The sequence below is a fragment of the Sprattus sprattus genome (genome assembly GCF_963457725.1).
Source record: "Sprattus sprattus genome assembly, contig: scaffold_52, whole genome shotgun sequence".
Taxonomy (NCBI): Eukaryota; Metazoa; Chordata; class Actinopteri; order Clupeiformes; family Clupeidae; genus Sprattus; species Sprattus sprattus.
The window spans coordinates 1-67,927 of NW_027666813.1; the positions used below are offsets into that span (position 1 = coordinate 1).

The window sequence follows — 67,927 nt, forward strand, 5'->3', positions numbered from 1 at the left end:
CTGGCATACAGAGGAGCCATTTTAGGCCTGAACCTATCAAGATAAATACTGTATACCCCCAACTAAAACTTACATAAAACAACTTCAACAAGTCATACAGAAACACCCCCCCCCCCCCCCCCCCCCCCACACACACAGGCACAAACACACACAAACACACACACACACACACACACACACACACACACACACACACACACACACACACACTTACAGGTTTGTGTGAGAGAGAAAGAGAGAATAGAGTGTGTGTGTGTTACGCATGTGACTGCAAGATTGTTTTTCTGCGCATGAGTCTGTGTATGAGAGTGTGTGTGTGTGCGTGTGAGTGTGTGTGTGCATTTGGGTGTTTGTGTGTGTCTGTGTGCACATCTGTGTGTGTACGTGTTTGTGTGTGTGCATTTGGGTGTTTGTGTGTGTCTGTGTGCACATGTGTGTGTGTGTATATATGTGTGTGTATGTGTTTGTGTGTGTGTTTGTGAACTCTTATGTATAGGTGAGACACAGACAAGAGGAGAGAGAGGTGTGTGTAGCAGGGCCTGGTCTGATTCAGTCTTCTCCTCCATGCTCCATACTGCATTGGAATCGGAAGATAATCACATTACTGTAATTCACACATTTTACATCATGCTTATATTACAGAGGCATCATCTTAAATGTTGTGACATGGTGTCGTGACCCACTGCACCACTGGTAGTCTGTACAGCGACTGTGAATGAGGTTGAGCTTTTCCAACACTTAATTGAGTTGTTCCAGCACTTACTGAGGTGGTGCATCACTTATGTAAGCTTTTACTCTAACTTGACCTCTTGTAGTTTGCAGACACAAGTCAGACAGACTCTTCTTTCCAGCGTATCCTAGGTGATTACAACTAAGATTCAGCTCCTTTGGGTGGGCTGGTTTCTGGCCAGTGCAGGAACTAAATATTTGCAGCCGTCTTCACTTATCATGCTGCTGCCACCTAGTGTTGAAATAAGGTACCAGCAGAGATTTAAACTACATAGGCAGTCAGTCATTTATTCCTTTTCATGCAGATACAACATGTTTGTGTTACAGAACAGAATTCAGAAAAAGACAGTGGATTGATCCTTTCAAACTCTTTATCAGCACATAAAATATCTAATGATGACATAGCAACATTTTGGAACAGGAGTGTGTGAAGGGGGAGACGAGTTTCCTCACTCACTAGGTCATAGCATGGGAGAATGTGTGTATGTTAAATTATACATCTGTATGTGTGTGCCCTCTAGTGCAGGGGTCCCCAACCTTTTTTGCGCCATGGACCGGTTTAATGTAGGGATTTTTTTCACGGACCGGCTTCAAGGTGTCATTTTACACGTCATCCATTCATATTGATGTGAATCATTCAATTGCACCCGTGAGGCAAGCGCGAATTTGATAGAATGAAGCCCGGTCTGCTCATACACAAAAGCTAACATTAACGTTAGGTGGAGTTAATTTGCTGCCAACACCATTGTATTACGAACGTTAAGTGCATGAAAAATACAACTCACCAACACTCTGAATCAGTGCTTGGTCTCCATGTGCCGAAGCAGTTTTAAAGGCTTCATTGGTGCTAGCTTGTCGCCACATATTAAACAGAGCGGAATTGGTGGGTGAGAATCACCTGTTGCGATAAACCCCTATTTTAAGTATGACTCCTGGTATTGTCTGTTGAAAGAAGCTTTCTTTTTTTGAGGTCATAGGCTCCTCTTCTGGCTCCTTATTTGGCCTTTTCACCTTTGCAAAGAAGCTCTCCAAAGATGTTTTTTTTTTTACTAATTTTCGCTAGTTTGTGGGCTTATTTTTTGAGTGACGTATCACTTGAACGAGACAAGCGTCTGGACGTGACAAAAGGCACAGGCGAATGTGACGTCCGGGAAAATCCGGTCGTTTTTCAAAATAAAACACCTTTCAGACGCTAATAATTAATACAGCGGAATTGATATAAATGATTTATTCTTTCTGTGCGGCCCGGGAACAAATGCCTCACGGACCGGTACCGGGCCGCGGCCCGATGGTTGGGGACCACTGCTCTAGTGGATGGGATGGGAACATGGCAGTGTAGTGTCTTATCTAAAGTGCACCTAGCCTACCTGTCCTGACAGACACACACCCACACACAAAGGGTTCAAATACAGAAACGCGTCTTTTTTCAGGCGCCAACGCTTCAGTAACGCCTTGGCAAAGTGCGGAGGCCAAAACAGACTTTTCACAGCTAATAATAATCACTCCGCGATGAAAGCGCATTGATGAAAACCGTTCATTCAAAATTCTGACGTTGAAAATGGAACTATTTTTCGTGTTAAAATGTTAATTTGTTGACTTTAGAATTGTTTTATAAAAGCAATACTCGTGGGAGTGGGGTAGGTAAGGGATAATCCCACTCCCACTCGTGCTATATTGCTTAATCACACCACATCTTCCAGCATCAAAACAGGAAATAAGTGATAAAGTAGTTAAGCCCATCTGTTGCTGGAACTGATTGTCTGCCTGGGCCGAGTGTGACATTGATGAGCGGCGCGCTTCCCTGCCTTGCGCTGGACAGTTGAGAATAGTTCAACTTTTAAGCGCACCTAAAAAACGCTACAAAGACGTAACGCGTGGTGGAGAAGGGGCGCACACGCAAAGCGCGCCGTACCATAGAAGTCAATGCATTTGCTCGCGTCCCATTTTAAAAAAACGCGCATGTGTATTTGAACCCTAAGTCAGGAGGCCTGCACACACACACACACACACACACACAAACACACACACACACACACACACACACACACACACACACACACACACACACAGAGGTATAGTTGATCACACACACACACACACACACTAAGTAAGGGGGCATGCACACACACAGACACACACACACTCACAGGTATAGTTGATCACACACACACACACACACACACACACACACACACACAAAGTTAGTAGGCATACACACACACACACAAACACACACACACACACACACAAAGAGGTAGAGTTGATCACACACACACAGATAGGTTGGAGACATGCACACACACCAACACATTTGACTTCTTTATTTGAGTCCACAATAAAAAACAAATACACTTCAGGACCCACATGTATCAGATTCATTTATTGCTCAGACATGATTCAAACATGTTACTCAATCAGCAGTAATTATACAGAAGCACAACACATCGAATGGCTAAACACAGCACCTTCTCCTCCAAATGTGACAACACCAGAACCAGATATTTGCTGTACAAGAGATTGCTATTCCACAGGCTTCTGCTTGGCATGAATCAAAACAACCTATTTACAGGATGAACACTTTCTTATTGCTCTCATCAATCATAACATTATCGTGTTGGTGGCATTTGGATCAGAAAACATGTCTGCATTACAGAAGGACGACATTTGTGTTTAACATTCCAACACTAAGGCCTTTTTTGACTCTGTTAAGTGTTCTGCCATGCCTGATATTTTTGTATATTTCACCCAACTAAAAACCATGAGGCCAAAGTGGCATTTATGATTATATTCTAGAACACCTCAGCAAAAAATGAATGAAAGTAAAAGGAATGTAGTAAAACAAGTTTTTTTATTAAAATGAAATCTAAAGACACTAAAATGAAATCTAGTTTTAGAGGTGCTCAGACTTTGTACAAAAACACATTTTTAATATTTTGGAAGTTTTCTTTTTTACTCTGAACCTTGTAAACATAGGTGTTTGCTCCACATAGGTGAGTTTAGCATTCAGAAAGTGTGTGTGGTTTCTATACTAATTAGAAGTATTATAGAAAGTGACACTTTTCTTCACTTCGACCACTATGCATATTGATGAGAGAGGTGTGAACATTCTGGGACACCTTGGTCAAATGACAATGGCCATGACGTAATATCCCTGGAATGTCTTTGTGCCCCACTACCCCCTACAGGTTTTCTTGACACATCAGGAACCAATGGTGATCACTGAATTACCATGCCCTTATCATATGAATAGTTGTCATTTGCTAATGGGAGGGTCAAAACCTCACTCAGAGGCTGAAATGTGCAAGGGATTAGTTATATCCTCCTTACAAAGTGATTATTTATACTTTAGTTTCAAACTGTATATATTTAAAAAGTAAAGGGTTCAAGGTTGCTGTGGGTGTTAGTTTTATGTTTGTAGAACAAAAACTCGCTGAGATTTTAAATTCTATTAATAAAAATACCACAAAGTGCCCCACGGGGCTCCTTCGTGCTGGAATGGTTAAACTAAACAATTAGTAGGAATTGACACTGTAGGAGTTTTTAGATATAATGTCCACAATGCAATCATTGGTGGAGGTATACAGTTCTTTCTATAAGTTACAGCCATTCAGTATGTGGGACATGGACTCTATGACCGGGTCTTGTCCATGGCGAATACAGAATGAGAGTCAGGGTACCAGATGGAGAGAGTAAGCTGGGTTGGAAGCACCTGAAGTCTGGCTGTGACTGGTAAACATCCTCGTCAAAAGAGGTATTTTAGAGAGTGGTGTGAGACATGGAATGGTCCGCTGAGGACATGCAGGCTAGCTTTACCTGAAGTTTAAGCCCAGTCCAGTGTTTCTGGCGCTGACGATGTTTGGCTGACATCAGGACTGCTCTGTGTAATATAGTGACACATTCAGACTCATTCATCAGTAGAGCAGACCACTCAAGGAAGGCATCAGTCCTGTTTAGCACATCTGTTATGATGTTCTCTTGGTGTGAGGACATTTGCACATGGTCAGCGTATGCCTGCACAGGGTTTGGGGAGACACAGACACACACACATAGACACAGACACAGACACAGACACATACACATACACATACACATACATATACACATACACATACACATACACATACACATACACATACACATACACATACACATACACATATGCACATACACATACACATACACATACACATACACATACATATACACATACACATACACATACACATACACATACACATACACATACACATACACATACACACATACACATACACATACACATACACAGACAAACAGAGACAAACACACACAGACACGGACTGTGTGTATAATCTGATCACAGCATCACACAGTGGGATTTGAACAGGAGTGTGTGACTCTTCTGCAGACTCTGGGGTTCCTGCAGGATCGGGGGGTCATGTGATCTGGCACAAGGACACTGAGGAGTTAATATAACTCAACCAAAACCCAGGATAGAGGGGCTCAGTGAATGTGGAGTGGAACGTGTGCAGGTGGGTGAGTGTGTCAGAGGAGACGCTGTAGAAGGACAGAGTGCTTGCGGGCCAGTCCAGGTACACTCCTACTCTCCTGGAGTGGGAGGAGGGGGCAAGTATAGCAGTACTCTTATCATTGTGCCAGGCAGAGTAACTGTTACCAGAGCAATCCAGACTCCAGGACTTGTCATTACGTCCAAAAATGCTGAATTTACCATCCAATTTCCTCTTGATGCTTTTATATGCCACTGCTATACAGACAGCCCTACCACTCCACTCAGCCTCCCAGTAGCAGTGTCCAGACTGACCCTCTCTACACAGCACCTGACAAAAGCCTTTAAATCTCTCTGGGTGGTCAGGATACAGATCCTTCTTTTTCACCAAAGTCGCCTTTCTGTTCCCCTCAGAGAGAGAGAGTTCTCTGTATGCTGTGTTTGGGTCCAGTGTGAGCTCACAGGCATCTGCAGACAAGAGGAGAGAACATCCTCATCAGAATATGGGGTAGGAAAGGTACTGTTCACAGCACCCGCACACACACACACACACACACACACACACACACACACACACACACACACACACACACACACACACACACACACACACACACACACACACACACACACTCACTCACTCACTCACTCACTCACTCACTCACTCACTCACTCACTCACTCACACACACACACACACACACACACACACACACACACACACACACACACACACACACACACACACACACACATACACACCCCCCCACACACACACACACACACACACACACACACACACACACACACACACACACACACACACACACACACACACTCACGCACACTGTGAGAAGGTGAGTCCAGAGTCCGCTATTAGTGAGGGACCGCTCTGTCACCCCACGATATTGAGGAACAAACACGGTCCTCAAGATGATTCGTTTTGTACAAAAATAGATATTTCAGTTGTATTTGGTTCTGACCAAACATATATACAAAAAACAAACAAACATAAATCCGTACTTAATCAGTACTCGAAACTACCTTACTAGTTTTTAACAGCCAAGCAACAGTATTCAAAAAGCACTCAAAAAGCATTCAAAAAGTATTCCACCAGTATTTCCAAAAGTATTCCACAAGTATTTCCAAATGCATGTACTTCACCTTCCATCAAGTAAGTACTACTCCTCTCTCTCTCTCCAAAGGAATGAGGCAGGTTTAAATAAGGCTGCCCATTTGGCTAGATTGGACCAGAAAGACATTTTACTCTCGTTGCCCCGCAGGAGCGGGAGAGAGTGAGAGAGTGACAGAAACTCTCTCACACACACACACACACACACACACACACACACGCACACACACACACCCACAAATATCACAGATACACAATAATGCACATACAGTATAGATGTGCACACACACACACACACAAGTATCACACATTCATAAGAATGCATATGTATGTGAGTGAGTGAGTGAGCGGGTGGGTGAATGTGTGTGTGTGAGTGAGTGAGTATGTGAATGAGTGTGTGTGTGAGTGACTGGGTGAGTCTGTGTGTGTGTGTGTGTGTGTGTGTGTGTGTGTATGTGTGTGAGTGAGTGGGTGAATTTATGTGTGTATAAGCACATATGTTAGCGTGTGTGTATTCCTATTCAGGGAGAGGACAGTTCTGGGGACATTTTTTGAATGTTTGTGTATGTAAGTTCGGGTGTAGAAAAATTAAAAGTGATCGTCTTAATGTGTGTGTGAGTGTGTGATCACATGTTTAAATGTATTTGTGTGTGCAACTTTGTATGTGTGATACTATTTGTTTTTGTCATCCTAGACCCATTCATGATTGAGTGTTTGAGTGAGTGCGTGTGTGTGTCAGGAAGGAGTATAGGTGTGTAAATGAAGTGGAGTTTGTGTAAATAAGGGTGTTTCTCTCTGTCTCTCTCTGTTGCGTCTGTTTATGTGTGTGTGTGTGTGTGTGTGTGTGTGTGTCTGTATGAGTGAGTTTCTCTACCTCTCTCTCTCAGTATGGTTGTGAGTGTGTATGCGTGTGTGACCTTGTTAATGTGATATAGTTTGTATTAATCCTGATTCTGTGTGTTAGATACATATACATTTGTGTGTGTGATTGCATGATTTAATATACTTGTGTGTCCATGTTTGTGTGTGTGTGTCCTTGTCTGTGTGTGTGTGTATATGTGTGTGCGTGTGTGTGTGTGTTTGTGTGTGTGTGTGTGTGTGTGTGTGTGTGTGTGTGTGTGTGTGTGTGTGTGAGAGAGAGAGAGAGAGAGAGAGAGAGAGAGAGAGAGATAGAGAGAGAGAGAGAGAGAGAGAGAGAGATAGAGAATGTCTTGAGGAAGGCAGGAGCAAGTATATGTGAAATGTCTTCACTCACACACACACTAGCAGGCAAGTAAAAACCTAAGGACACACGCACACAAACACACTAAGGGCCTGATTTACTAACAGGATTGCACCCATTTCTGGCGTAAAATAGCGGTCGTAAACATACAACGGTATTAACTAAGGGGCCGCAGCGCATATTAACGCCTGTGGGTGTGAACAGGGGAGGTAACGTGGAGGTGGGTGGTAACGTAGGTGTGAGGCGCGCAATTTACATGGGAGGAGACAAGGTAAGTGCGCCTAATGATGTCATGCGTGGTATTTACTAAACTGCCTGTCGAGCGCACGTCTCCAATTTGCAGGATAATTCTCCACCTCATAAAAGCACGTCTTAACCAGGAACGCATTTCCACTGAGTCTGAATACGTTGATATGGCAGCAGTAATAAGAGCAAGGCGAAGACATAGACAGAGGCAGCGCACAGAAAGAATTTTTTCAACTCGTATAACACTTTTTCAATTAAGCGAACCAGAAATCATTAGACGGTACTGGTTAACCAGCCACGCAATACTTCAATTACTGGACCAGATCAAAGACGACATCTAACCCTCCAACCGGAGATCACATTCCATTCAATCAGTTGGTAAACATTGCAAATATTGGCACCGGATCATTTCAAACAGTTATAGTTTCAGCAGTTGATATATCTCAGCCTTCACAAATATTCACACAGGTAGGCTACTCGAAGCATTGCTATGGCGCACTGGTCAATACATTTCCCCACTGCCACAGCTGAAATTATAGACATCAAACAGGACTTTTTTTGAAATCGCAAACTTTCCGAACGTAATATGAACCATTGATTGCACCCACGTCCATATATATTGTAGTGAACCCATGTCCCTTGTAGAAATAATTAATCTCGCCATGTACACATCTATATTGTTATAATAGACAGTTTATGCATTAATGCCACCAATAGCATATTCTTTATAATCGTGTTCTTTTAAACATCTTGCTGTAGGTGATGGCGGGCAGAACAACAATATAGCAGCACATTGAATCAGGTTCAGTGATTGAGCGAACGTGAACCAATATATCTATCTCCAATTCGCTGAAGCTTCATTTTCTCTTCCTAAATAAATACCACGGAAAATGTGGAAAAACACTGTGCGTTAATGTGCGAACGCAGTTTAAGCAGCGGTCGCAATGTTAGTAAATCAGGCCCTGTAGAACCTGATAATGTAATAATTTCCCGATAATGTAATAACTCCCGATAATGTAATACAAATTCCTTCATAAGTCCCTAAAACATGTAATAAAACCTGATAATGTAATAATACCCCGATAATGTAATAAAGTGCATTTCCCAATAATTTTGCAGAACCTGATAATGTAATAATTACCTGATATTGTAATAACTTTGGTTGGTGCTGTAGCATCAGGTCTCCAGTTTCAGAGGTCCAAACAGTGAAGCTGTCCAGAGACCTGCTGCTTCACTATTAGCAGATACAGTATATATTTTATATGATTGCGAATGCACAATTTTTACAATGGTGAAAGGGATATTCAGTGGTAATCAACTAATAGAGAAAAAATAAGAACATTTTGTCACAGTAGTGATGCTGTGTAGACAACCACCCACTATTGTTTTGCTCATATTTGCTCATATTTTGATCCCAATGGTATAGGCCTTTAGCCTCGCAAGCCAAACCTGTACAGCAAGAAGCTGTACAAGGGTCTGTGGGCGGGATTAACGGTTGTCTGTTAAGTTGCCTCTGCACGCAATGCCACGCAATAGGAATGGCGCTACAACCAATCCGAGCGACTGACGAATGACAAAAGACGATTTGATTGGCCTGGTACAGTATGTGCCCATTAGCTGCCGGTCTATAACATACCAAAATGTTCTTATTTTTTCTCTATTATTTGATTACCACTGAATATCCCTTTCACCATTGTAAAAATTGTGCATTCGCAATCATATAAAATATATACTGTATCTGCTAATAGTGAAGCAGCAGGTCTCTGGACAGCTTCACTGTTTGGACCTCTGAAACTGGAGACCTGATGCTACAGCACCAACCAAAGTCATTACAATATCAGGTAATTATTACATTATCAGGTTCTGCAAAATGATTGGGAAATGCACTTTATTACATTATCGGGGTATTATTACATTATCAGGTTTTATTACATCTTTTAGGGACTTATGAGGGATTTTTTATTACATTATCAGGGTTATTACGTTATCAGGAAATTATTACATTATCAGGTTCTACAGGCCCTATATAGGGCGGAGTAAACACAGTTTGCCCAGCGCAGATCTGGTTTGATAAATACCAAGTAAAATGTGCAAAAACACTGTGCGTTAATTTGCGAACGCAGATTAAGCAGCGCTCGCATATTAGTAAATCAGGCCCTAAATGTCAGATATAGATTCTGTTCAGCTTTCATTGTCATAATGACACATGTCATGAGTATCCTATGGCAGTAAGCTGGCAGCAGTTTTCAGGGCCAGTCATTGCAGTTGCTCAGCACCAGCTGTATGACACACACACACACAGATAGAGAGATAGATAGAGAGAGAAAGAGTGAGCGAGAGAGAGAGAGAGAGAAAGAGAAAGAAAGAAAGAAAAGAGAAAGAAAGAAAGAAAGAAAGAAAGAAAGAAAGAAAGAGAGAGCGAGAGAGAGAGAGAGAGAGAGAAAGAGAGAATGTCTTTCAGGAAGAAGAGAGTATAGCTGAAATGTCTTCACTCAAAGTCAAAGTCAATTGTGTCTCACACACACAAACAGTCACACACACACTCACTAGCAGGCATGTAACAACCTAATGACACACACACAAAAACACACTAAATGTCACATTATTCTGTTCAGCTTTCATTGTCATAATGACACACGTCATGGTAATCGTATGGCAGTAAGCTGGCATTAGTTTTCAGGGCCAGACATTGCAGTTGCTCAGCACTGGCTGTATGAGCTGGGAGTCGACTAGATCACATTCATGTTCGTGTTATAGAATTATCAAGTCAAATGGCATCAGAGAATGACCAAATGAAAACAAAGAAACATCAGCCTCCCGTACTGATGGGACACTGATCACACACACACCTGATCGCATGCACTGCTAAACCTATAAACATACACAACCCCTTTCTCTTATTCATTCACACACCCATCAATGTTTCCATGTGTTCATACACAATCATGCTTATTCTTTTTTCAGGGAAAATAAACAAAATAACTCACGTTTTCTCACACCAGGTTTAATCCTGCACTGTCCACCATGGTCATACCTCGAGAAAGAAGGGGAGAATAAAATACAGTTGAGGCGCAAAACTGTGAGTTTAGCATGTGGAATGATTAGTTATCAGTGTATTATTTTAATAAATCAAAACAATGTACGCTTTGTAGATTAACAGGGAAAAAACTAAGTATGCAATACAAAAACAGTAATGTATTTCGTAGTCTGGATACACCCGGGATATTTGTTTCAGGACAGCTGACATAAAGCTGTACACAGACACACTGGACTCCCTTCAGTTTCCCTATCAACAAATCAAAACAACCAAGGATCTCCACAGCAATTCAAGACAGCCATGTTATAATGTGGTTCAATAGCTACAGCTCAGTATTCAACATCACCGTCAACACCCACACTAACAGACAAACTACTCATGGCCCATATATCCCCTCCCTCTGCAGCTGGATCATGGACCTCCTCACTTGCAGAACACAATCTGTTAGCATTTGGCCTCTCTGCTCACAGACATTAATCATGAACACTGGCTGCCCTGAAGGTTGTGTGCTGAGCCCCCTGCTCTACACACTCTTCACACATGACTGCACTGCGACCTATGAGAGCAACTTCATCATCAGGTTTGCTGATGACACCACTGTCATAGGCTTGATCACTGGTGGTGATGAGACAGGGCACATGAGTGGGGTGTCAAGCTGAGTGACATGGTGCCATATGAACAGTCTTTTCCTCAATGTCAGCTAAACCAAAGAGATGATTGTGGACCCGAGGAGAAGGAATAGAGGACATCAGCACCAACATCATCTGTTACTTCACATAGACGGGTCTACACTGGTGAAGGTGGGCAGCATTAAATTCCTAGGAGTCAGTGAGGACCTCACATGGACATACAGTACAGTCCAGTTAATCAAGAAAGACCAGCAGCAGCTGTACTTCCTCAAGGGGGCAACCCAGAAATATTGCAAACTTCTACAGGTGCACTAGTGAGAGTATGCTCACAAACAGGCTGACAGTGTGAAATGACAATAGCACTGTTCAGGACCACCAGATAGTCATCAAGACAGCAGAGAAGGAGTTACACTCCCTGGAGCTCACTTACTACCAGAGAGTCTGCAGTTAGGCCTGAGGCAAAGTGAAGGACCCCACCCATCCCATGCTGTTATGTAAGTAAGTAAGTAAGTAAGTAAAAGTAAGTACAATTTATTTATAAAGCACATTTAAACACAGCTTTCACTGACCAAAGTGCTGTACATAAAAAATAGTGATATAAATAAAATAAAGTAAAAATAAGTAAACAAATAATTACAATATGAGACGAGCAACAGTAGACAGACAGATCAACAGAAACAATGACAACAGGAACAGAGACGGCAATGACAACAAGAGACATATACAGAGTTACAAATGGGGCAGCAGACGGAGGGTTAGGAAGCTGGGAAGGATACAATGAAAAGGTGAGTTTTGAGCCTAGACTTAAAAACAAAGATGGACGGAGCATTTTTAATGTCCAGGGGCAATTAGTTCCACAGCCGTGGCGCTGCAACTGCAAAGGCTCTGTCACCTTTTTGCTTGAGCCTTGACCGAGGCACATGGAGGAGAGCATTGCCAGATGATCTGAGAGACCTGGGGGCTTGGTGTGGATGGATAAGGTGAGAAATGTAACTGGGGGCCTGCCCATTAAGAGCTTTAAAAACAATCAGTAAAACCTTGAACTGAACTCTAAAATTAACAGGAAGCCAATGCAAGGAGGCAAGAACTGGTGTGATATGTACCTGTGTGTTTCTGCTTGCTTTGTGCTTGTTTGCTGTTGTTTCTGAATTTCTTGTGTGTGTGTGTGTGTGTGTGTGTGTGTGTGTGTGTGTGTGTGTATGTGTGTGTGTGTGTGTGTGTGTGTGTGTGTGTGTGTGTGTGTTTGTGTGTGTGTGTGTGTGTGTGTGTGTGTGTGTGTGTGTGTGTGTGTGTGTGTGTGTGTGTGTGTGTGTGTGTGTGTGTGTGTGTGTGTGTGTGTGTGTGTGTGTGCAACTAACGCCAGAGCTGACAAAGAGGTCTGTTATATTAAGGTATAACAGTGGTGTTTTCACGGGAAATCTGATGGAATATGCTGATATTCTGTGTAGCATTTCCACCCAGCCCAAACTATATCTTCCATTGAGGAGTTGAGTGTGACCTAATGAGATGAGTGCCTGCGTGGAGTAAGTTAGCCACCCTTAATGGTGGTGTAGCTTGCTGTGTGTGTGAGCCCATTTGTGCACTGACATTTTATGTGTTGTGTTCACGCCTGTATTATAATGCCAGTGTTGTGCCTAGCTGAAGGTTGCAGTGTCTGAGTCATATGGGGTCTTTACTTTTGTGTTTCTTTTCCAATATATTGTAATCATTATTTCCAATTGGTCTTCCTCCTTGGAGGGTCTCCTAGTTCGTCTTCTCTGATGAGTCCAATTTTCAGCTTTGCCCAACACATGGTCGTCTGATGGTTAGACTGAGACCTGGAGAGGCCTACAAGCCACAGAGTCTTGCACCTACTGTGAAATTGGACTCATCAGAGAAGACGAACTTAGGGACCTCCAGTCAGCTTTGGTTCAATCCTTATGGTCTTTTACAAACCTCAGCCAGGCAAAGTACAACGTTGTCCCGGCAGAAAAACTTGCTTCCTTTTGCTCTGACAATGTTCCCCAACTCTGAGAAGTGTTTTTTCCAGCAGGGCAATGCTCCATGCCACACAGCCAGGCCAGTAAAGGTGTGGATGGAGTACCACCAGATCAGGACCCTGTCATTGCCAGCCCAATTTCGAGACCTGAATCCCATTAAAAAAACTCTGAAATGTGATCAAGAGGAAGATGGATGGTCACAAGCCATGAAAAGAAGCCGAGCTGCTTGAATTCTTGCGCCAGGAGTAGCATAAAGTCACCCGACGGCAATGTGAAAGACTGGTGGAGAGCATGCCAAGACACATGAAAGTTGTGATTTTAAATCAAGGTTATTCCAACAAATATTGATTTCTGAACTCTTCCCAAGTTAAAGCATTAGTATTGTGTAGTTTAAAAATGAATATGAGCTTGTTTTCTTTGCATTATTCGAGATCTGAAGACACTGCATCTTTTTTGCTATTTTGACCAATTGTCATTTTTCTGCAAATAAATGATCTAAATGACAATATTTTTATTTGAAATTTGGTAGGAATGTTGCCAGTAGGTTATAGAATAAAACAGAAATGTACATTTTACTTTAACACATACCAATAAATAGTAAAACCAGAGAAACTGATAATTTTGAAGTGGTCTCTTAATTTTTTCCGCGGCTGTATATATATCATTATCATTCATGACCAGTGAACCAGTCATAACCTCCCTAAACCTTATTTATTTTCAACCAAAGATCCTTTAAGTTCAACTAAACTGACAAAACACCATCATTAAAATGTTCCAAAGTCCAGCCATTATAAAGGATATTGAATAAATATCAACCTTGTAAACATATTGATGCATTTGCTGTCATCTCTTTGGAAACCTATGGCTAATGCAGGCTTGTGCTCATTTTCATCAGGTCGTTTGGTTTACGAATTGCTCGCAGTGCTGAAAAGTGCGCTCAGAATAAAGTGCTGAAAAAAATAGAGGGATCATTGACAGTAGTCCAGACTTGGTGCTCTTAGTGAAACAACTTTTCCCATCCATTACATATGAATCTCCCTCCACACCCCCTGAGCCTTGTTGCCCTCAGCAACTGTTTAAAATGCAATACAAACCCAGATAAACACCCAGCACTCACCTGAAAGTCTCTAGTTTACAGTTGGGATCATTCAGTCTGTCTGTGAGCTCTCTGACACCTGAGTCTCCTGGGTGATTGTAGCTCAGATCCAGCTGTTTCAGGTAGGAGGGGTTTGATTTGAGGGCAGAGGCCAAGAAAGAACAGCCCTTGTGAGTGATGAGACAACCAGACAGTCTGAAAGAAGATATAATGTTTCTTCATTATTAGAGTAGAAACATGCATTAAAAGGTAATCAAGGCATTTGCAAATTACTTGATATTGATAAATTACTGTCAACATTCATAAACTGACTTGGCCTGCTTTAAAACCAAGCTGATGATCAATGTCAAGAGGTTTAGAAAATAAAAGTTAAGGGATCGTAGAAAGAAAAACTAAAAATTAACCTATTTTTAGAATCCCTTATTTTTTCTTTCTTTATTTATCTGAGAGATTCTATTCAGAACTAAATTATAGTTATTAAAATAATGTCCTATTATTCTTTTCAGATGCCTTAATGTTTCTTAGAATTAGAAGTTGGGTAAGCAATAGATTAATAGATTTATTTTTGGGCTTTTCATGCCTTTAATTGTATAGGACAGTGAAGTGTATGAGAGGAAGCGAGGCGGAGAAGAGATGGGGAGAGGACCGGGAAACGACATAGACTTTTAATACAATCAATACAATTGGGACCCTTTGTATCAGTTCTTTTTAAAAACTACAAATGTTCTTACAGTAAATAATAAAACACACATCATGGAAACTGGTGAAATGTTTTCTGGCTGGCTCTTGATAGGCAGCGATTATAGAAGTGCAAAAGTGTGGTATCCAAGTCCAAAACAATTCTGACCTATACTGATTGACTGGACATACCATGGGTCAAAGTAATAATAATTATCCCCTGAAGAAATATCACTTTGAGAACCACTCTGAATCAATTTACTGACCATCTACACCCAAGCATTGGAAATCTATGTCAAACCTTCATTACACCATTACATCTACAGTATGTAGTGTATCAGAAGACATTGATATGTAGCAGGAGTGATACTAGATATTAGAATGAATTCAAATACCAACCTTAATGTTTGTAGTTTACAGTGAGGGCTACTTAGTCCTGCAGAGAAAAGCTGAATACCAGAATCCTTCAGTTCATTGTTTGTGAGGTCCAGTTCGGTCAGGGACACCGATGACTGCAGAGCAGAGACTAGAGCCTTACAGGATTCCTCTGTTAGCTTACAGTCAGCAAGTCTGAATAGAGTGAGAGGTATAGAGATAGAGACAGAGAGTAGAGTTTTAACAGGCAATCAGTAATTGCATCGGAATACTTTTTTAAATGAACCCTCCCAACACTGCTTAGAGGTCACAGGGTCGAGTCTGGATGCAGGGTGGCCCATGTGATCCGAGCTCTGTGATGTCATACTCCAACCCTTTCAACTGATAAAATACTTTAAAAGTCATGTTTGTTCCCTGTCTAGTTACAGAACTGGTGATTCTTTATCTGGTGATACTCTCTCTCCCTTGATGCGCCTTATTGTTTTGGATTTTCTAACGTGGCCTGACTGACGTCTCAACTCTGTGGTACAAAATTACTAACATATCTTGACCCCCTTGGGGGAACTCTGTGTCTGGGAAATTTTAATTCATTCCAAACGGGTTTATAGACTTTTAATGCAAATAATACAAATGGGACACTTTTCTATCAGTTCTGCTTGAGCACTACAAATGTTCTTACAGTAATGAATGAAAACACATCATGAAAACTGATAACATGTTTTCTGGCTGGCTCTTGATAGGCAGCTTTTAAAGAAGTGCAAAAGTGTGGTATCCGAATCCACATCAATTCTGACCTCCACTGATTGACTGGTCAATCCATACCGTGGGTCAAAAATAATTATAATTATCCCCTGAAGAAATCACTTTGGTTCTTATTCTTTGAAAATACACTCTGAATCTATATGCTGACCATCTACAAACAAGCATTTGAGAATCTGTGTTAAAACTTAATTACACCCTTACAACTACTTAGTGTACCAGGAGACATTGATAGGTGCCAGGAGTGTTCTGTCACTATCTCCAAAATGCAGATGGTTTTGTACAGACAGAAGTGTGAACAGTTCATGGACAGCAAAGTAATCTAGCACATGCATTAAAAGTTCCAATCAGGAGTGATACTAGATACTAGATTGACAGTCAAACACCAACCTTAATGTCTGTAGTTTACAGTGAGGGCTACTTAGTCCTGCAGAGAGAAGTTGAACACCAGAATCCTTCAGTTCAGTGTTTGTGAGGTCCAGTTCTCTCAGGGAGACTGATGACTGCAGAGCAGAGGCTACAGCCTTACAGGATTCCTCTGTTAGCTTACAGTGAGCAAGTCTGCATAGAGAGGTATAGACCCTGTAAGCAAAATGACGTCCCCTCGACGTCCTGTAATGGTCTCTCTGAACGTTCTAAAAACGTAAATGTGTATGGTTCCCTTGACAACTTTAGGACGTTTTGCACGACGTTCCAAGACCGTCCCGAGGACGTTGCGGTGACAATTGGGAAACGTTTTCTATAGGTCCTGGGGACGTTCTGCAGGACGTTGCAAGAACGTCCCTAGGACATTGCGGTGACGTCTGGAAAACATGTTTCTATAGGTCCTGGGGACGTTCTGCAGGAAGTTGCAAGAACATCCTGAGGGCATTGTGGTGACTTCTGGAAACCTTGCTTTAGACGTCCTGGGGACGTTATTCAAGGACGCACCGCGGACGTAGCAGGCACGGTGTTTTTGCTGAGCTAAATGAAAAAAATAAAATAATAATAGATTGCGGTGCCGTCATTTCGCTTACATGGCTCACACACACACAAGTTCAAGTTTATTTATATAGCACATTTCATATGATATACATAGACACACACAGAGACACAAACGCGCTTTCAAACTTGATTGCGAGGCATGGTAATTGAACCGTAAACCTTCCTATTACTAAACCACTTGGCTACCACTTCCCTAACATTGTCTGATTCTTATTTTGTCACTTTAACACCTTTATCACAGTGTGAGACAGCCAACAAACTTAGTCATTTTTTCTGAGGGTTTGAGAAAAAGCATATTGTAGCGATCTCAGTCACTACGCATTGAGGGTTTTCCGTAATGATTCCTTTTTTAATTAACATCCATGGCACGGACGTGCGGGCAGGGAGGCAGAATAACTAGCCAAACTAAGAATTATGAAATAAAATAAATATGAACGCTTCTCTACTGATCTGTGCTATAAATTTTATCTCTGCATGATTCCAATACATGCATAGCCTACATAGGAAGGTCTATCAAGTCTAGCGTTAACATTGAGCTTTCCACAGGCCTTCAAAGATGCTGCAACAGAAAGCTCACCGGTCAAATTGTCTGGTTGGAATTTCTTAAACATCCCGTCTCGCAAACACAATCTGGATTTGACAACAATCCAAATATTTAGGCCTATAAAGCAAACGTGCACTGCCCTTATTATGTTTTAAAGGAACAGGCTAATCTGCCGTTAGAAAGTTATTTAACAACACGCATATGTTGCATAATACTGTCTATGCCCGTACGAGAGCGCGGGAGCCGCCAGAGCTCGCACTCGCAGCATATTGAAAATTGGAGCAGTGAACTTAGTTAAAATTTTTGAATTATGAACAATGAACTGAACTAGTTCATGTAGAAATTGAACTTTCCAAAAACTGAATACCTGAAGCCCTAGATGTTCGAACAGCTTCACCAGAGACAAGTCCGAAATGTCTGGCGTTTATGTCGTTATGGAGTGACAAGGTTCTAAGGTGCGAGGATATTGATAGTCACAGTAAAATTTTCTGTTAGCACTGTGAAAAGGCTAAGCAAAGGATTCACAAGAGGGTCGAATAATTTTAGAATCTCTGCTCTCATTGAACAGAGCAATGACCATGTTGCGGCGCTCATTTTAACGCCACAGCAGGTTGTGATTAAAGGCCACTTATTGACGCGCATCAGACATTAATGTTTTTGTTTCCCATTGTAAACTTAGGAAAATAAACATGTTGCATTCTAAACTACCTGATTATGTTATTATTTAAGCTATGCAGGCCGTCAGTTTTCTTCAATAGGCTAATTTAGAAGCAGAAATAGATATTTGGCCAGCTTATCATAAAAATGTCTCGCAAATGAAAAACATTTTTCTCTAGCGGAACCTCTGGTTCAGAGAGGACCATCAGAGGACGTCAAGGGGACGTTTTGGAAGGACCGAATGCGAACGTCCCGCAGAGGACCACAGGTAAAGGTTACTGGGACGTTTTTAAAGGATGTCCTGGGGACGTATGCTGAGAGACCAAATAAGAACGTTCCCTAATAGTCCGTTTTAAGGCTCATGCGAACGTCACGCAGAGGACCTGCAGGTTAAGGTAACGGGGACGTTTTTAAAGGACGTCCTGGGGACGTGTGCTGACCAAATTATAAGGTTCCCTAATAGTCCGTTTTAAGGCTCATGCGAACGTCACGCAGAGGACCTGCAGGTAAAGGTAACGGGGACGTTTTTAAAGGATGTCCTGGGGACGTATGCTGAGAGACCAAATAAGAACGTTCCCTAATAGTCCATTTTAAGGCTCATGCGAACGTCACGCAGAGGACCTGCAGGATAAGGTAACAGGGACGTTTTTAAAGGATGTCCTGGGGACGTATGCTGAGAGACCAAATAAGAACGTTCCCTAATAGTACGTTTTAAGGCTCATGCGAACGTCACGCAGAGGACCTGCAGGATAACGTAACAGGGACGTTTTTGAAGGACGTCCTGGGGACGTGTGCTGAGTAGGGATGAGAACCTTTACGATTTTAACGATTCCGGTTCCTTATCGATTCCTGCTTATCGATTCGATTCCTTATCGATTCTCTTATCGATTCTTATTGGGTAAGGGGTGAAAAAAGAGCACAAACGAGTTTTTTACATTAAATGTTCTTTTATATCAATTTCTAGAATGCTGCACACACCATAAACAGAATGTTTACATAAATAACCAAAAACTTTTATTAAAAAACAGACATTCTTGCCACTAAATATTAAATTATTTAAATGCATATGTGGTGAGAGTGTCAACTCTAAAGCTATACATTGACATTGCAGAGCACTGTCGATTGCTATTTCACTCATTCACTCATACACTCATCTATACTGTATACTATACTGTATAGATGAGTGAATGAGTGAAATAGCAAACAACCCCTATACAACCCTTCCTCTGCTACCTACTGATCTTTCTTTTCCAGAGCAGATATACCTCAGGAAATGTCTCATAATTGTTGGAACATTACAATGCATCCAGGTTTAGTTTAAGTTAGTCCAATCTAAACCCCTCCCTCATTGCACTCTTGAGATAAACTAAATCTGACAATAAAATGGCACTAACAAAATCGTTGAATTTTCTGATCTGACATGAAGCCCTTGTTATTGAGTAAAGGACTGTATATTTTCTTGTAGGTTGCTTGGTTGTATGGCTAATCGCGAACTGTTATGCTTAACGCTTCTAACAGCAATGTAGAACCCACTACAAACACAATAACGTACTGAAACATACTTACTTGTATCATGCACACAATGCCTCACATACGTATTTGAACAAAGATGATTCGCAAACTAGGCACTCAGTATTAAAACTTAACTATTGCTGCCACTGAAATGAAAGAGAAACGTATCCATATCTAGGGAGCTGCACGCGTTGCTAGGCAACGCCATTATTAACGGAGTCTTTTGTGCTTCATCCCTGACTTACCAAGGTAAACTCCTCAAAATGTTTCATCATAACGGTGTTACTCGTGTGTTATCAGCAAACTTTCTAGAACCAACAGAGGGGAGGCAAGCACTGCCTCTGCCTCAAGCCAACGGCTGAAAATAGAAGATTCTACAGCTAAGCTAGCCTACATTATGACAATGTCCAACATCGCCCATTCTGTTAAGCAATTCAATGCTAAGTTTAGTTATGGTTGTTATCACGACAACGCAAACGTTTCCTGATAACACACGAGTAACACCGTTATGATAAAACATTTTGAGGAGTTTACCTTGGTAAGTTAGGGATGAAGCGCCGTCGTTAGTTGAGCTGCTGCAGGCATCAAAAACATGACAATCTTGTAATTTAATACCATGTTGTGTGCTCAAGTGCTTATTCATAGTAGATGTACCTCCTCCCTTTGACGAAATACATGTTTTACAGACGTTACAAGTGACCATGTTTGCATTTGTTCGAGTGAAATAAAGCCACACTTTAGATCGTTTCTGTCTAGTTGCCATTTCTGCTGCGGTCTGATTTTTTAAAGGAAGAGTTCACGCATGCGCAAACGGCACAGAGGTCCGTTTACAGACCCGGTTATGAATTTGGCTAACGATTCCAAAGATTCGGCTCATAAGGAACCGGTTCTAAACAAGAACCGGGTTTCGGTTCCCATCCCTAGTGCTGAGAGAACAAATTATAATGTTTCCTAAAAGTCCGATTTAAGAAGTTCTGGTAACGTCCTTTAGCGAACGTTGTGCCGGGGACCAATTGGGGACGATTGGGGACCTTGCGAATGTCCTGTTAATGTCCTGGGGACGTTCCCTGTTTGCGGGGGAGACAGTAAGTAGAACTGGCATGGTAGCCTGACTAAAAACAATACTGTTCAAAAGTTTAGAATCACACAGACATTGACATCAAATAAGGAGCAAAATTAAATGAAACAGTTCATGGACAGCAAACATATCTAGCACATGCCTATGCTTTGTAAACGTATGTGTTGTGCACTTTCATTGTAGGTCTGTAGGCTGAATTTCCGTAATTAAAAGGATATTTTTCTTTAAAAAATACTAAGCAGAGGGCATGTTTGATTCTTTAAACTTGGTTTCCTCATTTTCTTCCATGGTGCTGTTGACTGTTGCCATCTCATTGATGTCTCTTTTCTTTTGTCTTTGTTTGCACATTTGGCATTGAGGTATTCCAAAAGTAATGGAAAGTAATCAAGTTACATTACTTTAATATTGTGATACTTGGATTCAGTTAATGAATACAAATTTTAACAGGTAATCAGTAATTGTATCCGAATACATTTCTTAAGCAACCATCCCAACCCTGCTTGGGGGTCACAGGGCCACTCTAACTCCTGAGTCTGGATGCAGTGTGGCCCATGTGATCTGAGCAATGTGATGTATACCCTTCCCCTGTCAACTGATAAAATACTTAAAAAGGTCATGTTTGTTCCCTGTCTAGTAACAGAAGCTGGTGAATCTTCATCTGAAGCCATGCTCTCTCTCCTTTGATGCGCCTCATTGTTCTTGATTTTTCTAACATGGCCTGACTGAGGTCTCCACTCCTGTGGTATACAATTACTAACATATCTTGGCCTCCTTGGGGAAACTCTGTGTCCGAGTAATTTTCATTTACTCCGAACGGGTTTATAGACTTTTACTACAAACAATAGAAATGGGTCACTTTGTATCAGTTCTGCTTAAACACTAGACATTTTCATACAGTAAAGAATGAAAACACATCATGAAAACTGATAACATGTTTTCTGACTGGCTCTCGATTATAGACGTGCAAAAGTGTGCTATCCAAGTCCACAACAAGTCTGACCTACACTGAGTGACTGGTCAATCCATACCATGGGTCAAAATAATTATAATTATCCCCTGAAGAAATATCACTTTGAGAACCACTCTGAATCAATGTACTGACCATCTACACCAAATAATTGGAGAATCTGTGTTGAACCTTTATTACACCATTAAATCTACTTAATGTACCAGGAGACATTGATAGGTGCCAGCCCTGTAAGCAAAATGACGTCCCCTAGACGTCCCGTAATGGTCTCTCTGAACGTTCTAAAAACGTAAATGTGTATGGTTCCCGTGACAACTTTAGGACGTTTTGCACGACGTTCCAAGACCGTCCCGAGGACGTTGCGGTGACAACTGGGAAACGTTTTCTATAGGTCCTGGGGACGTTATGCAGGACGTTGCAAGCACCTCCCGAGGGCATTGTGGTTACGTCTGGGGAACGTGTTTCTATAGGTCCTGGGGACGTTCTGCAGGAAGTTGCAAGAACGTCCTGAGGGCATTGTGGTGACATCTACAAAACCTATTTTAGACGTCCTGGGTACGTTATTCAATGATGCACCGCGGACGTAGCAGGCACGACCGTTTTTGCTGAGCTAAATGAAGAAAATAAAATAATAATAGATCGCGGAGCCGTCATTTTGCTTACAGTGCGCACACACACACAAGTTCAAGTTCATTTATATTACACATTTCATATGATATGCATAGACACAGACACACACGATTACAAACTTGATTGCGGGCATGGGAATTGAACCGTAAACCTTCCTATTACTAAACGAGATCGCTACCTACTGTCCTAACACTGTCTGATATAGTGCCACTTTAACAGGTTTATCACAGTGTGAGACAGCCAACAAACTTAGTCTTTTTTTCCGAGGGTTTGAGGAAAAGCATATTGTAGCAATCTCATTCACTACGCATTGAGGGTTTTCCGTAATGATTCCTTTTTTAATTAACATCCATGGCACATCACGGACGTGCGGGCAGGGAGGCAGAATAACTAGCCAAACTAAGAATGATGAAATAAAATAAATATGAATGCTTCTGTACTGATCTGTGCTATAAATGTAATGTCTGCATGATTCCAATACAGTGCATACATAGGAAGGTGACCAAGTGTCTAGCTTTAACATATTGAGCTTTCCACAGGCCTTCAAAGATGGTGCAACAGAACGAAGAGCTCACCGGTCAAATTGTCTGATTGGAATTTCTTTAAAAATCCCGTCTCGCAAACACAATTTTGACAACAATCCTAATATTACGTAAGGCCTATAAAGCAAACGTGCACTGCCCTTATTATGTTTAAAAGGAACAGGCTAATCTGCCGTTAGAAAGTTATTTAACAACACGCATATGCTGCATTTTAAAGCGCAAACCCTCGGTTTCAAACGAGGAGCGAACTGAGTGAGAAGGATCCAACATGGCCAAGCAGACTAGCCTTAAAAGCTTTTTTTCAGAGGCCAAAAACATCTGATGAGGGTAAACCTTCTGACGAGGATGAACCTGTAATACCTGCAGTGTTGCGCGTTTCCTTTTATTACCGTGCGTGAGCGCGCGGAAGAGCCGAGAGCGGTATTGCAGACAGAGATTTTGAAAAATTATAGCACTCGCCTCATATTGAAAATTGGAGCTGTGAACGTAGTTCAAAATTATGAATTATCAACAATGAACTGAGCAAGTTCATGTAGAAAGTGAACTTTCCAAACACTGAATACCTGAAGCCCTAGATGTTCGAACAGCATCACCAAAGAAAAAGCTGAAATGTCGGGCGTTTATGTCGTTATGGAGTGACAAGTTCTCTTGGCTCAGGTGCGAGGTAATTGATAGTCACAGTAAAATGTGCAAAGGATTCACAAGAGGGTCGAATAATTTAAGAATCTCTGCTCTCATTGAACAGAGCAATGACCATGTTGCGGCGCTCATTTTAACGCCACAGCAGGTTGCGCTTAAAGGCCACTTATTGACGCGCATCAGACATAAATGTTTTTGTTTCCCATTGTAAACTTAGGAAAATAAACATGTTGCATTCTAAACTACCTGATTATGTTATTATTTAAGCTATGCAGGCCGTCAGTTTTCTTCAATGGGCTAATTTAGAAGCAGAAATAGGCTAGATATTTGGCCGGCTTATCATTAAAATGTCGGGCAAATGAAAATAATTTTTCTCTAGCGGAACTTCTGGTTCAGAGAGGACCATCAGAGGACCAAATAAGAACGGTCCCTAAAAGTCCGTTTTAAGGCTCATGCGAACGTCACGCAGAGGACCTGCAGGTAAAGGTTACGGGACGTTTTTAAATGACGTCCTGGGGATGTGTGCTGAGTTACCAAATTATAACGTTCCTTAATAGTCCGTTTTAAGGCTCATGCGAACGTCACGCAGAGGACCTGCAGGTAAAGGTTACGGGACGTTTTTAAATGACGTCCTTGGGACGTCTGCTGAGTGACCAAATTATAACGTTCCTTAATAGTCCGTTTTAAGGCTCATGCGAACGTCACGCAGAGGACCTGCAGGTAAAGGTTACGGGACGTTTTTAAATGACGTCCTGGGGACGTGTGCTGAGTGACCAAATTATAACGTTCCTTAATAGTCCGTTTTAAGGCTCATGCGAACGTCACGCAGAGGACCTGCAGGTAAAGGTTACGGGACGTTTTTAAATGACGTCCTGGGGACGTGTGCTAAGTGACCAAATTATAACGTTCCTTAATAGTCCGTTTTAAGGCTCATGCGAACGTCACGCAGAGGACCTGCAGGTAAAGGTTATGGGGACGTTTTTAAATGACGTCCTGGGGACGTGTGCTGAGTGACCAAATTATAACGTTCCTTAATAGTCCGTTTTAAGGCTCATGCGAACGTTACGCAGAGGACCTGCAGGTAAAGGTTATGGGGACGTTTTTAAATGACGTCCTGGGGAGGTGTGCTGACAGACCAATTTATAAGGTTCCCTAAAAGTCCGATTTAAGACTCATGCGAACGTCACAGAAGGACCAAACGTAGACTTGCTACGAACGTCAAAAACGTTCTGGTAACGTCCTCTAGCGAACGTTGTGGCGGGGACCAATTGGGGACGATTGGGGACCTTGCGAATGTCCTGTTAACGTCCTGGGGACGTTCCCTGTTTGCGGGGAGGAGTGTTCTGTCACTATCTCCAAAATGCAGATGGTTTTGTATAGAAAGAAGTGTGAACAGTTCATGGACAGCAAAGTAATCTAGCACATGCAGCATAAGCTCCAATCAGGAGTGATACTAGATATTAGAATGAAAGTCAAACACCAACCTTAATGTCTGTAGTTTACAGTGAGGGCTACTCATTCCTGCAGATAGAAGCTGAATACCAGAATCCTTCATTTTACTGTTTGTGAGGTCCAGTTCTGTCAGGGAGACCGAATACTGCAGAGCAGAGGCTACAGCCTTACATGATTCCTCTGTTAGCTTACAGTGAGCAAGTCTGCATAGAGTGAGAGGTATAGAGACAGTGAGTAGAACATGGCATGGTAACCTGACTAAAAACAATACTGTTCAAAAGTTTAGAATCACACAGACATTGACATTTGAACCATCAAATAAGGAGCTAAATGAACTGAAACAGTTCATGGACAGCAAACTAATCTAACACAGGCCTATGCTTTGTAAACTAAGGTGTTGTGCATTTTTATTGTAGGTCTGGAGGCTGAATATGCATATGAAAAGCAGATTTTTCCACAAAAAAAACACTGATCAGAGGGCAGGTTTAATTCTTAAAACTTGGTTACCTATTTTTTTTTTCAAGGTTACATTGTGATGTTGACTTCATCTTATTGATGACTTTTCTGTTGTCTGCATTTGCACATTTGGCATTGAGGTAATCCAAAAGTAATGGAAATTAATCAAGTTGAATTACTTTAATATTTTGATACTTGGATTAGGTTACTTAATAACATTTTTAACAGGCAATCAGTAATTGTATCTGACAGGCTTTTCTCGGTGATTGAATCCGAGTCGCTGGATCTGGAGAACCAGCGCTTAGCCCAGTGTGCTAGTGAGGACCCATTTGAAGGATGTTGTTAGAGTTGATTTCTTTATTGTTTAAACAGGGTTTCTTCCAAAAAGCAGTATTTCAACACATGGAAGGTGATATTCCAAAAGCGCAGAAAATACATCGAAATAGGTTTAAGACCAAAACACAGAGGATCAGGAACAGGGCAAAAGGCCATAAACTAAGTAATATAAAAACGTGTAACTTTCAGGCTTCTGAACAGTAGAGAGAACCCTGAAACAGGAGGCTAGCTAGAGCCTGCTTTAACAAAGTGCTTGAGAGCATTACTTGCATTCTCTACAAGAAACAACCTTATAAGGGTCACAGAGACTAGCCAGGTATTTATGTCCCGGCTAATTAAGGGAAGTGGCAATCACAACATGCATAACAAGTGAGGACACACAATAGGAAACAGGTGAGGGTACACAATCACAACAACGGCACATGTGGACACAAAGAAGTTCATTCTTTTGTCCTTTGGCCACCAGAGGCCGTCAATGTTTCATTTACTGCCCAAACTCATGACAATATTGGAATACATTTTTAAAATAACCCTCCCAACCCTGCTTAGAGGTCACAGGGTCGCTCTAGCTCATGAGTCTGGATGCAGGGTGACCCATGTGATCAGAGCTCTGTGATTTACAGTATACTCCCCTTTCAACTGATAAAATACTTAAAAAGTCATGTTTCTTCCCTGTTTTGTTAGAGAAACTGGTTAATCTTCATGTGAAGCCATGCTCTCTCTCCCCTGGTGCGCATCGTTGTTTCTGATTTTTCTACCATTGCCTGACTGAGGCCTCCACTCCTGTGGTATAAAATTTCTAACATATCTTGGCCACCTAGGGGAGCATCTTTGTGTGAGATATTTGTATTTATTTGAAACGGATTAACAGACTTTTACAACCAACAATAAAAATGGGACACTTTGTATCAGTTCTATTTAAACACTACAAATGTTCGTACAGTAAATACATCATGACTGAATAAATGTTTTCTGGCTGGCTCTTGATAGGCAGCGATTATACAAGTGCAAACGTGTTGTATGCAAGTCCACAACAATTCTGACCTACACTGACTGGTCAATCAATAACATGGGGCAAAATAATTATAATTATCACCTGAAGAAATATCACTTTGGTTCTTTTACTTTGAAAATACACTCTGAATCCATTTACTGACCATGTACACACAAGCATTGGAGAATCTGTGTTAAAACTTTATTACATCCTTACAACTACTTAGTTTACCAGGAGACATTGATAGGTGTCAGGAGTGTTCTGTCACTTTCTCCAAAATGCAGATGTTTTGTAGAGACAGAAGTGTGAAGAGGAGAGATGGACAGCACACTAATCTAGCACATGCATTAAAATCTCCAATCAGGAGTGATACCACATACTACAAACAAAGTCACCAACCTTAATGTCTGTAGTTTACAGTGAGGGCTACTCATTCCTGCAGATAGACGCTGAATATCAGAATCCTTCAGGTCATTGTTTGTTAGGTCCAGTTCTCTCAGGGAAACCAATGACTGCAGAGCAGAGGCTACAGCCTTATAGGAGTCCTCTGTTAGCTTACAGTCAGCAAGTCTGCATAGAGTTAGAGGTAAAGAGACAGAGAGTTGAACATGGTAGCATGACTAAAAACAATATGGTTCGAAAGTTCAGAATGACACAGAAAACTCCAGAATCTCTCAGATCATTCAACAGATCATACTGCAGAGCACAGTCCACAATCTCACAGGATTGATCACTGAGTCTTTAACCAGATATTCAGAAAGACAATATCATGGTCAGAACAGTAAAGATCACTTAAATTTCACAGAGCACAAAAATAACAAAAGTTTAGTTATTCCTGTAGTTAAGTCCCCTCCGTGCATATTTATTTTTTCTGTGCAGTATCTGCTAATCATATAGAAAAGTTTAATAGTATGACTCTGTTTGGGGAACATATGAGCAAGTTTCATGGACTTCATTGTATTATCTTTCATCTCTTTTGTGAAAGCCTCTTCAAATAAATATTTTCTCCTGTTCTTTCAGAAACTTTAATAATCCCATCTTCAGCCTGCAAAATCTATCTTCAATTAGTAATTTTAAAGTGAAAAAAACTTTATAGAACATACCGAAGTTCCTCAATTTTAAAGTGAGGATCCTTCAGTGTAGCAAATAACAGGTTCTTTGCCGATTCTCCAGGATTATTGTTGCTCACATCCAGCTCTTTCACACAGAAGGGGTTTGCCATCAGGGCGAGAGCCAGACAAACATAACCGTCATCTAAGATATGACTATCAGAGAGCCTGAAAAAGAACAAACACAATTTCATACACATCCACAAATATTGGCACCCCTAGTGAATATGAGCAAAACAGGCTATGAAGAAATATGTCTTTGCTGTTTATCCTCTTGGTCTTTCACTCAAAATATTCACAACAATATTACCTTTTCATTGAAGTAAAATTATTTATTGTTGACAATAAATACATATTTTTCCCCAAAACATGTGTGCCACGATTATTGGCACCCCTTAATTTTATGTTTTGTGCAGCCTCCCTTTGCCAAGATAGGGGCTCTGAGTCTTCTCCTATAATGCGTGATGAGGTTGGTGAACACATGGCACGGGATCTGCGACCATTCCTACATGCAGTATCTCTCCAGATCCTTCAGATTCTGAGGTCAACGTTTTTAGACTCGGCTTCAGCTCATCCCAGAGATTTTCTATGGGGTTTAGGTCGGGGGACTTTGATGGCCATGGCAAAACCTCGGTGAACCATTTTTGTGTTGATTTTGAGGTATGCTTCAGATCATTGTCCTGCTGGAAGGTCCAACCACAGCCCATTTATAGCTTACTGGAGGGGGCTGTTAGGTTTTCATTTAATATTCAAGATTCAAGGATTCAAGGAGTTTAATCGTCATTGTAGTACACAACGAAAAAACAGTTAGGCGCTCTCCAGCAGCAGTTTGTTTAGATATATAAAATTGACATCAACACACAGACACAATAAGAGCATGACAAATATGGCAATTCAAGGACAAAGACCAAATTACAGAAATTATTAAAATATATATATAAATATATAAATACTTAAAAATGGAAGGCAGTTGTGAAGTGCAAAGATATCATTACACACACACATGCACAGAAACACATCCACTCACTCGCTCACTCACACACCTACACATATCACCATGCACATATTGTGCCCATCATATTTGTCATGCTCTTATTGTGTCTTTGTGTGTTGATGTCAATTTTATATATCTAAACAATATCTGCTGGTATTTTAATGGAGTCCATGATACCATGTATCCTAACAAGATGTCCAGGGTCTTTGGAAGAAAAACAGCCCCACAACATCAAAGATCCGTCACCATACTTCATATTGGGTATGGGGTGCTCTTCTGTATGGCTATCTTTCTGTCGACGCCAAGCCCACCTTCGATGTTTGTTGCCAAATAGCTTTATTTTAGTCTCATCTGACCATATAACTCTGTCCCATTGAAAATCTGACTTACATTTGAAAAACTGTAGGCGCTTTAGTTTGTTGTTAATTGACAGCAGAGGCTTTTTTCTGGCAACCCTCCAAAACAACCTGTGGTGATGTAGGTGGCGTCTGATGGTAGTTTTGGAGACTTTCTGACCCCAAGACTCAACTAACCTCTACAATTCTCCAGCTGTGATCCTTGGAGATTATTTTGCTAGTTGAACCATCCTCCTCACAGTGCATGGGGTCAATTTACAGACAGGTCCTTTTCCAGTCTGACTCCTTACATCTCTTGTCGCTTTAAACTTCTTAATTATTTCCATGATAGTGGAAATGGGTATTTTCAACTGTTTAGAGACTTTCTAGTGTCCATTTCTTGCTTTGTGCAGCTCAACAGCTTTCTGTCGCAGATCGTCACTGTTTTCTTAGGTCTATCCCATAGTGATGAATGACTAATGGAATTTGTCTGTGTTACCTCATATTTGTACGCCAGTGGAACAGGAAGTCATGGTTGATCTCTAGGAGCTCCTTATCAAACAGGCGAACTTAAAAATGTAAAACATGACTGGAATTATACTTCAGTTAGATTTTAATTACAATATTTTTCTAGGGGTGCCAATAATTGTGGCACACATGTTTTGGGGAAAAATATGTATTTAATGTCAACAGTTTTTTTTCTTTCAATAATATTACTTCAATGAAAAGGTAAGATTTTTGTGAATATTTTGAGTGAAAGACCAAGAGGATAAACAGCAAAGACATATTTTTTCATAGCCTGTTTTGCTCATATTCACTAGGGGTGCCAATATTTGTGGAGGGCACTGTATATATTACATCCATTCTCATTCCATCGCTCTTACTACTGGACAATAGTGTAGATTTGGGCCTATCAATGCTGAGGTAAAGACTGCTGAGCAGTCAGATAAAAAGTAAATTTAGCAGAAGTTATGATAATATTGTTGGGGTGAAAGAAAGTAAGCAGTACAGCCAGGCTTGTTGGCATGGCAGTTAGAGCACATTTTCAGTGTAGTATTGGAGCTACATTTTATGAAATATTAACTGGCCAACAGCCCCAGTAATAACACCCTAGGAGGTCAGAAAGTCAACAACTATACTCTCAACATTCAAGAGCCACAGTGAAAGGCTTATTAAAATGCAAACTCTCATCCATGTTCACCTGAGTACTTCCACACTAGACTTTCATCATCTCAACGACATCAGAGGCTTCTAAAATTAGAACCTGAAGTGGGAGTCTTCTAACCATAGATCCCTGAAGTTCTATTATTGGAAAATGCTAACTGTCAAGAAGCATCCAGACTCCTAGAGATTACCATCGAGCTGACAATCCATCACAGCAAAACAGTATCCTACATGATGCTGTTCAATGTTTGCAGTACAACTGGGAAAAGTACAAAATGAAATGTAGTAATTGTATTGTGTAAACAATTCAAATAAAAAAGAACATATTTAAGCACACTTTCATTATCCTGCCATTTGCTTAGTTAACCTGGAAAAAAACACACAATACACTCAATACAGCTTCACTGTTTATTCCATTTGAATGCGTAAGTGTAGATGTGTGATACCATGAACAATATCAGCATAGTTCTGTATCAGAAATCATGCTATTGTAAGACTAACCTCAAAGACTGCAATTTACAGTGAGGACTAGACAGTCCCTTACAAAGCAGCTGAACTCCAGAATCTCTCAGGACATTGTGGCTCAGGTCCAACTCTAGCAGGGAGTTTGCTGACTTCAGAAATGAGGCAACAACCTTACAGGACTCATGTGTGAGTTTACAGCCGTTAAGTCTACAAGACAACATGAAAAAAATATTGTTAATAACTATACAGTGTATAATAAATGCGTGATCTATAGTTGTAATGGTAGGTCTATTTTAACAGTGGGAGACAGAATATTGACAAAAACATCCAGAAAACTGCATTTTATAAAAGTTATGAACTTATTAGTATTTGAACCCCTACCAAACAGCAAGAATTCTGGCTGCCACAGACGAGGCACACACATTACTGCTTGTTAAGTTTAACAAGATACACCTGATCTCAACTAGTGACATGTTTAAAAGAAATCTGTCCAAAGAATCATACTACACACCTTCTACCACACCACCATGGGCAAGACCAAAGAGTTGTCCAAGGACTTCAGAGATACAATTATAAACCTGCACAAGGCTGGAATGGGCTACAAAACCATTGGCAAGCAGCTGGCTGCGAAGCAGACAACTTTTGGTGCGTTTATTATCAAATGGAAGCAACAACTATCAACTGTCAATCGCCCTCGGTCTGGGGCTCCATTCAAGATCTCACCTCGTGCAGTATCGTGATCATCCAAAACGTGCGGGATAACCCCAGAGCTACACGGGGGGAGCTTGTGAATGATCTCAAGGCAGCAGAGACCCCAGTCACCAAGAAAACCATTGGCAACACACAACGCCATAATGGTTTGAAGTCCTGCAGCACTCACAAGTTCCCCCTGCTCAAGGAAGCACATGTACAGGGCCATCTGAAGTTTGCCAATGAACACTTGGATGATTCTGTGAGGATTGGGAGAACGTGATGTGGTCAGATGACACCAAAATCAAGCTCTTTGGCATCAACTCGACTTGCCGCGTTTGGAGGGGGAAGAATGCTGGATATGAAGAACATCATCCCCACAGTCAACCATGGAGGTGTAAATATTATTCTTTGGGGCTGTTTCTCTGCCAAGGGTACAGGACGACTCCACCGCATCAAGCGGATTATGGATGGGGCCATGTAAGGTGGAATATTGGGCGTTAACCTAATTCCCTCATTCCCTCCCATTGAAAATGCAACCTTAAGGATTTGGAGAGGATCTGCAAAGAGTAGTGGACCAATATCCCTGCTGAGATGTGTGTAAACCTGGTGACCCATTAGAAGAACAGTCTGACATCTGTGCTTGCCAACTAGGCTTACTCCACCAATTACTTAGTCATGTTTTGCTAGGGGTTCAAATACGTATTTGCCGCGATCAAATGCAATTCAATTCATAACTGTTATAAAATGCAGTTTGCTGGATGTTTTTGCTGATATTCTGAGGAATTGCTATTACACCTATTAAGACTTTCTTATAAGCCTCATAACTGACCTCAGTGTCTCCAGCTTGCATTGTGGATCTTTTAGTCCCACCCAGAGCAGCTCAATTCCTTCATCCTGCAGGTAATTGTCACCCATGTCCAGTTCTCTCAGAAGGGAAGGTCTCCCTTGCAGCAATAATGCCATCATTTTACAGCTTTCTTTAGAGAGTCGACACTGATTTAGCCTATTTAGAAATGAAGATTAAACAATATCTCAGACAATCATAACACTTTTATTCATGTTATTACACAGTTGAACACACTCAAGTGTTTATTTTGTAAGCACCTCTCTCAGTCAGTATGTGGAATACATTTCCAGACTGGTCCCAAGTTCATAATTCATCAACATCATTGCTATAAACAAGGCTTTACTCCCAGAACTCACCCAAATCTGTACTCACCAAACTCTCCTAGAGACTTTCACTACAGGAAGCATTCTGCAGAGCCCTTCCTCTGATCTCAGGTATTTCTTCAGATCAAACTCATTCATGTCTTTAGCTGACACCAGCAGCAGATAAGCCACAGCTGAACACTGGGCTGGAGTCAGGTTCTTATCCTCATCTGCTGAGTGTATGTACCTGGGTAACATTTTGAACACTATAATTATAACCTTAGTGAAACTTACCAAGCCTCTTATTATTAGCCTCTTATTAAACAAATTCTACTTTTAAAAGAAAGTCCAGAAGAATAGAGCAACATGAATGATCAGGATCAGCAGTAAATCACATTAATACCTACAAACATACATTTCCTACGGATTAAATACATTCTGATGTTTTTTGTGGACACCTAAGTAGTCATTTTGACACAAGTTGACAAAATAGTTTGAGGGCTTTTCCTTTATCTGGATAAAAAAATTGCACAGACATGCATTCATGATCATTTCCATGAACCACAAACACAATACAGCATCAAAAGAGATACGGCTGGAAAACCAATGTGCTAAAAGCAGTGTCCTCAATAACTGAGCCCTGCTTAGAACTTTTATTAGTATGTACTCTTTCAGAATCAAACATAAGACACTGGTGTTGTTGACACCATGCTCTGCTAACTGTACTATTTATCAATTCCGTTGAATCTGAAATGGTCTGTATGAATTACCTGTTGATCTCCTCAACCAGTGAGTTGTCCCCTAACTCATTCAAACAGTGGAAGAGGTTGATGATCCGTTCTGGTGAGATATCTTCCCTGATCTTCTCTTTGATGTATTGAATTGTTACCTCAATGCTCACTTCTCTGATAGCTAACTGTGGCAGCAACACATCCAGGGGGGACCGGATTGGCTCCAAGATTGGAGCCAGGCCAAGGAGGAAACGGACAAAAAGATCCAAATGTCCATTCTGGCTCTGCAGGGCCTTTTCCACAGCAAATCTGCAAAGGTCAAACCTTGAGTGTGTGAACCACCAGCTGATCGTCTCTTTCCATGTCTTGAGGAAGGGATTTCTCCAATGAGCACCTTCATAAAGAACATAAAGAGCTGCCAAGAATTCCTGTACACTGAGATGCACAAAGCTGAATATATTCTCTCCAGTTGTAGCACTCGCCATGTTGAAGATCTGTGTACAAACTCCAGCCTGCAATGCTCCCCAATTTACATTTATGTCACACTCTGCCAGGTCCTTTTCATAGAAGATCAGGTTGCCTTTCTCCAGATGTTTGAATGCCAACTTCCCAAGTTTAACAAGGAACTGTCCTTTTTCCTCTGCACTCATCTTCTTGTCCTCTGAGAATTTGTCATCCATTCTTTTTATCTGAGAGACACTATACAATGTGTACAATTCTGTCAAAGTTTTGGCTGATTCTTCTTTGCTCTTATCTTCCAGTATTTTGTCCACCACATTGGCTAGAATACGGCAGAATACTGGTATGTGACACATGATATGGAGGCTTCTATTCTTGTTGATATGGTCAATGAGTCTCTTAGCCTTCTCTGGATTCCCTATGTTCTTCTGAAAGAACTCATCTTTCTGGTCGTCATTAAATCCTCGAACCTCTGTCAGTAAGTTGAAGCAATCTTCTGGGATCAGACTGGCTGCTGCTGGTCTGGTTGTAACCCAGTGGAGTGCAGAGGGCACTAGCGTACCGTTAATGAGACTTGTTATGAGTATGTCTACTGATGACTCTGCTTCCAGTGTACAAATACATTTCCCAAAGTCCAGCTTGAGTCTACTTTCATCCAAACCGTCAAGGACAAAAAGAATTTTGCATTCACTCAAGTCAAGGATGTATTCCAAATCTTTCCGATAAGGGTAGAATAACTCAAGAACATCAATAAGGCTGCAGTGTTCCCCTTTCTTCAAGTTTAACTCCCGAAATGGAAGAACAAAAACAAAGTCTATATCTTGATTTGCTTCTTCCTCAATCCAGTCCATGACAAACTTCTTCACTGCAATAGTTTTCCCCACCCCAGCAATTCCTAAAGTCAAAACATTTGTGGCAGAGTCTGTGAACATTTCTGCCAATTTGACTTGCTTATCTTCAGAGCTTGGTCTTGTCCCAATCTGTGTCATGTCAATTGTCGACACTTCATGTTCATTGCTGACTCCACCTGTGCGGCCCTCTACGATGTGAAGCTCAGTGTAGATATCTTGTACTTTGCAATCGCCAGACTCTTGATGTACAACAGAAATCCTTTTTTTCAGGTGTTTCTGAACCTTCCTTTTAAGTAATGCTTTCTTCTTTTTAACCTCTTCTGCTGCATTGTCATCTGAGGACAACAAAAGTCAGATGTAATAAGGTGAAATAGGGAAATAAATAGTTGTTTATATAACATATGACACCTTAATCTTTTTCACTTTTTAGCTTTGTAAGCATCATCAGTGTAGCATTTTACTTGCACCTCTCTTGTAGTTAATTTTGTAGATATCTTTTCTTTTTTTCCTCTTTTATTTGTCTAAGCAACTAGCATTGTTTTAAATGTGTTTTATGGACACATGTACTTTTTTCTTCTTTAAGTATTCTTATACTTAGCTTCACATGTCTGTGTATCAATCTCCAAGTCTCAAAACTAAATTTACCGAGGTTTACATCCTTTCATATGTGAAACGCATAACTAACAGTTTCAGTCAAGGTCCATAATAAGTGCATAATGACTAAATACATATGAAACTAAACTATTATAAGTAAACCAATATACATGCCAACAAACCATATAGTGAACAAAGGGACCAATACGTTTGTACAAAAAACAGTAAAGACCTATTTCCTGAATGGCACCCCATACATTGTGATAGAATATTTACATTTTCACATTAAGTTCAAAGCTCTGATGCTCAACTAGACAGTAGCCACCCCCTCTTCAACATCCTCCTATCTAAACACCCTCCCACAGGTCTACAGTTTTCACCAATACATGCTGCCAATGAGCAGAGAGTCCGGTGGTCTCTACTTACACAAGTCAGCCCCAAGCTGTCAGTGGTGCCACTTGTGGTGGGATGAGTTTCCCAGATCCACACACTCTGCAGCATCACTCCCAATGCAACTGATGTCCCAATTGTTCTTATGCAATTAAACTTTGAATAAAATCTCTTTTCTTTTCCCTATTCAGCACTTATGAATCCCCAAGTCTCGACTACTTAGAAATATAATAATTACATAATAATTACAAGTGTGTGTGTTTGTATTCAAACAAATATGCCGCTGGATCAAAAGGTGAAATGGCCGACATTGGGTCCTTACCCCATCCTTGTAATGGCATGGGTGATCCTCTGCTCAAGGCTGGGGTCTCCAATATCCCTCCAGACTGAGCAGTGACGTCCACTTTGACCCCACTATCGCCTCTGACCAGACCTGGGGAACACTCCTGGCCTCCCACTTAGAAAAAGAGGGGGGGTGGGGGGGGCAATAGAGAAAGAGTGAGAGAGGGAAACAGAGGTGGGAGAACAGAAAAAAGGTGGAGAGTGAAGGACAGAGAGACAGGGAGAGAGAAAGATCATATAATGAAATGGAAAGTGAGAGTGAGAGGTGGAGAGACAGAAGGAGTCATAGAGAGGGATAGATGAAATAAAGAGAGAAGGAGAGGCAGAGAGTGACACACAGAGAAAGATACATTGAATACAAATTGAGAGAGGGAAGAGACAGAAAGAGAGGAGTCAGAGAGAGATGGAGACAGATGAAAGAAAGAGAGAAGGAGAGGCAGAGAGTGACACACAGATAACGATACATTGAATACAAATTGAGAGAGGGAAAGAGGGAATGAATGAGAGATAAAATTGAGCAGAAAAAAAGGTGGAGAAAAGAGATCAAATAAAACAAAAAGAGCCAGAGAGAAAGTAGGCAGAGATGTAGCGAAAGAGACAGCAAGAGAGAGAGAAATAGTGTCAGGAGAAACAGATACAATGAATTCAGATTATTCTTCCCACAAATAGGTGCTGCATTAGATATTGTGTAGTGCTTGTTGAAGATGACGCCAGCCAGTTGTGACCTATTGTTGTACCTTACCACCCTTGCTATAACTAAATTCCCATGAACCATGTCAGCGAACCATAACTGAACATATGATTCATACTGATAAAGTGGTCATATTGCCTACTATTAATTGTTTTCTGAATGTATGTCTTTATTTGTTCATGAAATGTATGTTTACTTCCAAATCTTTCTTTCTCTTATCGAGGGACATTTGCCCGCAAATGACAATGAATGTGAAAACATTGTTCTTCATCACCATAACCCTTAAGTAGTACATACACGCATATCTGGCAACTGAGCTTTGCCCACACACTTTGTCTCTTTTCTGTCCTTCCCCTCCTTGACTGTCTCCGCTATGGGATGCTACTGTAGCCTCTCCATCTGATCTACTTGCAGAAACCGTCAGATTACACGTACCCACCTCCACCACAAAATGATGCACTTATTCTACCCTACTCATGATACATCTATATACTATGTGCTAGCCTATTTATCTGTAATGTGAATAATTCTCAAACTTGGGGGCAGATAGAAAAGAGAGTTATGGAGAGTTAGGGAAAGTGAGACGGGTAGAAAGAAAGAGCAGAGAAATACATTTGAAGTGAAAGTTGGAGAGAATGGGGGTCAGAGAGAGCGTGAGAGAGATGAAAGAGAAAGATACAGAGAGAACGAAGAGACAGAAAGATACCCATACAGACAGAGGGAAGAGACAGAAAGAGTAAATTGATGAGAGAAAAAGTGGTGAGAAAGAAAAGGAGAGAGATGAAATGGAAGAGAAAGAGTCACAGAGAAAGTAAGCGGAGAGAAAGTCAAAGAGAGAGAGAGAAACAGATATGATGAATACATGTGGGTCTTCCTGTAAACTACACACTCACATCTTCCCAGATCTCTCTCCAAGTCCAAGGCCAACTGGTTGTGTTTGATCTTTTTCAAGATGGACAGCATGATGTCCCCAGCTCTCGTGCTGAACACCTTTATCATCAAGTCCACAGTGTCATCTGTGTCAGCCTTCTCCAGCTTCCCCCATGCGATTTGTCCCTGGTCCCCAAGGTCATGCTTAAACCTCTTAAATTCGGCCTCCGTGAGGATGTCCAGAGTGTTCCTCAGCACTTCCCTCGGAGTTGTGGTCATTGTAAGGTCCGCTACGAACTGGATGCTTGGGATCAGGCTGGGCAAGCTTTCAAAAAGACCAGATGTTGAGGGGATAGTTCATGTTCATAATGAAAAGAAATAATTGTCATGAGCAATTGTTAAAAGCATAATTGATTTTTCACAATGAAATTCTACTCTTTACTTGTGTGTGTGTGTGTGAGTGTTTGTGTGTGTGTGTGTGTGTGTGTGTGTGTGTGTGTGTGTGTGCTTATGTCTATGTACGTGTTAAATAAGAGGTGATAGTACACAATACATGATTAAGAAGGTAGAATGCTCTTAAATAAAAATATGTGCAGAGTATGCTTTGCTTTTGTAAATGGCAAACTATAACACAGAAACACTAATTGCAATCTTATTCAAAACTTGATTTTGGAGATTTCTACTGTATATTCTGATCTGTAAAAGTGCAAAGAACTAATTGCAATAGTCATTTGTCAAACATCATTTGCATTTGTTACTTTTGCTCTGAGTGCTCATGAGCGTAATCTTATCACGTGATTTTGGGCAGCTTTCAAAAAAGAAAAAAAATGTGTCTTACGATTTGCAACACAACTTGTTTTCAAGAAACCATAAGCTGTGGCTGTTCCATCACAAGCATCCAGTAGGTGGCAGAATTTCATTGGCCAGGAACATTACAAGGGTCATGCAATTATGTTTTCCTCAATGCAAGATGATGGGAAGAGAAGCCCTTTTGTTTAGCCACTCTTTGGTTTACTTGTAACCATAATATGGGTTGTCATGGGTTCAAGGAAACACTGTTGATAGATTCAATTCAATTCAATTCAATTCAATTTTATTTGTATAGCGCCATAACAATACAATTGCCTCTAGGCGCTTAACAGAGCCCAGAGCCTGAACCCCCTTAGTGCATGCACAATGGCAACAGGGGCAAGGAAAAACTCCCTGTTGGGCAGGAAGAAACCTTAAGCAGAACCACGGCACATAAGGGGGGACCCATCTGCTTAAGGATAGCATCCAACCAGAGGTTATGAAGACAACTGCCTAGATAGCCTAGAAGTACAAATGTCATGGTGTGTTTGAGGGGAATAAAGTTCACTTATTTTTCTATGAAGTCCATTGTTTCCATTAATGTAAAGAGTCAAAGACGGTATTCAGGACTTATATTCATACTTTCTCAGCTGCGGCAAAAAATACACAGAGGAAAACTGTATTAAAAGATACTAATTGTAGTTGAATGGTTCTAGTGTTGGGTACTGAGAACCGGTTCCAATACAACAGGTACCTACCCAGACCGAAATGCAACTTAGAATTCGGTGCTTCCTTTCAGTGCCAGAGACGATTGAAATAAATAACAGCAACAAATCATGCTGCTAAATAAACATAACTTACGTAAAATATTGTCTAATAAACTGGAATTATTTCAGGCTGCAACTTGAAACATGGAGGCTGGTTCCAAAACTGTACAAAACTAGTGATAGCTAACGAGCAGTACTGTCAGTGGCGTAGATCTGTCTGAGTACGATCTGTATGAATAATTGTTTGGGTTGCTAGGCAGATTTTGTGGGGCACATTTAAAATTGCCCCATCTCCCAATGTAAACTTTGGCCTGTAACGCTCACACTCACTGGTGATAACATAGCAACAGCCTTATGACAGCGAAGAGCAGGTAGCATTTCACAGAGCAATCACAAACAGAGCTAGCCATCAATTTAACAGAACAAATGCGGAAAGGTAAACGGTCAAAAGTGTGGCTGCATTTCGCACAAAAATATGCAAAACAACGTGACGTGCAGCAAATGCAACAAAACGATTGCATGTAGCCATAGGGGGGAAAAAAGGCAAGAGTCGAAGGCAGATCAGCAACAGCAGTCTGAAAACTAAATGGAAATGCCAGCAGAACTAGCAGTACAAATTCACATACAGGGGTACAAATAACAAGATTTAGTATAACAAAATAGAAAAGATAAGTATAAACAAATCAGAAAATGGTGACAGTTCATGAAATAAATGCAAACTAAATAATACACTTTTAAGTCCGACAGGTAATTATCCACACAGCTAGATACAATTCCACTTAGCCTCACAGCAGGTAAGTGTTTTCAGATTCTTATAGCCTCTCATGCTTGTTTCCAAAGTTCTCCCATGGCCATCTCAAGAAAGTCTTCCCTCATGAACATGAGGTGCCCTTAAAATAGGGCAGCCAGCTGGCTTCAATTGAACCAATTTGGTCTCCTGGGTCCAGCCACTTTGGTGTTTCGCACTACTCCTCCCCTGTTGAGGGGAATTATTTATTCACATGCGTGGGGAGAAGCAGCCGAAATATTAAAAGGGGAAATTACCACACTGTTAATGAAAAGCGCTGTCAGAATAGCTCCGCCAGACCAAAGTCTTGGTTGGGGAGGCACACACAAGGGCTGGGCACTAAACGGGAGATATTTTACCCCAACCCAGAGAGGCTAGCGCTAGGGCTTGGCCGTTGAATGGAACAATTTAAATGCAACAGGTTTACCCCCTAAACTATGCAAAGTGCAAGAGCTGCCTCGACGAGGACGCTCTATGGATGCAAATGTTCAGTGTTCGAACGATGGTGCGCAAATACGCGCGAGATTCCGTATCAATGTTCCACCACGACGATTCTATCTTTCCTACAAGATCTAATAGACAAGGGCAGAGCCTTCTCGACCATTAATGTGTTTTTGGCCGAGAACTCTGCATGCCACGTTGTTATTGGGGGCAAATCAGTGGTCCAACACCCACTAGTTGTTCGATTCATGAAAGGAGCGCAACTCAGCTTTTCCTGTCATGGGCAAGCCCTATACGGGTAAGCCTATTTCTAAGGAGCGGCTTTCACACTGGATTGTGAATGCTATTTGTTTAGCTTATTCCAGCAAGGGCCTGTCGGCACCGGCTGGTTTGCGTGCATATTCTACAAGGGGTCTAGCAACATTGTGGGCCTTGTTTGAGGGTGTGTCTTTGGACGTTGTTTGTAGGTCAGCAGGGTGGTCTTCCTACCAAACTTGCGTCAGATTTTACAAACTTGATGTCACGGCAACACCCCTAGCGCATGCAGTGCTTGGGGTTGGTGCATCTAGGTCGGGCCCTTCGGGCTCTCAGCCCTTGTAGGTTGGCAGTAGGCATTGAGACAGGCTTTTGTGAAATACAGGAGCTACGTTATCCCATAGTGAGACACCGAAACGAATGCTTGAAAGAGAACTTTAGGTTATTTGCATAACCCTGGTTCTGCATGAGTGAGGTGTCTCACTGCATGACCCTCCTTGCTGTGCAAAGCGAGAAGAGGTTTGCTTGTTTTTTGAATGACTAAGTGACGCTGTGTATCCCTATATATAGGAAGGCGGGTCTGCCACGCATCACAGGTGCCAGCCAAAGGGGCTGGCATAGTGATATAAGGCTTCTGAGGAATAGTGGCTGGGCGTATCCCATAGTGAGACACCTCACTCATGCTATTTAAAGTTTTCATCACTGTGTAATTATACTGCGTATTTCATAACTTTTCACTAGTGCTGTCAGTTTAACACGTTATTAATGGCGTTAACGTCAACCCATTTTAACGCTGTAACAATTTGTATCGCGTGTTTTTTAGTTTTTTTTAGATTAACATTCTTTTTGGCCTCGCACACTGTGTAGTAGGCTAACTTTACGTTTGAATGAATGGTGAGCGCGATACGGAGAAATGGATGATAAAAAGCTTCTGAATAGAAAGTTTACCTTTAAAAGTTGTGTTGTGCAAAAGAAGCGAGCTTCAAAATTCAACCACTGAGAGCGCAGAGACTGACATGCTCTCTCTCGAATTTCTCATATGCTCGCGTAAAGACTTTACCTGCTCGCGTGGAGGCTGATTTTGCTTGCGCAGGTGAAGGACTTTTGGCACTGTGTGGGCGGGAGCTAATGGAAGACGGGCTCTTCTCTGATTGGTCCTGAGCGTTGAGGCTTTGCAGACTCTCTCTTATAGTCACGTCACTCAAACTAGTTTAAGTTGCACAAAACACACACAGCAGCGGAGACGCTCACTTGGCTATCACGCATATCACTTTTCCTAGGCAATATTTGTTAATTTAGCCTACTCTGGTTTGGAATATGGGGAACTATTCCTGCGAAGGATATCACCGGCAGATTGTCGCAGGACATTACAAGCACTGACAAGGCATGCATGCGTTGGTTATCATACAAGTTTTTTTATCATCGCGCTGCAAATGCCATGTGTGTGGGCCTATAATATGAATTAAAGTTCATGCTTGTGAAATGAATGCATTTATATGTTTATGATTGTGTGTTCAACTCATTGGGTTGTGCATGTGGGCTATAGTGGTTCACGCTGCTGTTCTCACAATTTCGGAACAGCAGGCTGTTATGTGCTTTAATAATGGGAAGGAATATGTTTCAGAACGTTGCCATGGAACTAGCCTAACTTTTTAGCTCCATATGACAACTGATATTTAGTGACGAACCGAAGTAATGGCACCCATTAAAGCTGCCAGTTGGTAACATGGTTTGCTACTAGCTATCTTTAAGCTTGCTGCTATAATCAAGTGTTAAGCACTACACAGTAAACAACAGTAAAATTTATGTCACAAAGTTTATTTTATTGAATTTGTTTCATATTACTTACAGTTAGCCCATGTAATTGCGAATGTGGCTTTTCCTGTCATGTTATTGCATTGTATTGTTTAGCTGCTAGCTAGTCTACTGCTGATCTAAGATTCTAGAGCTCCGCTGGCTGTCTCAGATGATTCCTGCGCTAGCAAGGAGCCTTGTGGAACTGTTGTAGCGAGCAGTGTTGAAAGCAGGGAAAACGCCCTGATCAGGGAATAAATTACATTAAAATATTGAAGTCAACTTTGAATACTTTGCAGCAAGAGCTAGCTACAACAGTTAGCAAGCAAAGGCTTCTTGCTAGCGCAGGAGTCTAAAGCTAGCTAGCAACTAGATCACGAAAACTGACTCTTTTTCCTGGAAAAGTAATCGTGGGTCAAATGCCCAATCACCCCTAGTATGTTATCAAAACAGGTTTAATGGGTACCGTTACTTCGATTTGCCATTAAATATCAGTCTTCACCATACAAAGATATATGAAGCTACCGTACTCAATGAGGTTTGGTAAACAATAGATGAGAATATGCTTCTCCAGCTGTCAAATCAGGACCAATCAGAGAAGATCCCATCCTCCTTTGGTTCCCGTCCACACATTGCCAAAACTATGAACTCGAGCGAGCAGATTTCGCACGAGCGCATAATAAATTTGAGCAGTAGACCAAGTATGTCAGTCTCTGCGCTTGCAGTGGTTACATTTCCTCTCTTGCAGCTGCTAAAATGAAGTGCGCAGACGAAATTCATGCTTGCGAAAATCTGAAAGTTGCTCGAATAGACGTTTGTTGCGCATGTGAGTTTTGGCACTAATCTGACGCCATACAGAAGAAGTAGGCTTACCTTTTATTGGTAACCTAACTGTTACGATTCATTGTTTTTGAAATAAGAGGCCTGACTTCTATGTTCAAAGCAAACTTGAAAAAAGAGAGTATTAAGCCATGGGTTAACTGCACTATAGGCAGTTAGAGTCCTTGTTTATCTGAAATGTGCACTTTATAATTTCATTTTGTACCGCCCTGTTTGGCAATGTTGATTTTCAATAAAATAAAACATTGCCTAAAGCAAGCCAATCCATGTTGATAAGAGCATTAAAATAAAATAAAAATAAAATAAAAATAAAAATGATGGAAAAAAATGATTGAAGGGACATTTAGAATAGATAATGAATAGCGATTAATCGTTTGACAGCACTACTTTTCAAACAAACCCACTTCAAGTCTTTACAATGTAGACTGTGTGTTCCCTCTACTGTTGAAGTGTAATATGGCATCTCAAGACACTTTTTAGCATTACAGGGATTTGATACCATGCCATCCTGTGTCAGAGAAGCACAGATTTGTGTTTATTTTACCAGGTGGAATGCATTTGAAATAACTGAAGTCTTGGGGCCTTTCATTTGCAGTATGAAGCACTTAGTGGAGAATTAATCATCATTTCAGCTGGCTGTAAGAAGCAGCTAGTTTGGTATTCTCAGTAAGTACATTTTTGGAAAGGTGGCAAGAGACAGAAAAAGACGTTGTAGGTGGGAACGAGGAAGAGAAAGATTTCTTTGATTGATTCATTTTCTTTGATTAAAACATATGATTATAAAACATTTCACATGTTTAACTGACAGTTTTGTGTCTCAACAGTATTTCTTCTCTCATCCTGCCTAAGATATGGCCATGGAGGAGAGTGATAAATGAAACCAGGACTGAGAAAATGTAAGGGATTGATTTTGAGTTATTTCTTAATATTGATGGCGTGTCTCCAATAAATGATTATGTTGTAGTATGGTCTTACCAATACAGGGAACATTGGGGTTGTAAACAGGCAGTAAACATTTTGTACTCCTAAGTGATAGTACATTTACATGTCTGTTCTGCAACAGAAACACATCATATGCATTACTTTGACCTACTGTTCTTTGTCTCTCTTTGCGTCTCGCCTAAACATACAGTACATACCCAAAATAAATCAAGAATAGCTCCACAACTATCAGGCCGATATGAATAATCTTGGTGTCTATGGATTGGTAAAACTTTTAAGAATGTCAGTAACATCATGACTGAGTTCATTGTAATAAACCAAAGAAGAAATGTAGGTGTATATCTTCGCCTACAATGTATTCCAGATTACACAGTGGATACCACCATGATAGCAATGATACCATGGAAAAATATGCCACTGAATTCATTTAGCAACTCGTTCACTACAACTCTACCACAGAAATAGCACAAATAACATAGATTCTGCAAAAGTTTTAGTAAGGCTAAGACCAGAGAGACTCTCCATTGGCCACTTGGATACCCAACGTGTTCCAAATGTTTTATTTTTTACCTTTTAAAAAGGAGATCTGGCTAATAAATACTACTGATTTCAACTGCAGTAGGCTATATCCACACAATGCAATCTTTGGCCGTCACATATACCCAGTGAATTATCAGATTGTGCCATTTTGCACAGTATAATATCAACAAAAACAATTCAATTGTGCAGGTTTAGTCTCCAAATAAAGCAGTTTTATTATAATAATGAATTAATTAATTAATTAATTCATGTTTTTATGTGTTCGGTTGTGTTTGGATGTTCATGAGTTTATGGGGTTTGCACAGATTAAGTGCAGTGGTACTTTTGAAAACAGTTCCTGCTTGGGCTGAGACATAGGGCAACATTGCACCTGCTGCAGTACAGTGGTGTAAACTGTGTTAACATGACTGTTGGGTCTCATACTCCTTTCACTCTCTAATATAATGTTTGTAAGGAAAGGCGCGCTCTACTTCCAAAATAAAGGCAATTTTGGGTGCGAGTGAAAAAGACTGCTATATTAAAGTAGAAAAAAAACTCACTCAAGCTTGTGTAATTAGTAATTTATTTACCAGTTTGTCCACAGATACGTTTCAGCCTAAGCCATAGTCAGTGTGTGTTATTCGAATATAATGTGTCATCAACTCGGGCTGTTACGTTCTTCATATAAGTTGTAGCCTCTGCTTTATAGAACATGGTGTCCCTGACTTGAAGTAAATACCGTTGCTAATATCTTAGTCACTGCATATAATGACATTATACAAATGATTTGCAGACTTGATGCCTGTAACCTTAGAGGTCATATGAGATTGTGGGCTCACCTCCAGAGTGACATTACAAGGTCTAAATAGGTTTGAAGACCTTCTTATGACTCGTGTCTGAGAGCTTACTAGGTTTTACGACTTATTTTGGTCCATGCCTTAGAGAAACTGTCTATCCGTCTTAGCTGGTATTCTGTTTTTGACAGAACACATTAAAAAATTATTAGATGTTTTGAAAAGATGCTGTATACAATACCCTTTAAAGTGGATAGGCGATGTAAACTAAATCGGTTATCTTGTAGATTAGTAGTCAAAGACAGCGCTGACGTAAAGCTGCATCCTGTGAGGGAGTCTGTGAGGTGCAGTCAATTCTAACACCATGTTTGGTAGATTTCTGTTTCAGGTTTTCTGCTTAGTGAGCTACACAGTCTGCTGTCAGTCTGACTTCCTGTTACGTGGGGAGCCGTATTGTGCCCGTCTGTGTGCTTGTTCTCTGTCCCCCTCTACAGGTGACCTGGTGTCTGATTGGGTTGCAGGTGTTGGTTGAACTTCACCTATACAAGACACCCATTTCACGTTCATCGCTCTCCCTGGCTCTTTGGCTCTCCCCCGTTCATCCAGCCACACCCTGTCTAAGCTTCCAGTTTCGTTGGGCCTGCTGCACGGCACTCCGCTGGCGCCCTGCTTTATCATCGTTGTTAACAGAGTTTCGTTTGGACGCAGTTTAATCTAGAGTTAACATTTTGCTTTATGTGCGTTGGTTGTTTTTGGTGGTGGGTTTTTTGGCACGCTTTAAGATCAGTTCAAGCCTAGAGTAGGAGGAAGTTTTCCCGGAAGACTCACCACATTTCTATGTCCTTTTGTTTAACACGAGTAGCTTATATCTCCTTTTTATTTCCACGCAGACAGTGTGAGTGTTTGCTTTCTCTTTTGTTACTAGTTATTTTCATCACCACCTTCTCCATCCGTTAACTCTTGGTTTGTTTATAAATATATTTACTTTTCACCGTCACCATTTTCTCTTGGCTACTTTTATGTTATGTTACCATTTCTTTATATCAATGGTTTTGTAACACTTCCCAAATAGCGTGTCTTTCCTCAGTGCAGTAACTTGATGACTGTGACAAGGACCTGTAGAGCATGTGACATCATTCACTGCTAGTAGCACTCACAGCTGTCAAATGAATATGCCTAGAGAGGATCTAGCAACAGAACTGGAGTAGAATTCCTCCTCACGCTTCTAGCCAGTACATATTTTTTACCAGAAAGCACCAGTACTCACACTGCGTGGCTTTACCTATTCAAGGAGAGAAGGCACAAGGCCCAAACATAGACTACGCCACTCCAATTTATAGGGTAGGAGATCCTAAATCCAGTATATCGTAGGTTCTCAAACCTACCATTACATGGGTAACAGGTGAGTGAAGGCCTGTTTGGCTGAGCATTAGATCAACAGGAGAGAGTGGACAAATAAATGAAACCATTTGGGGAACACGAGGCTGTCCTCAAACCTAGTAGGCTACATGAATGGGGAATGCATTAGATATTGAAGGTCGCAAGCCATGTTTATGCTGATGAGTTTTGACCAAGTTGAATGCAATCTCTTTCGACATTCCGTTGCGGCCAAGAATATTTTGAGTTAAATGCGCTGGTGTGGTTTGACATTTCTTCTCCAGCCTCAGTCTCATTACAGTGCAATATGTCATTGTTGTCAATATCATTAATGTGTGTTTACATCCTGGACAACTTTCGTTCACAACTGACTGAGCATTTCATTCAAGTCGGACAAATCCGACTCCCTCTTCCTAGACTAGCTTCTCTGCGTCATGCTACAGTAGAGATAAGCAAGGGGTTACTTTGGACAGGAATTGTCACGGACACAGACACTGTCACAGACACTGTCACAGACACTGTCACAGACAACTTCCTAAGTCAAATAATAGATTAGGCCAAGACATTTCCCTATCACTTACTAAGGCTAGTGTGTCATGTCTCTCCATACACCCACACAGAATCTCTCTCTCTCTCTCTCTCTCTCTCTCTCACACACACACACACACACACACACACACACACACACACACAGTTATCCACTGTTTATCGTCTGTGCATTTCTAAAACGCAAACTGTAAAATAAAATTGCTGACAGCTCACCTGCTTAAATTAAGATGGTCTGCAAAGGACCGGTCACTCTTCAGACACACAGCTGGGCACTGGAGACAAGGGTCTGTGTATCTACAAATGAATAAATCAACAAATAAAGACAAAAAGAGAGAAAGAAATACTGACATAAAGCAGTCTCTCTGATACAAATTAATGAAGTTTTGACTTTTAAAAAAGCAGCCATGTGGACCAATCAGATCTGTGGGTCGACTTCTGCTACCCCATTAACAGATGTGTTGACAGAAGCAGGGAAAGCCCCGGAATGAAAAGTAAGAGGAAGTAGAATGAAAATCAAGATGAAAATGAACACCTTATTTAAAGTAACATTATGCAACAATTTTACACTTTTTGAGGTATGGTTTTATAGGCAACTAGTTTTGGTACTGTCAAGCTAAAAAGGCACCGGATGCCAAAAAGAGCCCGGGTGACGTAATGTTGACTTTCGAACGCCTCTTGAGTGACAGTTTCTATGCCAACGTTAGCATTACGTAACCCGGTCACCACGTAGGCCGGGCGCTTATTAGCTTTAAGTCTCAGAGTCGTTCGAAAGCCATCAGCTACTTTTAAGTCGCTTAATATTGTGCCTTAACGGACACTACGCACCCGGACGCTTTTTAGCTATCAGTCAGAGAGTCTCAAGAGTTGTTCGAAAGCCATCAGGTACTTTTTACACGCTTAATATTGGCTGCCGGTCTTTTGTAAGTAAGCACACATCAACAGGTTTCGCGCGCTAGCATCTATATTGCTAATAGCAATTCCTCCTTTTGTGCGACAATATTAAGCGACTAAAACGTAGCTGATGGCTTTCGAACTACTCTTGAGACTCTCTGACTGATAGCCAAAAAGTGTCGGGGTACATAGTATCCGTTTAGGCACAATATTAAGCGAATAAAAAGTTTTAGCTACACCTGCCTGCTGGTAACCTGTAAGTTAGCAATGTCCGCTAGCAAGCCCCCGTTGTTCTGTAGTAAAATGTTGTGCAAACAATGCCCTGTTTTGTTCAAATTTAATTGTGGGTGCCGTCAGATATGTCTTAAAATCACAACACATTAAGGACTTTCTTAATTTAAGCACAACAACAGATGAATAGCTTCAAGCTAACAAGATAGCTCGTTACACTAGCACGAGCTAGCTAATGAAATGTGCTTACTTTGATACTATAACCAACTAGCGAATCAACCACTTTCCTACCAAAGTCAAACATCAAGCACATGGTTGTTTTGGTTGGTTTATTGTAGGTCAAATACAAGCAAGCTGGTCTCAGGTAGCAAAGTACAATGCAAGATGCTCTGAAGTAAATCGCGTTAGGGTGACGTATTGGCGTTGGCATAGCAACTGTCACTCAAGAGTCGTTCGAAAGTCAACATTACATCACCCGGGCTCTTTTAGGCATCCGGTGCCTTTTTAGCTTGACAGCACCATCCTCAAATGTGTCTCACATGAGAATTTAAAAATACAAGGACGGATACATATAGACAGACAGATTTATAATCAAAAGTCTGAATATATATGCAAAAGTCTGAATATATATACAAAACGAAGTCTGAATATACAGTGGTGGCCAAAATTATTAGAACACCTGACAGATCTGAGAATAATTACCTTTTTTTTTTGGCTCCAAAACATGATTTAATTTCAAAATGTTCATGAAACATGAAGATGGCTGTTCTGATTACAACAAATATCAGATGAAGTGAGTCCTACTTTTTGTATCCACTTTTAACTTTAATATGTGGTACATCCACCTTTTGCAGCAATTGCCGCAGCACATCTCTCTGGCATAGAGTCAATATATTTCTTGAGAACTTCAACACTTATGTTATCCCATGCCTTCTGCAAGTCAAGCCAAAGGCTTTCCTTGGAATTTACAATAGATATGTCGAGTTTATTTTCCAACTTGCCCCGAATTTGCTTGATGGGTTTGAAGTCCGGACTTTGAGAGGGCCAGTCCATCATTTTCAATGTTCCAGCAGATTCCTTGTCGCAGGTAGATCCGGCAATAGTTAAAATAATGTTTAGGGTCATTGTTGTCCTCTTGGAAAATAAATCCAGGCCCAATAAGACGTCTCCATGAAGGAACTCTGTGCCTCACCAGAATGTTGTGGTATACTTTTGTATCTATGATGCCATCAATTTAGCCAAAGTCACCTGTTCCTGAGGCTTAAATTGCACCCCACACTATAATACTACCCCCTCCTTGTTTAACTGTTGGCAAGAGACACTAATTTTTATATCTCTCCCCCTCACTTTGTGGAACATACACGCTTTGCTTGTTGATTAACTATTCAAACCTGGACTCATCAGTACACAACACTTTCCAATACCAAACCATTATTTTTTTGTCCATTTCTTGTGTTCTTTTGCAAATTTCAGGCGTTACACTCAATTGTTGTCTTTCAGTGATGTTTCTTTGCTGCTTTTCTGCCAAAAAGTCATTCTTCTCCCAGTTTCCGATGGACCGTTCTGGAAGACACTGTTGCGCCATTAGTCATTGTGATATTGATCTCGTCACACAGTTCTTGTTAAGTCTTTCTTCGGTCTTGAAGACTGAGAATTTTGAGATGCTTCACTTGTGTGTCTGAGAGTTTATTTTTGTGTGTCTGAGAGTTTCTTTCGGTTCTGGTGCCATGGTGGTCTAAAGTGTACTGTACAGTGCTTGGACTGCATCTCAAGTCCTTGGCTATGCGGCAGTAACTCCAGCCAGTATCAAAAAAAGCCTTTATTCGAACCCGTTGCTCACTCGTTAGCTCCTTCTTCACCTTAGCCATGTTCAAAGAGCAACATGTGCTTCAAGACTGCTTCTAGAGGCTTTGGATCTATACCATTTGGTGGTGTGGCCTCAGTGACAAAACCCTGATGTTACCAATCACTTAATGAGCAGGATAGACCTTGTACATTCAAAATAATCGCCGAGCTGTGTCCTAAGACTCATCATCAATTTAACCACAATAACACCTGACAATGATTACACAAGTAATTTGGCTTCTTCTGTGCAGGAACATGATAGTGTGACATTGACAGTGAAATAGGCCTATCTTGTTTTTGTACGGAAAATGACCTAAATCTCAATATGATGGCTCTTTTCTATGGTTTATAAATCATAATGATGACTTTGTAGATATTTCATTAGTTTTTAGGGTATTTTAAAGGCACCCAGTGCAACTTTATGTAAACATTCAATGAAAAATAAACATTCAATTTCTAGTCTTTTTTGCATGTAGTAAGTTTCAATAACTCCATACCATTACATATCGACATTCAAGGAGCAAAGATGAGACGTCGTTGTGTGGTGAGAACTGATAGAAAATCGTAAACAACAACAATCGCAGTTGGGGAGAAACCATTTTTCCATTGACTGGAACCTGCTTTATTTATTGTAGGTTACCAAAAAATAAAGAAAATGGCGGCGATTGTTGTTGTTATCGATTTTCTATCAGTTCTCACCACACAACGACGTCTCATCTTTGCTGCTTGAATGTCGGTATGTAATGGTATGGAGTTATTGAAACTTACTACGTGTAAAAAAGACTAGAAATTGAATGTTTATTTTTAAGCCTCGAAAGTTGCACTGGGTGCCTTTAATGGCCAATTCAACAAAAACAACTGAAAACTCTTAAATATGTCTAGTGTTCTAATAATTTTGGCCACCACTATACAAAACTCTGAACTCTGAAGCGCTCAATCCGTCTTTGTCCGCCATATTGGATTGATCGTTTCCTATTAAATCAATGGTACCAAAATGTTTGTAATTGCGTATTTTCTGCTTCATGAAATACTGTTTTTCTGTTAAATTGTTCAATTTTGACATTGATTTCTCACTAGAAATGCAATAATAACACGTTTATTTTACACCGTTTGACTTCACAAAGGATATTTTTAGAGGCAATTTCTCCATTGACTTGACTGGGGTCTTGTCAAAACCTTCGTAATTGCTTGTTTTCTGCTTCATGAAATACAATGCAATTTGGACTTGCCTGTTGGCCTGTTCACATTTATTACAGTTTGTTTGTTTACTCTTGTGTTCTATGTTAATTTGAACTGTGCCTTATAAATAAACTCAACTAGACTTTTACAGACATAGTACAGTACAAACATATAGCCAGGTGCTCCATTATCAGCCAGCTGATATTCTCATATATGTGTATATATATATATATATATATGTCTTGCATTGTGCATGTACACTTTAAACCTCACAGCCATTTCTTGGAAATACATGCCGTTGAAGTTTCAGGCACCTTTGACAAACAGCTTCTTTTTTTGTATTCAGTATGAAATAATAGCTGAATTATACACCCATTTAATTTTAGCAATCCAAAATGTGTTTTTACTATATTAATTAGGCTTTTCACTCTTTATGATAACACAACATCTTAGAAAGTTGTACCTGATGAAGGGACCACTGACTGTCCTCCTGCAGTGTAAAAGGTGCAGATTTTTCTCTGTTGATCAAATTGCTGTTTATTAACCAAATTGTCTCTCTTATAACGTGACAGTTGTTCACAAATGCTGATGGCTGTGGAAACATTGCTCGTCATCACCATATCCATTAAGTTCATATACTTCATCCATTACAAATTAACTTTTAAGCTATTAACTATGGCACCAAATATCAATTAAAAGCGTTCTGTAACTTTGAAAACTACATTTAGGCTTTAATTCTGCAAGACCGCAAGAGTCCTTGCGCCTCCCCCACTTGACAACAACTGTAGTCACCGCAAGCAGATAAAGTACTCCGCATAGCAGCATCCACATCTTCCTAAACTGCCATCATTGGTGACAGCCAGGTAACAACACTACGCCCCTAAGCCCCCAAGTTTGTTACTGTTGTGAAATTAAACCACTATTGAAACAGTTTGATGCTGACTGCAATGGCCCAAGTAGCCAAACTTAGACAAAAGCCCTCAATTAAACTTAACAAATCATAACCAAAAGTAAATATGGATAACATGGTTAATAGTCTATGCAATGCTGAGGTGGTTAGCGGAGGCAAAAGCTGTCCTTGAGTAAAAGTATCATTGCGATGTAATAATAAGTAGAAACATTAATGGTTTGACTAGCATAGCCAAGCAAGAAAACACAGCAGTTGGCTTTTGCATGTTATTGTGCAAACTCAGAATGTATAGCAGGTCACAAAAAGGCTCCGTAGCCATGGTAACCTGACCACAGACTCTTTTCAAGGTAAGCAGCAGGAAATCCTCTTTGTTGAGGCGACGACAGTTTGTCTGTTGCCTTTGAGCATATGGAGAAAATTACCCTGCAGGTCATCAAATGCATGTAATGCCTAAATTCTTATAGTATTTAACCCTTCGCAACCAGCTACAAATATGTTTGTACTATACTATGTCTGCTAAGTTTAGCTGAGTTTATTTGCAAGGCACAGTTCCAATTAAAATAGAACAGTAAAACAGAAGTGGAACAGAGAGTGAAACAAAATGCATTTGTATGACACCAATTTTTCTTGCTTCACAACATAAATATCATCCATTTAGTCGCCATACACTTATAGAGGGGGAGTGGAGCATAGAACACATGTTTTGGGGTAATTTGCAACAATAACACTGCTATTGTGCTAAATGATGCCCTTACTTCAACAGGTTTGCCAACTTTTTTAGATATTATTCTAAATAATACCACTGCCTATTGTTTATGTTTGTCAAAAAGTACATATTTTTAGTTTGAAATAGATTGAAATGTTTGTTGTCTTACTTCAGTTTCCAGAGCTGAAGACTCAGAGGTTCAGGACGTGTGTCAAACCCTCACAGAACATTTCTGTGTGAGATGAAACACGCTAACGTTTCGTATCAACAGTCAAGGGGAGGGGTGATTTGTTGAATCCAACTTTTTTTTTTTTTTTTTTTTGAGAGGCCACTGCTAGCCCAGACTTTGTGGACTTCAACTTTTTCCATTAAACAAATAGTTATGTAACAAGTACGGCTATGGTGTGATACAACTTCTTACTTAAATAGTGTGGATATTAAGTCATCTTAAGCACACATGTTGGTTTTTGAATAGGTTCTTCAGTTCTCTTGAATATGTTATGTAAAGAAGCCACTGCTAGCCCAAGAGGGACAGTTATCTAGAGGCAGAAGGTTTAATCTGTGATCTGTCCAGTGCGCTGATGAGACTGCTAAGAAGGCCTGAGCTTTCTCTTGACAAATCTCCCTCCAATAAGTTTTATTATTAAAAACTACAGATAAGCTTGTGGCTTGTAGTTAACAAATGGTAATCAGTAATATTATTTCTCTCTGAAAGTTAACTAATTCATTTACCAAGGACTTATCTGTGTTCACAAAGGAATCATGTACGGATATATCCACACAATTCTGCAAGCAGTCTGTAAACTAGTTCAGGGACCAACTTTATGGTAATACTTTTACAGTTAGTAGCCTAACACAAGCAGTCACATTTTGTGTGTTTATACCATCATGCAATTCTGCCTCAATCTAGGACTGCCTCTGCCCAGTGAATGCTTGACACAACAGACTCCTTTTAACTACTGGAAGTAACTGAAGAAGAAACAATACTACGGATTAACAATAAATTATGTATTGTTATGCCAAGAATGATGAAATACAAAACAGATCAAAAAGTATTTGAAACACTTAAGTCAAAGCTCTAATACTATTATTCTTATCTGCTTTGCTGCTCTCAGACTTTTGTGGTTGACTGTCAGTCAGTATATTTGATGATGATCTGACTGATGAAACTGTATATGTAATAAGGAGCATACAAATTTGTATATATATAAATATATATACAGTATATACTGTACATACATATATTTATACATGGAAGCATACAGGAACAGCAGCACATCACGTATCTGATAAAGGGGAACCTAGCTATATCTACGTTTTTACTGTACTATGTCTGTAAAGTTTAGCTGAGTTTATTGACAAGGCACAGTTCCAATTAATATTATTAATAAAACACAAGCGTACAAATAACAAACTGAAATAAATTGAACAGGCCAACACAAAAGTGAAACAGAGTTGGAAACAAGATGCATTTGTGATACGCTGCATTGTGCACGTACACTTCAAACCTCACGGTCATTTCTGGGAAATACACGCTGTTGTTTAAAAAAAAAAATAGAACAGCAAGCAGCAGAAGGAAAGGCCATGTAGCCATGGTAACCAGACCACAGACCCTTTTCACAGGAAATCCTCTCTGTTGAGGCGACGACCATTTGTCTGTTGCCTTTCAGTATATGGAGTAAAATTACCCTGCATGTCATCAAATGCATATAATGCCTTCATTCTTATCTTATTCAACCCATTGCAACTACATTCTCAAATTTGTTAAATTCTAACAAACAGGTAACAGGTAGGATTTGTATGACACCAATTTTTCTTGCTTCACAACATGAATATTATCAATTTAGTCGCATTACAAACAAAGGGGGGAGTAGAGCATGGAACGCATGTTTTGAGGTAAATTGCAACAATAACACTTTTAAGAGCAGTGCTTAACGATGCCAGTGCTAAATGATGCCCTTACTTCAACAGGTTTTCCAACTTTTTTAGATTTCTTGATCGTAAAATATCACTGCCTCTTGTTTATGCTTATCAAAAAGTACATATTGCTTACAACAAGTGTTTGAAATAAAATTAAATGTTTGTTGTCTTACTTCAGTTCCCAGTGCTGTAGACCCCAAGGTACAGGACGTGTGTCAAGCCGTCACAGAACATTTCTGTGTGAGAGGAAACACACAAACATGTCTTATCAACAGTCAAGGGGAGGGGCGATTTTTTAAATCGAACTTTTTTCTTTTTGTTCTTTTTAAGAGGCCACTGCTAGCCCAGAGAGAGACAGTTATCTAGTGGCTAAAGGTTTAATGTGTGATTTGTCTTATACGGTGCCCTGATGACCTAGATGACCTAAGTTCTCTCTTGACCAATCTGAGTCCAATTAGTTTTATTATGAGGGCTGTGAAATGATTAAAAATGTTAATCAAATTAATCACAGGTTTCTGTGGATTGATCATGATTAATCACATATTTTTCTCTGTATATTTTTGTGAAAAAGATGAATGACAAAAGACGGATATATACATTTAAAATGTTTTCTTTTTTTATTCATAAAAGACAAAAACAAGGGTGCTGCAACTGCTGCAAAGCAATAATCTTTGCTATTCCATATTGGACATTAATACATCTAAAATGATGATCCTTATGTAATAATATGGCTTTGTATCAAATCACCGGTTATTGCTTTCAGGTTGTGCCTTATGCATACCTTGGGGTAGTAAGGAGCAGGATGCCCATTCACAAAATGCTACAAAGATTAAAATAAAAAAAAGTTCATAATGGCCTTTTGGGACGCTTTGTTCAAGATTGATACAGTATATTAAGCTCCTTGCAATTTGATGGCGTTTGCTATCGCTATCTAGGATAGCTAAGTGTGCAACCTTACAGATGGTAACATTAACATTTTGACAGTAACATTAACATTTTATTTTATCATTAACACATTTGATGCAGAGACTAGTTATGTACTTGTAGTCGTTATAATACTAGTTGACATGTACCAACTGTTAAGGGGTGTTCTCTAAACTAGATTGTTAGCTAGATAGCTAACCCTAAGTCACTAACCCTGAATACAGATAGGGATACAAACTTATATGGAACAATGCTATAACTACTGTTATTACTTTTAAAACCATTATTTAAAACATTTGAACATACTGAGGGACAGAGAGAGGGAGATATGGCATAACAGCAACTTTTTCATGTCTTACATCATTAATTACATTATATAATACATTTTTGCATTGGATTTTTTCTCCCCTATCTGCATGTTTGTGTTGGTTTGCTTGATGATGTTGAATCCTTAATAAACCCTTGTGTCTTTGACCAATGACTCTGACTGAGCTTGTTGGCCATGGTAACCCTGCACCAGGGTCCGTCACACTCCTTTCATGTCATACACGCGCTGTTAGCCTACTCTGCCTCCATGGGCTTGGTCCATAATCACAAACTCCATAACACATTGTGGATAGGCTATATGCTATGATTCCATTCTTGACACTCTTTAATAAGCCTGAGGCTAAGATTTCAGGCAGGTGTTTCATTAAGTGTTTCATGGTGGCATGTTTAGAGGGTGTCTCTTCCCTTTGTCATCCTAAACAGCAACCTACCTGTCCGATAGGCGGGTCGAGTTCGTCTTTCAGTGAATGTGATTACAAACACAGAGTGACTCACTCTCACGTAGGCGACGCACATACAGTCAACTGCTTCATACCGCTCCTTGTCACAGGGTGTTCAATGCACCACCAACGTGTACAGTCCCTACATCATGTACTGTATGTTTAAGCAATATAGCACGAGTGGGAGTGGGGTAGGTAAGGGATTATCCCTTACCTATCCCACTATACTGCCCGTTTTTGGAGTTTATGTTTCGTTTGGATTATTCCCTTTTTGGAGACCTTCTGTGCTTTTGGATTCTACTTCTTATTTTGGATTTTGCTGTTTAAAATCAACGTCTTGCCTTCCTCTGTTTGACTCTGTTTGACGGTGATTAAATAAAGCCAAGTTCTGCATCTATATCTGCATCTGGGTCCTCACTAGCCAGCGACCCGGGTTCGCATCCCGACTCCGGTAACCTGACAGATGATATCTCTGGGATTGGCCTGTGCCACTGAGACTTCCTGTCCACCCCTCTCTCTCCTCCCCTGGTGTGTTTGAGTGCGAGGAGATGGAGGAGGGACAGGGGTGTGTGCGTGTGTGTGTGTGTTTGTGTGAGAGGAGAAGGAGGAGGGACATGCCCAGTGCTCGCACTACATCTACAGTCTGAGTGTTTGTGCGTGTGTGTTTGCATGCAAATAAAGGTCCTGGTATTAACCAATCAACATCGTAGTAATTTGGGTAGCCTACTATTAATGTTTAATCATGGTGGCACAACATTACATCCTTACTCGTCGACCTTTATTCGACGATGAGTAAAGATGTTATGTTGTGTCAAGCTAATGCTGCTTTTCAACATTAATAGGACCCAAATTAATCTTGTGTTCGAGCAATGTTGTGTAATGTAATTGCTAGCGATTACACATAAAAAACACATAACCGATGGGATTTACTGTAATAACTGAATAGAGGTTGCTGTGAGCTGAGCTCTGATGATTTTTCCGATTCTGTGATCAGTTTCACTTGCATATGTTCATTAGCGTAAATATATTAATGTTATATCTTGTCTGTCATAATTGTCTGTAAGATGTAGTCATAGGTTCTGGAATAACATTTTTTAAAGGGGTTTTAACCCTCTGAGACGGAGGCCTGTCAGGCACCTTGAGGTAGTTTGACATGCTTTGACATTTTTATACCCCTCTCAATCTGTTGGAAAACATGACACTTTAAGTAGAATGAATAATCCCTGAGTTAATATTAAGCCTGTGTGTTTTCAGTTGTTTATTCTGTGTGGCAATCAGTCTGTTAGAATACTGATGTGTTTGATTTAAAAGAACATTCTATGTCAGTTAGTTTGTAACGTCTCTTAGGTTGGATGCGCTGTATGTAACCTGCTTTAATCCTGAGAAGTAATCTTTAGTAAAAGGGCTATGCCATTGCCTATTTATTCTCAACACAGTGTCGACTCTCATTATTGAAACCAATAGGTTATGGGCCCAGACTAAGCTGAATAGAGCCGTGAGATAGTTTTCGGAAAACTTTGAAGAGGAAAGATGTCGGAATTGAAGATTGCGATTGTTCCACTGAATGGCTCTAACTATCCAACCTGGAGAGTGCAATGTCGGATGGCGTTAATGAGAGATGGCTTGTGGGGAATTGTTGACGGCACCACGGGCAGTCCTAGCCGCTCAAAGCCGGAGGATTTTGAGAAGTATGTGTTACGGAAGAATCGCGCTTTATCTACAATTGTGCTATCGATCGAACCGTCCTTGCTTTACCTAATAGGAGACCCTACGGATCCCTCTGCTGTTTGGCAAAAGCTGGCCAATCAGTTTCAAGCAAGAACATGGGCAAACAGACTGGCACTAAGACGCAAACTTCATGCACTTCGTCTGAAAGATGGTGAGTGTGTTCAAGATCATATTAAGACTATGTTAGAAACGTTTGACGCGCTGTCAATCATCGGAGATCCGATAGATGACGACGATCGCGTAGTTCATCTGCTAGCAAGTCTGCCAGAGTCATTTAATATGATAGTTACTGCATTAGAAGCAAGTGTTGATGTTCCAAAAATGGAAGTAGTGACAGAACGATTGCTGCATGAAGAGCGCAAAATGAAGCAGCGTGATGCTGATACAAGCAGTGATGTGATTTAAAGGGACAGGTCCGAAATGTCATCATTGTGGAAAGTTTGGACACATTAAACGAAATTGCAGAGATCTGTTCAGAAATGAACAAAATGGAGACAGGCATGTTCAAAAAGGCTCAAAGCAAAAAATGAACAAAGCTGAAGTGAAAAGAAAAACAAGTTCAGAAAGTGAAAGTGTTGGGTTAGTAGTGAGTCAAGCATTATCTGTGAAGTCTGGTGAAAGACTGAAGAGCTGGATAGTGGACTCTGGAGCTACTTGTCACATGTGCAATGACAGGAAGATGTTTGTTGAATTTAGAAGCTTACAGTCAACACAAGAAGTGACACTGGGTGATGGATACTCAGTACAAGCAACAGGACAAGGTGTTGTAATGCTGGAGATGATTCTCGCTGACACAACTCGAATGTGTAAGCTGAACAATGTCTTGTATGTTCCACGCTTATCATACAACTTGTTGAGTGTATCCATGGCAACACAGTCAGGGAAGATTGTGAAGTTCAAGGAAGATGAGTGTAGTTTGATGGAAGACAATGGAAAGCAGATTGCAGTTGCAAAAAAGGTGGAGAGTCTGTACTACATTTGTTGCAAAGAACATGAGAAAGCAAATTCAGCTGCCACTGAGAGCGTGCACAAGGAGACGAAAGAAACTGTCTGGCATCGCCGCTTCGGGCACCTCGGAGTGCAGAATCTAAAGATGCTAGCCAAAGAACAGTTAGTGGAAGGATTAAACTATGATGTGCTTAAAGACACAGAATTCTGTGAGTCGTGTGCTGAAGGCAAACATCATCGTAGTAAATTTCCAACTGATGGCAGAACACGAGCCAAAGAACCACTTGGTCTAGTGCACTGTGATGTATGTGGAAAAATTAATGAGAAGTCACTGAGTGGAGCAGAATATTTTCTCACGTTCATTGATGACAAAACTCACTATGTGTGGATGTATGTCCTGAAACGCAAAGATGAAGTCTTCAACAAGTTTGTTCAATGGAAAGCAGAAGTGGAAACAATTACTGGAAGGAAACTAAAAGTTCTACGCACAGATAACGGAGGAGAATACACCTCAACAGAGTTCAAAGACTTTCTGAAGACAGCAGGAGTGCGACATGAACTGACTGTTCCGAAGACACCCGAACAGAATGGAGTTGCAGAGAGGATGAACAGAACCCTGATTGAGACAGTGAGGTCAATGCTCGCTGATGCAAAGCTGCCTCAGAGATTTTGGGCTGAAGCTCTCTCAACAGCAGTATACCTGAGAAATCGGAGTCCAACAAAAGCTGTAGCTGGCATGACACCGTTTGAAGCCTGGACAGGAGAGAAACCCGAAGTGGACCATCTGCGTGTGTTTGGATGTGATGCCTATGCCCACATACCAAAGGATGAAAGAAAGAAGCTAGACCCAAAGGCAAGAAAGTGTGTTATGCTGGGATATGGAACAGAAACAAAAGGATATAGACTGTATGACACAAAACAAAGCAAAGTGTTCTACAGTAGAGATGTGATGTTCAATGAAGCTGTCTGTGGCGCTGGGAAGTCAGACTCAGGAAAGCAGAACATTGAGTACAATCTGGTTGAATTTGATTACACTGACAGTAAAGAACAAGTCATCACTGAAACTGCAGAGCCTGAGATCCGAAGATCAGGAAGAACCACAAGACAACCTGATTGTTATGGAGAGTGGGTGACTGTTGCCAACAGTAACCTGCATGAACCTGAAACCGTGCGTGATGCACTGACCAGTCCTGAGAAGTCAAAATGGAAAGACGCAATGCAGAAGGAGATGCAGTCTCTGTATGTGAATGAAGTGTGGGATCTAGTAGAATTACCTGAGAGCAAGAAAGCCGTGGGAAGCAAGTGGGTCTTCAAGGTCAAAGTTGATGCCGACGGGACAGTTGACAGACACAAAGCTCGCCTGGTGGCTCAAGGTTTTTCTCAGAGATTTGGATTTGACTATGATGAGACATTCAGTCCAGTCGTCAGATTTGAGTCTGTCCGCACTGTTGTTGCACTTGCAGCACAACATGGACTGAAGTTACATCAAATGGATGTAAAGACGGCCTTCTTGAATGGAGAACTTAAAGAAGAAGTCTTCATGAAACAGCCAGAAGGGTTTGTCGTGAAAGGAAAGGAAAACTTTGTGTGCAAACTGAAACGCAGCATTTATGGACTGAAACAGTCTCCTAGATGCTGGAACATCGTTCTTGATGAGAAATTAAGGAAGATGGGATTCATGCAAACAAAGAGTGACCCCTGCATATATACAGCTGCTGATGGAGAGATGTTTTTAGTTGCTGTTTATGTGGACGACATAATTCTTGGAGGGAGGAGTGACAGCCGTATAACAGAGGTTAAGAAGGAGCTTGCAAGATACTTTGACATGAAAGACATGGGAGGGCTCAAACACTTCCTTGGAGTGAAGATCATTCAGCGTCCAAACGGAAACATCTGGATGGGCCAGACGTCTTACACAAAAAGTGTTCTGGAGAAGTTTGGAATGGAGACCGCCAAAGCTGTCTCTACCCCAGCTGATGTGAGCACAAAGCTTGTCAAAGCATCTGAAGACTCAGAGAAGGTTGAGCAAGCGCTGTATCAGTGTGCTGTGGGTAGCCTACTCTACCTATCGACCAGAACAAGACCAGATATTGCATTTGCTGTCAGCAATGTGGCAAGATTCTGTTCTGATCCAACTAAGCAACACTGGACAGCTGTGAAGCGTATTTTAAGATACCTGAACGGAACACAAACACTAGGTCTGCTCTATTGTAAGGAAAGAGAGGAAGAGTGCATTGGATACTCTGATGCAGATTGGGCAGGAGACCTCGACGACAGAAGATCCGTGTCTGGGTACATGTTCAAGATGAGTGGCGCAGCAGTAAGCTGGAGGAGTAAGAAGCAGCCATGTGTTGCTTTGTCTACAGCAGAGTCTGAGTACATGGCACTAGCCAGTGCTGCACAAGAGGCAGTCTGGATGCGACAACTGCTGTCAGATCTGAAAAACAGTCCTGCTGGAGCAACAGTTATCTTTGAAGACAACCAGTCAGCTATCTGCATGGCCAAGAATCCGCAGTTTCATGGACGTGCAAAGCACATTGACATCAAGCATCATTTCGTTCGAGAGCAAATTGCAAGTGGAGCAGTGGAACTGAAGTACTGCAAAACTGAAGACATGATTGCTGATATGCTAACCAAAGGCTTATCACAGGCGAAGTTCACCAAGTTGAGAGAAATGGCTGGACTTAAACCATTAGTCTAAATGGACATTCTACCTGCTAGTGAGAAGGAGTGTTGGAAAACATGACACTTTAAGTAGAATGAATAATCCCTGAGTTAATATTAAGCCTGTGTGTTTTCAGTTGTTTATTCTGTGTGGCAATCAGTCTGTTAGAATACTGATGTGTTTGATTTAAAAGAACATTCTATGTCAGTTAGTTTGTAACGTCTCTTAGGTTGGATGCGCTGTATGTAACCTGCTTTAATGCTGAGAAGTAATCTTTAGTAAAAGGGCTATGCCATTGCCTATTTATTCTCAACACAGTGTCGACTCTCATTATTGAAACCAATACAATCTACCCGCCAGGCTACAAGCAGATGGGCCCCCCCTTATGTGTGGAGTCACTTCATAGCATTTATTTCTGCTAACAGGGCGTTTTTCCTAGCCCCTATCGCCGTAGTGCTTATTCTAGGGGGGTTCAGGACCTGGGCTCTGTAAAGCGCATTACTGTTTCAAAATAGAAGCGGTTTTTCCTGTGGCAATGGTTGTCAAATTTGGACCAAGTTTAAACAGTTAAAACAGCTGTAATTCAGTCTTATTTTGACAAATCGAGGTGATTGTGGTCTGAAGATAATCTGTGCCAAATTTGATGAATATTTGATATTCACCAAAAACGTTATATTCATTCATTTTAAATGGCAGCCACATCAATTCGGCCACATCAATTTGATTGACTGTAACTAACAAACGGTTGCGAAAATCAAAACATCAGGGGATAACTTTTGTGAGGCTTGGTCTGAAGATCATGTGTGGCAATTTTGAAGAAAATTCGACAAGAATTGTAGGAGGAGTCGCAAAAAAACGCTTTTCCTTAACATTCAAACTAGCGGAAAATCTATATAACTGGGTATTATGTCATAGAGAACGTTGAATTTGTCTCTATCCAGGGAATCCAATGATACCTCATTTTGGAAAATGGGGCTTATGGTTCAAAAGTAACGTGTGTAAACACATCTTCAACTTTTACCCATTGGTGGCGCTAGAGGGTTTGAGTGGGAGACATGAAAGTTGGTGAGATTGATGAGGGGACTAGTCCCAAAGAGTGTGCCAAATTTCGCAACCTTTGACCAAGCGGTTCAAATGTAACGTGTGTTAACACATCTTCAACTTTGACCCATTGGTGGCGCTAGGGGGTTCGAATGGGAGACATGAAACTTGATGAAAATGATGAGGGGACTAGTCACAAAGAGTGTGCCAAATTTCACAACTTTTGACCATGTGCTTCAAAAGTAACGTGTGTAAACACATCTTCAACTTTGACCCATTGGTGGCGCTAGAGGGTTCAAATGAGACGAATGGAACTTGGTGAAATTGATGAGGGGACTGGTTCCAAAGAGTGTGCCAAATTTGGTGACTATTTGATATTCACCAAAAACGTAATATTCATTCATTCAAAATGGCAGCCAAATCAATTCGGCCACATCAATTTGATTGACTGTAACTAACAAAAAGTTGCGAAAATTAAAACATCAGGGGTTAACTTTTGTGAGGCTTGGTCTGAAGATGGTGTGTGGCAATTTTGAAGAAAATTCGACAATAATTGTAGGAGGAGTTGCGAAAAAATGCTTTTCCTTAACATTGTAATTAGCAGAAAATCTATAAAACTGTTTATGATGTATCGAGTGCGTTGAACTCGTCTTGATCCAGGGAAGCCAACGATACCTCATTGTCGAAAATGTGGCACCAACTGCTTGGCCACCAATTATTATTTAGGAGTTGCGGCTGTCACCAGCCACTTGTGTGTTGTTGTTGTATCCTGCCACCCTTACTATGGTTACTAAAATCCCAATGCACCAAGCACACATAAACACATAAAATCCCCAATATCAATAAACTGGGCTACAGACAGTGCACGTTGAACTGTGAATGAGCGCTCTTACGGATCCCGGGTACAGCATGCGGCCTGTGTTTTGGCTGCAGCCAGCCAATTGTGCTCTTTTGAGTATCCTAACACCCTTGCTATCCTTCATTAAAACAATGTTGATACACCATGTCTGCCAACCATAGCTAAACATATCTCGTCACAATTAAACACAAACAGAATTCCCAAACACCTCACCAGGCAGCCTCTTCCTCTCCTACTATATCATATTATACTAATACCCATACTGATGATGGGGCCATATTACCTGCAGTCCATTGCTAACCAATGTTTTTGTCTTTATATGTTCATAAAAATTCATGTTCACTAACCAAATTGTCTCTCTCTTATAGCATGAAACCACTTTTGAAACAATTTGATGCTGACTGCAATTAAATGGGCAAAATAGCCAAACTTAGACAATATAGTCAATATAGATAGTCCTTCATTAAACTTTAAAAAACACAAGCTAGTCTGGAAAAACAACCACGTCAATAAAACAAGTGAACTCTGCCAGTTCCTTTGACAGGCAACTTGTGACAGGCACATGTGCGACGAGTAAATATGGATAATGTGGTTAATAGTCTACGAATGCTGAGGTGGGTAGAGGAGGCTGTCCTCGTGTAAAAGTATTGGTACTTTGTATTAATAATAAGTAAAAACATTAATAGATGATTTGATTAACATAGGCCAGCAAGAAAAAACAGTAGTTGGCTTTTGCATGTTATTGTGCAGGCTCAGAGGTTAAAGGAGTTCACACATAGGCCCCGTAGCCATGGTTACCTGACCACAGACCCTTTTCACAGGAAATCATTGCTGTTGAGGCAACACAAGTTTGTCTGTTGCATTTCAGCATACGTTAAGTTACCCTGCATATCGTTGTATGCGTGTATTTCTTAAGTTCTTATAGTATTTAACCCCTCGCAACTACATTCTCAAATGAGATACATTCATATATTAGCAGGTAGGATTTGTATGACACCATTCTTTCTTGCTTCACAACATGAACATCATCCCTTTAGTCGTTGTACAATCAGAGGGGAGAGTGGAGCATAGAACACATGTTTTGGGGTTCTTCCTGCCTAACAGGGAGTTTTTTCTTGCCCCTTTTGCCATTGTGCATGCACTAAGGGGGTCTAGGCTCTGGGCTCTGTTAAGCGCCTAGAGGCAATTGTATTGTTATGGCGCTATACAAATTAAATTGAATTGAATTGAATTGAATTGTCTTATCCAGTGCCCTGATGAGACTGCTCAGATGGCATAAGCTCTCTCTTGACCACTATGTTCCTAATGCGTATATTATTAACCACTACAGACACGCTCGTGGCTTGTAGTTATCAAATGGTAACCATATATCTCTCTTAGAGTTTACTCATTCATTCACCAAGGACTAAACTGTGTTCATAAAGGAATCACCTATGGATATATCCACGCTATTCTCCAGCAGTCTGTAAACTAGTTTAGGGACCGACTTTACGATAGCCTGACACAAGCAGTAACATTTTGTGTGTTTATACCATCATACAATTCTGCCTCAATCTAGGACCGCCTCTGCCCAGTGAATGTTTGACACAACAGACTCCTTTTAACAACTGGAAGTAAGTAACTCTAGGAGAAACAACACTACACATTAGCAATTAACAATTTATTGTAATGCCAATAATGATTTAATACAAAAAAGATCAAAGAAGTATTAGGAACACTTAAGTCAAAACTGTAATATTATTGTCCTTATGTCCTTTTCTGCCCTCAGACTTCTGTGGTTGACTGTAAGTCAGTATATTTGCTGATCTGACTGATGAAACTGTAAGTTTACTTACCAGAAGCATATATATATATATATATATATATATATATATATATAAATATATATATATATATTATGGCATGCCGTTCAGGAAATTAACATTTGAATATTTATATACAAAAGTCTGAATATATATACAAAACTCTGAATATATATACAAAAGGCTGAATATATATATACAAAACTCTGAATATATATACAAAACTCTGAATATTTATACAAAAGTCTGAATATATATACAAAACGAAGTCTGAATATATATACAAAACTCTGAACTCTGAAGCGCTCAATACGTCTGTGTCCACCATATTGGATTGAGCGCTTCCTATTAAATCAATGGGACCAAAATGTTTGTAATTATGTATTTTCTGCTTCATAGAATACTGTTTTTCTGTTATATTGTTACATTTTGACATTGATTTCTCACTAGAAATGCAATAATAACACGTTTATTTTACACCGTTTGACTTCACGAAGGATATTTTTAGAGGCAAGTTCCCCATTCACTTGACTGGGGTCTTGTCAAACCTTCGCAATTCATTGTTTTTTGCTTCATGAAATACGGTCATATACTGTATCTATTTCTGCTTCTAAATTAGCCTATTGAAGAAAACTGACGCCATGTTTAGCTTAAAGAATTACATAATCAGGTCATTTAGATTGGGAACGTTAACGTTTACAATGGGAAACAAACATAAATGCCTGATGCGCGTCAATAAATGGCCTGCTGTGTAAAATTGAGCGCTGCAACAAGGTCATTGCTCTCTGACTATGTTCAATGACAGCGGAGATTTTAAAACTAGAATGCGTTTCGTGAACGAACTGCGAGAGTGTGCTTGCTCTGTTGCGGCCATGACCGAGAGAACAAGTGCCTTGGAATTGGGGCAGGTGTCAGCTCTCCAGCTCTCCCTGCTGGATGAGCATGCACAAATGAGTATGCACAAATGAGTAAACATGAGTGAGTATGCACGAGTGAGTATGCACGAGTGAGTATGCATGAGTGAGTATGCATGAGTGAGTATGCATGAGTGAGTATGCATGAGTGAGTATGCATGAGTGAGTAAACATGAGTGAGTATGCACGAGTGAGTAAACATGAGTGAGTATGCATGAGTGAGTATGCATGAGTGAGTAAACATGAGTGAGTACGCATGAGTGAGTACGCATGAGTGAGTAAACATGAGTGAGTAAACATGAGTGAGTATGCATGAGTAAGTATGCATGAGTGAGTATGCACGAGTGAGTATGCATGAGTGAGTATGCACGAGTGAGTAAACATGAGTGAGTATGCATGAGTGAGTAGAGCCCTGGTATGGAAGGTGTCTCTTAATATTCCTAGTTATACAGTTGAATGGAGAGGGACAGAGAGAGAAGAGGAACCGTGCGCAGGTGTCAGTGAGAGTTGTCAGTGAATCACAGGTGCAAGCCAGTTTAATGAGCCTATTATGATGTCATAATGCCTCAAAGTTCTGCCATGCAAGTCTATGGAGAAAAAAGGTGATGGAAAAAGAGGAATAAAAAAGGAGTGGCAAGGAGTACCGCCACGAAAAGGAGTAGTTGGCTGCAAGAAAAACTACTAGAATAAAAAAAATAGTAAAAAACGAAGAACAATAGTGTGCTTCCCTTCGGGCAAGCACACTAAT

General features: G+C 40.6%; 2 protein-coding genes across 2 annotated transcripts; both read right to left on the minus strand.

Annotated features, from left to right (window-relative positions):
• Positions 1–5,144: 5,144 nt before the first annotated feature.
• On the minus strand, positions 5,145–6,385 carry LOC308382610 (stonustoxin subunit beta-like; the record flags this gene model as incomplete). The annotated part of the gene is made up of 2 exons (XM_080861004.1): positions 5,145–5,683; positions 6,379–6,385. 2 exons carry the CDS (start codon positions 6,383–6,385, stop codon positions 5,145–5,147), a joined length of 546 nt encoding a protein of 181 aa, XP_080717130.1.
• A 4,939-nt stretch (positions 6,386–11,324) lies between these two features.
• LOC308382607 (NLR family CARD domain-containing protein 3-like) lies at positions 11,325–38,274 on the minus strand (the record flags this gene model as incomplete). The annotated part of the gene is made up of 7 exons (XM_080861001.1): positions 11,325–11,466; positions 14,577–14,750; positions 32,748–32,921; positions 33,138–33,314; positions 33,838–35,443; positions 36,415–36,549; positions 38,019–38,274. The coding sequence occupies 7 exons, from the start codon at positions 38,272–38,274 to the stop codon at positions 11,325–11,327; spliced, it is 2,664 nt and encodes an 887-aa protein (XP_080717127.1).
• Between the last annotated feature and the right edge of the window lie 29,653 nt (positions 38,275–67,927).